This window comes from Spinacia oleracea, chromosome 3 (assembly GCF_020520425.1).
Source record: "Spinacia oleracea cultivar Varoflay chromosome 3, BTI_SOV_V1, whole genome shotgun sequence".
NCBI lineage: Eukaryota > Viridiplantae > Streptophyta > Magnoliopsida > Caryophyllales > Amaranthaceae > Spinacia > Spinacia oleracea.
Window position 1 is genome coordinate 147,664,397 of NC_079489.1, and position 72,089 is coordinate 147,736,485.

Below are 72,089 nucleotides of genomic sequence, written 5' to 3' on the forward strand. Positions count from 1 at the left end.
ATCCACAGCTTACTCTTGACTGAACCCGTAGGGTCACACAAATAGTACGTAAACGGATCAAGTATTTAATGGCATTAAATACTCTATCTATGGATATTCGGAATCGACGGATCTTGGTTTCAGTGGGAGCTGGGATCGTCACAAGCAAGTGAATACTCCGGAAACGATGATATTGCCGGAAACGGAAATATGGATCGTATCGGAAATATAAATATTATCCAAGTCGTAGATGTTGCCGGAAACGGAAACGTGGTACGTATCGGAAAATATTATTGGAAATGGAAATATTGCCGGAATCGGAAATATTGCCGGAAACGGAAATATTGTCAGAATCGGAAATATTATCGGAATCGGAAAATAGTTCCGGAAACGGAAATATTAAATATTTGTTCGAAACGGAAATTAATTCCGGAATCGGAAATATTAAATATTGTTCGTATCGGAAATGAATTCCGGAACCAGGAATTTAATCGGAAGCGTATCGTACGAATAAGCATCGGACGAGGCCTGCCGGACGAAGGTCCAGCACGAAGCCAGGCCATCGCCCAGCAAGCAAGACGCGCGCCAGCGCCCAGCCCAAGGCAGCGCCAGGCCCACCGCAAAGGCAGGCCCAGCGCGCCAAGGCAAGGCTGCGCAGCGTGGGCTGCGTGGGCCGAGCGCACGCGTGCGGGCGCCCTTGTGGCTCCGTGCGTGTGTGTGTTTGTGTCCATGCATAATTCCTAAATCTATTAGGATTTGGTGTATGATTAAATTCCTATTCCTAAAAGGATTATTTAATTAATTAGAGTCCTTGTAGGATTCTAAGTTTAGTTAAATCGTATCCTACTAGGATTCCAATTCCCTTTCCAAACCTCTATAAATAAGGGCGTAGGGTCATAATTTATGCACACGGGATTGAAGTATTCTAAGGGTAAGTTTTGAAAGAAAAATAAGCCAAACACTTGCAAACACATTAACCGAATTTCCTAGTAACCTTAAGGGCGATTCTAGTTGGTCTAACTTGAGGCGGATCCGGACGTACTGTGGACTTTCTACGGAGGGACGACATTTGGAGTCCTAAAGACTTGTTCTTGTTCGGTTCGGGCGCAGCTAGGGAGGGCACGCTACAAAGTGTATGCTCCTAAATTATGCTAAATGATTATGTGTAAATAATATGTTTCCTCGCATTAAGGTTTTTCCGCATGATTTATGTTTTGTCATATATATCATAACCTATCAGTGGTATCACGAGCCTCTTATTATTTTCATAATCTAAATTGCATAAACATGGTTAAATATTACAAATTTGCAAGAATTAAAAGGGGTGATTAATTTTCGTAATTGTTAATTAATTGCAAATTGCGTTTATTTAATTATATGTACGCAGTTTTTCGGCAGTTTCTTCGTTACTCATCCAAATCGAGTGATTTTTGTGTCAATTCCGCATGTAAAAGGCATTCTAAAATTTTGACAAAAAGAATGTTTTTCGGCCGAACCCAGAATTCTCAAATTCGAAGCCTAACTATGACTTTTCGGAGGTTTTAGTTTTTCGAACGCAAAAGTTTGTAAATTTAAGATGTTAAATTAAATATTTGCGATTCTTGTTGATAAATCTTGAATTTTTGATTGACCTACTGTATATGTTTAACAATTTTGAATGCCTAGCCTTGTTAATTATGCAATCTAATTTGTAATTATGATTAATTTGTTGAAAATTGGAATTATTTAGAATTAATTTTATTTTCATAATTAATTAATAATTTAATTAGATACCTATGATTAAAAACCACCATAAAAATTGTAAATTTGTGTTAAATTTTAAAGTTTTATAACCTAGACTTGAATCCATATTAATCGGAAATCAATTAATTAATAAATTTTCGATTTTTCGCCCTAAAATTATGAAATTAATATGATTTATTAATTTGTCATTAATTTTGAAAATAAAATTTTTAATTTTTATGCGATTCGCTCATATAACTTGCACGCACAAAGCAATGGACGCTACGTGTTAACCCTTAAGGGGTGTTGTATAGTGCAGGCATGCGACGACGAGCAAGGGAGCTCGTCGCCCATGCGGTACGAATGCAGCGATCAAGGCCATGGTGCACGAGCACAAGGCAGCAGCCCTGCCTTGTGTCGTGTGCTATGTGCGATGGGCGAGTGGGCAAGGGCGAGAGCAAGGCAGCGAGCAGTCGCGTGCAACGCGCACTGCCTCGCGCAGCGATAGAAGCCTCGCGCGCAGCGAGCGCTGGCTCGCGTGCGACGAGCGCTACGAAGCATCGAAGCCTCGTGCGCAACGAGCGCTGGCTCGCGTGCGACGAGCGCTGGCCCGCGCCCAGCGATGGTGAGCAGCGAGCGTGCTTCGATGATGCCTTGCGATGGTGTGCAACGATGGATGCAGCGCAGCACATAGGCTGCGCGCACATGGCCAGTGATGGCTGCGTGCGTGTGGCCTATGGCTATGCGTTGTATGGTAATGTTGCGTACCTTATGTTACGATTAGATCGTTTTAAAATTTTAATTTGAAATTTTCAGTTTATATAATTTTAATTAATTTTAAAATTAATAATTTAAATTGTTTTCTTGGTTTAATTTTGAATATTATAATTATAATAAATTTCATTTATTCTAATTATTTTACTAAAATTAAAATCATGAATTAATTTAAATACGGCTGAAAATAAATTAAATTTGTGGATTCAATTATAAATTTATATGAGCTTTAAATTTTAATTAAATTTGTATGTTTCCGGTTAGACTAGAAATACATTTTTATGTTTAAAATTAGTAAAGCATATGAATTTATTGGTTTAAGTGGGAGCCCTTTTAGTCAAAAACTCTTGATTAGGTCTACAAATCCTTAAGGTTAAAACAACTTGATTAGAATTAATAAGGACTGAATAATTTGTAGATTATTGGTGCCCTTGATTAATTGCTGCAAATATTTATGTGATGCATAACGTGTTAACCATCTATGTGGGCCATTCATGATAATGAATGGGTGAATGGTATATATTGTATATGTACTGTTTTGCAGGTTATGAAGTGACTAGTATGGCCCAAATAGGATAGAAAATATGGTCTGCGTACCATTAATTTGAATGTAATTGGTCTAAAGTACCAAAATTGTTTTTCAATTCAAATATGGTCTGCGTACCATCAAATAGTTGTAATTAGTTTAATTATAGCTTATCCTATTTGAAGAAAATGGCGCCTCCCACGGAGATTTTCAAGACGGACTTTGAAGTTGAAGCTTCAAGATGAAGTCGGGCCATACTAGATCACATTTATCTTATGCATGCTTTAAGTTATTTATTGCTTTAAATATGTCTTAAATATGCATGAGATCAAAGCTTGATTATGTTGCATGATTAAGGATTTTAGTTCACTTAAAATCTAACCAACATAGAAAGAGCCTTAAGTTCCAAACTTAAAAATTGAGTTAAAAGGTGCCATGCCAAAATAACACTTACTTGGATATCCTTTACATCGATCTTAGTAATAGTTTTCCGCCATAGCGAGGTGTTACTTGTCGATACTAAAGGGGTAAGGTACACAAATAATTGTGAGTACATGTTAGTTTTGGTGAAACTCAACGATATAAGTAAGGAGTCCTTTTATGTCGTGGCAAAATCGATAGGTTTACCTAATAAGTTCTTAGACGTACCTATCAACCAAGAATAGTTTCTAGACTATTAGCAAAAGGTTTTTGCTTACCTAAAATGTTTTAGGATTGAGTCGACAAACTGTGCTTAATTCTTCAATGGTTTTAGGATCTTGGAATCATTTTATTCACACCTGCCGGAACACATAATTTGAATAAAATGCTTAATGAACATTGAATTATGCATGTATGCTAGAATTTAAGTTTATTAAGAGAAACTGTGAATGGTTATTTATTTGTTTATTCTTTTCAATTGTAGTTTTAATTATGGAAAACAACAATTCATTCAACATTCGATCAATTCTCGAAAAGGAGAAGTTGAGCGGGAAAAACTTCCTTGACTGGCAAAGGAACTTGCAAATAGTTCTTATGTAGGAAGAAAAGGAGTATGTCCTGGAAGAGGCGATGCCCGAAGCCGCAGGCGACGGGGTCACTCGGGCAGCCCTCAATCGTTGGATTGAAGCCAACAAGGATGTGAAATGTCTAATGCTCGCCACCATGAGTGCAGATCTGCAGAAAACGTTCATCAACTCAGATGCTTTCACGATCATCAGTGAGTTAAAGAACATGTTCTAAGATCTGGCTCGAGTCAAAAGATTCGAGACTCATAGGCAAATTCTTGAGACCAAGCTTAAGAAAGGCGAGCTCGTAAGTCCACATGTTCTCAAAATGATTGGACTCATTGAGAATATGAGTCGGCTGGATCAGCAATTCTCTTAGGAAATGGCTGTAGACACCATCCTCCGTTCTCTTCATAACGGGTATGATCAGTTCAAACTGAACTACAGTATGAATAGTCTGGACAAAACGCTCACTGAGCTTCACGGTATGCTGAAGACCGCTGAAAAGACGCTCAAAAGTGATAAGCAAGATGTGCTTATGGTGCGTGGGGGCAAGTTCAAGAAATCTGGAAAGAAGAGGAATGCTAAGAAAGGTGGCAACAAGGCCAGCCCAACTAAGCAAACTGGCGCCAAGTTTGAAAAGAGGAAGGTCAGTCAACCCACTTCTGAATCCGAATGCTTCTACTGCAAGAAGAAGGGGCATTGGAAGAGAGATTGCTTGAAGCTAAAGGAAGATCAGAAGAACGGAACAGTCGTTCCATCTTCAGGTATTTTCGTTATAGACTGTATACTTGCTAATTCAACTTCTTGGGTATTAGATACAGGTTGTGGCTCACACTTATGTTCCAATTCACAGGGACTAAGAAGAAGTAGAAAGTTAAGCAAGGGTGAAGTCGACCTACGAGTGGGAAATGAAGCACGGATTGCTGCATTAGCTGTAGGAACTTATTATTTGTCGTTGCCCTCTAGGCTAGTTTTGGGACTGGAAGAGTGTTTCCATGTTCCAAGCCTTATTAAAAACATCATTTCAGTTTCTTGCTTAGATGCTAAGGGATTTTCCTTTTTAATAAAAGAAAATAGTTGTTCGTTTTATTTTAAAGAGATGTTTTATGGATCTGCTAGATTAGTCAATGGACTTTATTTATTAGATCACGACAAACAAGTTTATAACATAAATACCAAAAAGGCCAAAAAGGATGATTCAGATCTCACCTATCTGTGGCATTGTCGATTAGGCCATATTAACTTGAAACGCTTAGAAAGACTTCAAAAGGAAGGAATTCTAGAACCATTTGACTTAGAGGATTATGGTAAGTGCGAATCATGTTTACTTGGCAAAATGACAAAGCAACCTTTCTCTAAAGTTGGAGAAAGAGCAACTGAACTATTGGGTTTAATCCATACAGATGTATGTGGACCAATGAGTACAAATGCTAGGGGTGGTTTCAGCTACTTTATCACTTTCACTGATGACTTCAGTAGATATGGTTATGTCTACCTAATGAAGCATAAGTCTGAATCCTTTGATAAATTCAAGGAATTTCATAGTGAAGTAGAGAATCAATTAGGCAAGAAGATTAAGGCACTGCGGTCTAATAGAGGCGGTGAATATCTGAGCTATGAATTTGATGACCATCTGAAAGAATGTGGAATTCTATCAGAATTTACTCCTCCTGGAACACCACAATGGAACGGTGTGTCAGAACGGAGGAACAGAACCTTGCTAGACATGGTTAGGTCAATGATGGGTCAGGCCGAACTTCCATTAGAATTTTGAGGACATGCACTAAATACAGCTGCACTCACTATAAATAGAGCTCCGTCTAAAGCTGTCGAAAAGACTCCATATGAGTTATGGTTTGGAAAGCCTCCAAAAGTGTCTTTTCTTAAGATTTGGGGATGTGAAGTATACGTCAAACGATTAATTTCAGACAAACTTCATCCGAAATCTGACAAATGTATCCTTGTGGGCTATCCAAAGGAAACAAAGGGGTATTACTTCTACAATACATCTGAGAACAAGGTGTTTGTTGCTCGAGATGGTGTCTTTTTGGAGAAGAATCACATTTCCAAAATGACAAGTGGGAGAAAAGTAGACCTCGAAGAAATTCGAGTCGAACAACAAACTCTAGAGAATGCTCAAGATGACATTCAGGATGAAACTCAGAGATCTTTAGAATCATCTGGTGAGAATCATGGTCAACCTAGAGATGTAACCCCGCGTAGATCGCAGAGATATAGATCTCAGCCGGAAAGGTACTTAGGTATTTTGACGAACGAGAGCTATGACGTTCTATTACTTGAAAGTGATGAACCTGCGACTTACAAACAAGCTATGACGAGCCCTAGCTCCAAGCAATGGCAAGAAGCCATGCAATCCGAATTAGACTCCATGTCAGAAAACCAAGTATGGGATTTGGTCGATTTGCCAGATGGCTACCAAGCCATTGGAAGCAAATGGGTTTTCAAACTGAAAAAGGACAAGGATGGAAAACTTGAAGTTTTCAAAGCTAGATTGGTTGCAAAAGGTTACAGGCAAGTCCACGGTGTGGATTACGATGAAACTTTTTCACCAGTTGCAATGCTAAAGTCTATTCGGATAATGTTAGCAATCGCTGCATATTACGATTACGAAATATGGCAGATGGATGTCAAAACCGCTTTCTTAAACGGTGTTTTAACAGCCTGAAGGTATTGAGGATCCAAAGAATGCTAAAAAGGTATGCAAGCTAAAGAAATCAATCTACGGATTGAAGCAGGCATCCAAGAGCTGGAATATACATTTTGATGAAGCAGTCAGTGACTTTGGTTTCATCAAGAACGCAGACGAATCTTGTGTATACAAGAAGGTCAGTGGGAGCAAAATTGCTTTCCTAGTATTATATGTCGACGACATATTACTTATCGGAAATGACATTCCTATTTTGAACTCTGTCAAGATTTGGCTTGGGAAATGTTTTTCGATGAAGGATCTAGGAGAAGCACAGTACATATTGGGTATCAAGATTTACAGAGATAGATCTAAAAAGATGATTGGACTTAGTCAAAGCACTTATATCAATAAGGTGCTTGATAGGTTCAAGATGGCAGACTCCAAGCGAGGCTACCTACCCATATCTCATGGAATTACTCTAAGCAAGACTCACTGCCCAAAAACACTTGATGAGCGTAGACGAATGAATGAGATTCCATATGCATCATTGATTGGTTCAATAATGTATGCTATGATATGTACACGCCCGGATGTTGCGTACGCACTCAGTGCTACGAGCAGATACCAGTCAGACCCAGGAGAGGCACATTGGACTGCTGCCAAGAATATTCTGAAGTACCTGAAAAGGCACAAAGATGACTTCCTGGTCTATGGTGGAGATGATGAATTAATTGTTAAAGGCTATACGGACGCAAGTTTCCAAACCGACAAAGATGATTTCAGTTCACAGTCTGGGTTTGTCTTCTGCCTCAACGGAGGTGCAGTAAGCTGGAAAAGTGCTAAGCAAAGCACCATTGCGGATTCTACAACTGAAGCGGAGTACATTGTTGCACATAAAGCAGCAACGGAAGCTATATGGCTAAGGAAGTTCATAGGTGAACTTGGTGTAGTCCCCTCCATTAAAGGACCAATAGCCCTGTATTGCGATAATAACAGAGCTATTGCACAGGCAAAGGAGCCTAGACACCACCAAAGAGTCAAGCATGTACTTCGTAGATTTCACCTTCTACGAGAGTTCGTTGAAAGAAAAGAAGTCGAGATAAGCAAGATTGGAACTGATGACAACATATCAGATCCATTAACTAAACCTCTGCCGCAGGCGAAGCACAACTCGCACACTGCAGCTATAGGAATCAAGCATATTGGAGAATGGCTTTGATGTCCTTATTTAATGTTTTAAAGTTTTAGAGTTTAAATCTTTGTAAAACATTATTGGTTAATCATTCTCAATAAATGAATAGAATTCATTTTTCCATTTAATTTGTGGTTTATTAAATGATGAGTCCCTTCAATTTGACGATATATTCAAGATAGACTGTCAGGACAAGTCCTGTGACTAAGAAATGTCTATCAAGTGAACTTGAATGTCAAAGGTTGAAAATGGTCCCTGGTCGGAGTTTTCTATAAAATTGGACGCATAGAAAACGTTAGACGACTAGAATGCAAGATGACTAGTAGTTCTGTTTCTTGAACTATGTGGACATGGCAATGTCATAATCATTTGCATAGATACTTACTTTGGGAAGACTAGTATCGGACAGACCTATGAAACTTTATTGTACGAGATAAAAATCTGTCATAAGTAAATTTCATTAAAATTATTAGACACTAAATCCTCAATACCTGAGTGATTTGAGATTACTTGTTTGAGAACTGGTTACTTTGACGTTGACCAACCGTCGCACCGTAAAAGGAGGCTATAAAGGCAACGCTCAGGTAATCACCTATCAAACGAAGTATAATCCCAAGATCGCAAGATTGGGATTGTCCTCCCATAAATCGGAATGAGATGCTTAAAAGTTGTACAAGGCCACTCGGAGAGCTAGAAACTGTGAAATGCATGGCCGTGCTCGGATGAATCATAGGCTATGATTATCTGTTTATTTGATCAGTTGAACTCTGAAACCGAGAAACACCTCTGGACATAATAAGGATGACAACTCTTACCTTATGTTCAAGAGCAATCATCGAGCGACAAAGGAATTAGGAAATGCACACTTGTCCCTAAGGACAAGTGGGAGACTGAAGGAAATAATGCCCTTGGTCCAAGTATGCATTCAATGTTAAGTCTAATAAATGCGGTTCAGTATTAATTAACAAGTTAATAATTCAGTGAGATCAAGTGAGCTGAATGCCTAGCTAGAGGCCGCTTCAGTTCAAGTGGAATTAATGATATTAATCCACAGCTTACTCTTGACTGAACCCGTAGGGTCACACAAATAGTACGTAAACGGATCAAGTATTTAATGGCATTAAATACTCTATCTATGGATATTCGGAATCGACGGATCTTTGTTTCAGTGGGAGCTGAGATCGTCACAAGCAAGTGAATACTCCGGAAACGATGATATTACCGGAAATGGAAATATGGATCGTATCGGAAATATAAATATTATCCAAGTCGTAGATGTTGCCGGAAACGGAAACGTGGTACGTATCGGAAAATATTATTGGAAATGGAAATATTGCCGGAATCGGAAATATTGCAGGAAACGGAAATATTGTCAGAATCGGAAATATTATCGGAATCGAAAAATAGTTCCGGAAATGGAAATATTAAATATTTGTTCGAAACGGAAATTAATTCCGGAATCGGAAATATTAAATATTGTTCGTATCGGAAATGAATTCCGGAACCAGGAATTTAATCGGAAGCGTATCGTACGAATAAGCATCGGACGAGGCCTGCCGGACGAAGGCCCAGCACGAAGCCAGGCCATCGCCCAGCAAGCAAGACGCGCGCCAGCGCCCAGCCCAAGGCAGCGCCAGGCCCACCGCAAAGGCAGGCCCAGCCCGCCAAGGCAAGGCTGCGCAGCGTGGGCTGCGTGGGCCGAGCGCACGCGTGCGGGCGCCCTTGTGGCTCCGTGCGTGTGTGTGTTTGTGTCCATGCACAATTCCTAAATCTATTAGGATTTGGTGTATGATTAAATTCCTATTCCTAAAAGGATTATTTAATTAATTATTGTCCTTGTAGGATTCTAAGTTTAATTAAATCGTATCCTACTAGGATTCTAATTCCCTTTCCAAACCTCTATAAATAAGGGCCTAGGGTCATAATTTAAGCACACGGGATTGAAGTATTCTAAGGGTAAGTTTTGAAAGAAAAATAAGCCAAACACTTGCAAACACATTAACCGAATTTCCTAGTAACCTTAAGGGCGATTGTAGTTGGTCTAACTTGAGGCGGATCCGGACGTACTGTGGACTTTCTACGGAGGGACGACATTTGGAGTCCTAAAGACTTGTTCTTGTTCGGTTCGGGCGCAGCTAGGGAGGGCACGCTACAAAGTGTATGCTCCTAAATTATGCTAAATGATTATGTGTAAATAATATGTTTCCTGGCATTAAGGTTTTTCCGCATGATTTATGTTTTGTCATATGTATCATAACCTATCACTAGTACGGCCCAAATAGGATAGAAAATATGGGCTGCGTACCATTAATTTGAATGTAATTGGTCTAAAGCACCAAATTTGTTTTTCAATTCAAATATGGTCTGCGTACCATCAAATAGTTGTAATTAGTTTAATTATAGCTTATCCTATTTGAAGAAAATGGCGCCTCCCACGGTGAAATTCAAGACGGAGTTTCCAATCCATTTTCAAGATGGACTTTGAAGTTGAAGCTTCAAGATGAAGTCGGGCCATACTAGATCACAATTATCTTGTGCATGCTTTAAGTTATTTATTGCTTTTAAATATGTCTTAAATATGCATGAGATTGTGGCTTGATTATGTTGCATGATTAAGGATTTTAGTTCACTTAAAATCTAACCAACATAGTAAAAGCCTTAAGTTCCAAACTTAAAAATTGAGTTAAAAGTTGCCATGCCAAAATAACACTTACTTGGATATCCTTTACATCGATCTTAGTAATAGGTTTCCGCCATAGCGAGGTGTTACTTATCGATACTAAAGGGGTAAGGTACACAAATAATTGTGAGTACATGTTAGTTTTGGTGAAACTCAACGATATAAGTAAGGAGTCCTTTTATGTCGTGGCAAAATCGATAGGTTTACCTAATAAGTTCTTAGACGTACCTATCAACCAAGAGTAGTTTCTAGACTATTAGCAAAAGGCTTTTGCTTACCTAAAAGATTTTAGAATTGAGTCTAAATACATAATGTGCTTAATTCTTCAATGGTTTTTAGGGTCTTGGAATCATTTTATTCACACCTGTCGGAACACATAACTTGAATAAAATGCCAATAACTTGTTTGAATTTCATGATTGCTTTAGTATTCAAGTTATTACTCATGATAAATGTTTAGACTTTGCATGCTTCAATGTATGTTTTAATTATTGTTTATAATTAAATATCTTTTACTGCAATAAATCCTTTTAGAAGGGTAACAGTAAATTTCCTCGATTGGTAGTGAATCCAAGAACGATTCACGGAAATGAGAGAAAGTGAGCAATTTAAAATGTACGTTTCTTATAGCGACTTTTATGGTTGTTTTCGAATATCAAAGTCGAATGGCAAACCGATTGGTGCTTGTGAATTCAAAATACAATGTAGTTTTGAGATCATAAAGCATTGAGTTTAAACGCTCAGCTTTACCAATGGTTAACAACCTAACATCTTTGTTCATTTAATTCTCGAATGAGTCTAGTCCCTAGACATTCGAATAGATCGATGCTTAGAGAACTTTAGAATCTTCTGGTAAGATCATCTAGTTGAAACAGAATATTCAACATAAATTAAATGGTAAGAACTTTGATAAAATGACATTGGACATGTCTAACAAAGTATAAAAGTCAACACTACAGAAGTCAATTCTTAAGACTATAAGAAAGGGTACAAGAAATAGGAAAACAAGGAACAAATGAAAGGAACTTACAATTCCGTTTCTACCTAAAAGTTTATGTTTAAAGAGAAGTGACCTAGCAATCAAACTTCCTTGGTATCATATACCGCTTGAGATTTTTACTTTGGTAATAACTCAAACAATGGAAGCTAGGCTACACTATTGACCTACAAGTGGGAAATGAAGCATGGCAATGCTACATTAGTTGTAGGGTCATCTAGTTTGTTTTAATTCCTTTCAAAGGCTGGAACTTAATGGCTATTTTGTTCCACAATCAGCATACCTAAATTTTTGTTTTCAAACAGAGAAAGACTCACATTCAGAAGAACAAACACAATGTTTGTTTGTTTATTTGAATGAAATGGTCATTTACGGGTTGAGTCAATATGCTTGATTAAAACAAACAACTCTTTAACAATAAAAACTTTACTAGGTTCAAATCAAACCCTTGATTTGAGTTCCACTAATCTTTGGCATTGTTGCTTAGACCATATCAACAAGTTAACATTCATAAGCTCTATTTTAATGGACTTTTGAAAGTTGATTGATTTCTAGATCAAATCAAGACAAGCTAGTCTTACTTGTTGAAAGTAACAAAAGATATGAACTATTGTTAGAACGCCTAGACAATAGAGTTCAAAGCTAAAGAAAGATTTTATGACTTTATTATTTCACATGGATTTGAGTGAATATAGGTTTATTTACTCAAAGTGATATAAACTTGAATCTGTTTGGCTAGTTCAAAGATTCAGAAGTATAAAATCCACTTGGCAAGAAATCATAAAGATCTAGGTTAGATCATGTTGATGATTACTTAAGTCAAGAATGATCATCAATGATTGTGTGTAGTAAAATTCACAATCTAGCTCCATAAGATATGGCATATCTAAGTTGGAATGATCGAAGTCGATTAGTACTTGATTCGATCAATGATGGATCATAAAGACTTTTCCTATAATTTCTAAAACAAAATGCTCAACTACCACCAAACTAAACCAAATTCGTCAAAGCTATTAAAAAGTAATATCTTTTCATAATGATATATCTAAAGAGTTGCTAAACTCAGTGGGAGCTTAGTGTTTGTTATTCAACAAACTAAGGCCCAAGTATAGATATATGTTTCATTGTGATTTATTCAAATGAGACACAAGGGTATTGTTTCTACCACGAATTTTTGAGAACATAATGTTTGTTTGCTTGAAATGATGTCCTTTTGAAGATTCGTTTCCAAATGACAAGTGGGAGAAAATAGACCTCGAAAGTCTTCGAGGCGAACAACAAACATAAACGGACATTCCGGAGGCTTTTCGAAGTTCTTTGGGAAATCCGAACACGTATTCTTTAAGGACTTTAGAAGTGGCTTTTAAAGAACAAACATCTCTTAGAAGACTTTACAAGTGCTTCAAGGAGAACAGAATATTCAAAGGACTTTCAAGTGGTTGTTGATATTCTATTGTTTGATCGATGTTCTATACCCAAGTAGGCATAGAGTTCAAGTCACTGAAACTATGAGATTCTTCTATTAGATAGTGAAGAATCATGGAGTTTAGGTCACTGAAGCTATGCGATTCTTCTATTAGATAGTGAAGAAACCTACAACTTGCAGTCAAACTATTATCATGTAGATTAATGAGTTTGTGATCTGTAAGAAAGCTATGACGAAACCCAGATTCCCTAAAATGGTTAGAGGCCATATATAGACTCAAATGTTTTAAATGGTTAGAGGCCATGAAACATACTCAAGGTTTTGATGACAAAATTGAAATTTTGTTGATTTGCAAGAATAGTTTCACACCTATTGGTTGCAAGTTTGTTTAAAGGATAAAAACCATCAAACATGAAATTTTGTTTACACACAAAGCTAGATTAGTTGCTAAAAGTTACAAGCAAATTCACGGCGTGGATTGTGTTGAAACCTCATGCATAATCGTAATGCTCAAGTCTATAAATCAAGCAGTGATTGCATATTGGTACATATGGCAATTGGATGACAAAACAATTCCTCAATCAAATGTTGGAATAAACTATGTACATGGTATGTCATAGGATTTTTGGATCCAAATAAATGCTTGAAAAGGAAATCTAGCTTATGAAATCTAAGTACAGATTTAAGCAAGCAATTGGGAATTAGAAATGTATTTTAGTGAAGCTAATAAGTATTTTAGTTTCATAAAATGTACATGACTCTTATAGATATATAAGAAGTTTAGTGGGAGTACGTAAAACTTAATTTGTCCTATGTGTATCGCACACATATCTCTCTATTGTGAAATAACATTCAAATGCTAATGACTTAGATTTGAAATTATTCATCAATAATGGACCATGGCGAAACTTAGTACATACTGGGTATTAAGATCTATTTACAAAGATCTTATAATATTATTTTGGATTAAGTAATGGCATTTACTAAATCAAACACGAAAGACTCCATTGGAGACATTCGGCCCATATGAACAAATCTAAGTAAAGGATGTTTGAACTATGTATAAGCATTTACTAAGTTAAACATCAAAGAGTCTAAATGAGATTCTTAACCTATATTATATGTCAAAGAATTTAGCTGGAATTAGTATCTACTGAAACTAGATGAGCTAAAGTTACATGAATAGAATTCAATTGGGAATTATTCTGCAACAGAATTTATGTATGATATAATATGAGGATCGCCAAAAACGTATCGTATGGCTTTAGGCATGACGAACATATACCAGTCTCTATTGATCTAAGTGAAGATCAACTAGATTGAGATCAAGAAAAACTTATAGTACTTGAAAAGGTACATAAGAAAATTTCTTGATTCAAGGAAATAAAGATATGCTAAATATTTATGCTACACGCATAAAACACTGGCAAGGGATCAAGCAAGATTCCTTTGGAGTTAACCATTGGCAAGGACGAGCTATAGAGCATCGTGTTTTGAAATGGCAACATGGATTGGAGACCATGAGTTGTTGCGTGGAAATTAAAATAATAATTTCTATGTTCTGAGATACAGATGGAAAGTCTTCCACATATCTATGAACTGCTTGGATAAGCGAATCCAAACAAAGCATCACTAGCAACCTATACAGTTGAAGTAAAAGTAATTATTGCCTAAGAAGCAATGAAACATGGTTGTTTAAGTTAAAGAGTTCTTCACTGAACTTGGGTGGATCACATGTCTGCTAACTTGATGGTTCTTCATTGCAAAATGCGTAGAACCACTATCGAAGTAAGAAAGACTAGATCACATAATAAACAAACTCAAAAGATCTTATCATCATATCTCGAAGAACATTCGATGAAAAGGATATTAAGATTGGCAAAGAATGATAACTAAACCTATGCAACAAGTGAGAAGCAACACTCACATTGTAACACTGGAAATCAAGCATAGCTTTGAATTCCATGAAATATTTTAAAGATGGGTTTGAGGCCCATGGTTGCAAAACATTAGGTTTGAACATTTATCATATATGAAATGTATTTTCATATTCCATTTAATCTTGGTTTAGTATTAAATGATGAGTCCCTTCAATTTGACGATATATTTAAGATAGACTGTCAGGACCAGTCCTGTGACTAAGAAATGTCTATCAAGTGAACTTGAATGTCAAAAGTTGAAAATGGTCCCAGGTTGGAGTTTTCTATAAAGATGGACGCATAGAAAACGTTAGACGACTAAAATGCAAGATGACTAGTAGTTCTGTTTCTTGAACTATGTGGACATGGCAATGTCGTAATCATTTGCATAGATACTTACTTTGGGAAGACTAGTATCGGACAGACCTATGAAACTTTACTGTAAGAGATGAAAATCTGTCATAAGTAAATTTCATTAAAATTATTAGACACTAAATCCTCAATACCTGAGTGATTTAAGATTACTCGTTTGAGAACTGCTTACTTTGACGTTGACCAACCGTCGCACCGTAAAAGGAGGCTATAAAGGCAACGCTCAGGTAATCACCTATCAAACGAAGTCTAATCTCAAGATCGCAAGATTGGGATTGTCCTCCCATAAATCGGGATGAGATGCTTAAAAGTTGTACAAGGTCACTCGGAGAGCTAGAAACTGTAAAATGCATGGCCGTGCTCAGATGAATCATAGGCTATGATTATCTGTTTATTTGATCAGTTGAACTCTGAAACCGAGAAACACCTCTGGACGTAATAAGGATGACAACTCTTACCTTATGTTCAAGAGCAAGCATCGAGCGACAAAGGAATTAGGAAATGCACACTTGTCCCTAAAGACAAGTGGGAGACTGAAGGAAATAATGCCCTTGGTCCAAGTATGCATTTAATGATAAGTCTAATAAATGCGGTTCAGTATTAATTAACAAGTTAATAATTCAGTGAGATCAAGTGAGCTGAATGCCTAGCTAGAGGCCGCTTCAGTTCAAGTGGAATTAATGATATTAATCCATAGCTTACTCTTGACTGAACCCGTAGGGTCACACAAATAGTACGTAAACGGATCAAGTATTTAATGGCATTAAATACTCCATCTATGGATATTCGGAATCGACGGATCTTGGTTTCAGTGGGAGCTGAGATCGTCAAAGGCAAGTAAATGAATACTCCGGAAACGATGATATTGCCGGAAACGGAAATATGGATCGTATCGGAAATATAAATATTATCCAAGTCGTAGATGTTGCCGGAAACGGAAACATGGTACGTATCGGAAAATATTATCAGAAATGGAAATATTGCCGGAATCGGAAATATTGCCGGAAACGGAAATATTGTGAGAATCGGATATATTATCGAAATCGGAAAATAATTCCGGAAACGGAAATATTAAATATTTGTTCGAAACGGAAATTAATTCCGGAATCAGAAATATTAAATATTGTTCGTAACGGAAATGAATTCCGGAATCGAGAATTTAATCGGAAGCGTATCGTACGAATTAGCATCGGACGAGGCCTGCCAGACGAAGGCCCAGCACAAAGCCGAGCGATGGCCCAGCAAAGCCACACGCATCACACACAGCCAAGCCTCGCCAGGCCCAGCAAGGCCTTGGCGCACGCGGTGCAATCAAGTGGGCTGCGACATTGGGCTGCGAGCGAGTGCAGACTCGCGTGGGCCGTAAGGCTTGAGCGGGTGGTGCTCGTGCTCGTGCTCGTGTACGGTTGTGTGCAATACAAATCCTAAGGCTATTAGAATTTGTTCTACGATTAAATACTAATCCTAGTAGATAGATTTATTTAATAAGAGTCCTAACAGGATTCTAATTAAACTACATTGGTATTCTAATAGGATTATAATTCCATTCCATAAACTCTATAAATAAGGGCCTAGGGTCACATATTTAAAGAGACGATTTGAAGTATTCAAAGTGATTTTTGAGAGCAAAAATTCAGTCACATCATTGCCTACAATAGCCGAAAATTCTAAGTACCTTAAGGGCGATTCTAGTTGGTCAAGCTTAAGGCGGATTCGGACGTGCTGTGGACTATCTACGGAGGGACGACACTTGGAGTCCTAAAGACTTGTTCTTGTTCGGTTCGGGCGCAGCTAGGGAGGGCACGCTACAAAGTGTACGTATCTGAATTATGCTAAATGATTATGTGTTAATAATATGTTTCCTGGATTTATGGTTTTTCCGCATGATTTATGTTTATTCATATGTATCATAACCTAACACCAAGCTCCAGGAAATTCAGCCGAAATTTCAAAATCGTAAGGGCCAGTAAAAAGCTCTTATCCCCAGCAAAGCACATCCCCAACGGATCAACTCCGGGTATTCAAAACTCAAAAATTTAAGATTCAAAAATTCAAAATTCAAGATTCAAAAATTCAAGATTCAAAATTTTCGATGCCAAGCTCCATCCGAACCGATGGCGGAAGAACAGTACAAGTACAAACCGGAGTCGTCACAGCCGAACAGAGGTAGACTCTATCTTTTTTTTCTAACGCCTGTTTTTTGCAGGTACCGGCGTACAAAGAATGGTCTTGATTGCAGAACATCTTGATCATTCTCCGTCCCTTTCGAAATACTTTGACTTGTGCTTTCCTAACCGAACGCTCAGTCAAAGTGGGGGCTTCTGTAGACACCTAATTTGTGTCTCCCCTCTGGGATGATGACGATACCATTATCCTTACTAGGCGGTTGGAGAAACTCCGTGCGGAAATCCCAATTTCTAAGAACATCTCCAAAATACAAGATCCAAAATCCAATCCCCGAGGCCGTTCCCCTTCCAGAACTCGGTACAAAATACAATTTTCAAAAACCAATTTCAAAATCCAAGTACAATCTCATCTAGTAGACCATTCCATTGGTTTTACTAAGCCTTTTCCACTCAAAATCATATAAGGCAAGTCAAATTCGTGCGCTGACCCACAAAACCGAGCAAGTCGGGCCCCGTCCCGTGCAACCGGAATTCAAAATCCGAAACGAGTTTTTTTTTTACGCAAAATTAAGTATTAACCTCCAAGAAAACACTACGTTCCAAGCATCGTACTATTCGTACGAAGGTACATCAATACAAGACAAATCAAGGACGAAGCCCGCGTCCTTGTTTTGGCAGCACTCATGCCACGTCACCAGCGCTGGGCGCTGGTTTGGCGTGCTGCGCTGGCAATGGCTGGCAGTTTCCAGCCATTTTTCCTATAAATACCCCCTAATTTCCAGCATTTTGGGAGGCAGCTTCAATATACAACGTCGTAATACAAAAATTACGCCTCAAATTCAAGTCCAAAAATCCTTCAAAAACACATACAAACTTCAAGTTCTAAGCAATTGGGAGCTCTAAAAGGAATTCTTGCCTAAACCTAAATAGGTAATTCCGAATCCCACAATATTCACTCATGTTTCTTTTATTTTCCTATTTCAAAAATGATTAGCAAGTTGGCATTTTTACTACTAAAAATGTCACTTGCAACAATCATACATCTTTTCAAAATCCAAACTTTTCAAAATACAAAAATGCAAACTTTCAAGATTCAAGGATGTTCAAAGTTGTTTGCAATCACTTCTTTGAACTAGAATCACTTTCAAGTACGGAGTAATCAAAGATGACACCTTTTTAGCTTCTAAAGGTTTAATCTTTTGAGATTCAAGACTCCATTTTTCAATATACAAGTTCAAGTTTTCAAATTTCAAGATCCCACAATGTTTAGGGTTGCTCGTGACTACTTCCCTAAACTAGGATCATTTAAAAGTAAGAGCACATCAAAGATCTAACCTTTTCAACATTAAAAGGCCCGATCTTTGAGATTCAAGTCTCTTAAGTTTCAATATTTCAAGTTCAAGTTCAATTATTTCAAGTTCAAGTTTTAAAGATTCAAACTTTCAAGTTCAAGTTCTATATGCAAAATCTAGGATACTTTGGGATGAGCAACTTCTCCCAAGTTGAGATTTTTGGCTTTGAATTCGTGTCGGGCGCACTTATTTTTAAGGAGCCTCTTGGCGTTCGAATCTCATGTGCCCAAGTACAAATTTCAATATCGCAATTTCAATTATGCACCTTTCAATATTGCAATTTCAATTATGCACCTTTCAATACCACAATTTCAATATCGCACTTTCAATTCCGCAATTTCAATATCGCACTTTCAATTCCGCATTTCAATTCCGCAACTTTACTTGCCTAGTCCTTCTAGGCATTGTGGACCTACTCCCTACACTACTACAAAAAAGGGAAAAGAGTACTGTTGAAATACACTTTATAGGACGCCTTAGATGCGTTCTTCAACTCAGCGCGCTATAAAGTTTATAAAACGGGTAAAAGAAGCGTTTTATATACTTAGTTATTAAGTACCGTGATAAGAGATATGCGTCCTCTATTCCTTTCCTAAAACCGGAAAATGAAGAAGGAATATAGAACGGTTAACGTACATAACAGTCTCCTATACTCTATAATAAAGCGTGTCTTCCGTACATAACCGTCCTCTATTCTTCCACTTAAATGTTGAGATACAGAACGTCTTCCGTACATAGGCGTACTATATACTTCCTGTTTAATTTTAAGATAGAAAGAAGTCTCATTACACAACCGTTCTATATTCTACCCCATTTTTATAATATTATTCAACCCTGTATGTAAATCAAATCTAAATAGATAAAATAAAAATGATATCCACGCAATCTTTCTAAAAAATATTTTATTTAATAACAAAATACTATTGTTCATTCATTAGCAAAATCATATCAAATTATGAATAAATTTGCGTACACTTACTAAATAATAAATAAATAAATAAATAACAAGCTAGAATAACTAAATCAAGCAAAATATTGAGTCGCGTTCTTCAATGCCTGATGTACTTGGAGTTTTCAAATCATGATGATGAAGGAAGACTAATCTGTAGGGAGCAAAAAAACACATAAGAGTATTAGCAAGTAAATTTAAGAAATTCCCCTCAAAAAAGTAAATTTAAGAAATGAAAGGAAAGTGGCATGTCTTATGATCAAGTAAATTTAATAAGAGCCCATCCTAATAGTAGAAGTTACTAAAGTAATGGAATACTCCGTATGAATTATATAAACAAAACATCAATTATGCAACCACCATTCATCAATTACACAACCACCATTCATAAAACCAATTGAATTAAACAAATTTCTCGTCAAGACATCAAAATTGATTTTAATTAATTAATTTAATCTACAAATAAGATACTTTTACAACATAACAACAATCTATAAACATATTAGAGAAGACTAAAAACACAAAGTAAGAAGAATTGTACCTCTTCTCGGAGAAAACAGAGTTGGTCATCTTGTTTACACGACAGTTCGCATGAACCAACAAATCAACATCGACAAATAGAACGACAATGTGATCAAATTATATAAAATACGTAATCGATCAAATTACCTTGATATTGAGGCACCAAATCCAACAAAAGATCTAAAGCATAAATAAAAAAAACCTAATATGACGAGTACTTACATTGGAATAGATAATGAAATGGGAAACAAAATACATAAATTCCTATGAATCACCAATGGCCTGCGAATAATTTTCCAAACATTTCCAAACAAATTTACCAATAAAGTTTATTAAAGAAAAACAGTAAGTCTTTCAATCTCCATCTTCAATCCACAAAAATTTCAATTAATTTGCACACTAATTAATCCTGAAGGAAGAAGTTCTAAATCACCGGTAAAAACAAAACCTGTAATTTTTTTGAAACACAAGCAAAATAATCTCAGATTGGAAAATTTGCAGAGATTCATTTTCCTAGGAATACGGGATATTAGGAAAAATGGAGTGGGAAATGTACAAGTAATTTAAGGAAAATGAAGAACAAAATTGTTATTTAAGAGAAAAACAAGGGAAGATCCCATTTCTCTGCTTAATGGGGCGGAGGTTTAGAGATTTTAATAGGGAGATGTAGTTTTTGTTTTCCACATAGCACTATTTAGGGAGCATATTCTTTTTTTAATTTTTTGAAAAGGTAGGATATTTTATTACGGTTGGGATCTTGACCATTTTCTATTCTAATTAAATGAATAATTTTTTAATGGTAGTAAAACCAACAATACGCCTATCTTAATAGGCGTTTTATATTGTCTCATTTACATGATTGTGTTGATAGAAAAGCGTTTTATATAGTCCTGGTTAACGCCTAACATATTTAACCGTTCTCTATGTAGCGTTACCTATTCAACTTTTTGTAGTAGTGCTAGTCCGTTTCTAGGGGGTCTTGTATTTACTAATTCCGCACTCAATTACAATTGTGATGTTGCTTTATTTGCTTTATTGCTTTCATCACCGCACATGCTAAATACAACAAAATGCAAGGTTACATCACGCTTGACAAAGATAATTTCTTGGACAAACCGATCTTAGGTTCCCTTAAATTACCTTTAAAGCAAAGTGACCACCATACAATTAGAGATTCTATTTTCTCTAAAATCAAACCCACATAGTCTAAACTAGGGTATTTTCGAAAATGCTATGTCACGTACTCGAATAATTTCTAAAGCTCGCAGAATAAGCATCTCGTTCCCGTGCCCGGATCTCACCCATCCGTTTCGAAGATTCAAGTCTTATCCTAATAGAGTCATTTGCGGTCTTTCCAAACAAGACCCTAAACAATGTTTGGTGGCGACTCCTTCGAGGTACAAAAATACAATGGTTTCTGAAACCGCCCCCCTTGTAGGGAATTGCAATACATACGCAAAAACACAAAAAAAAAAAAAAAAAAAAACCCTACATTAAAAGAAAATGGTCAGGGGCTAAACGGGTTGTTGTGCTTTCCATGTTAGTGTGGAAAGATGAATATCAATTAAGAGGACATATGTGTCTTTGGAAATGGTGGCTGTCTTTTACTTTAGGGGTTTGTTAGGTTTTAATGGCTTGACGCTGTATCAAACTGGCAACGGATAAAAGGGCAACAAGTGTTTAGCTCAAATATAGAACAAACACGGGAGTTTCTGGATCATCTAAAAGGAGTAGATACCTACCCTCTACCCCCTCTACCCCCTCACCCCAAACACCCGGGAAATAAGTATAAGGCGAAAGGAGAGTGGTAGAATTGGACTTCAAAGTTAGTTGTATGTCTTTTTAAGGGAGATGAGTGAGGGAGAGATGGGATGAAATACATAGAGTGTGTGTTTGGGACTATGATTCAAGAAGTCGAATCAAACTTATATAAACAATACACAGATTTTGGTGCCACTATAAAAAAGTTTCTGCAACGTACTTTTACTAGTGAATGAATTATAATTTGTTTTAGTTAGTAGTTTGGTATGTGGATTCAATTTTGAACTTTTGAGTCTATATATGTTGTTTGCTATCTCTACGCTACTTTGTATTTTCTGTACTCAGTATTAGCTCTAATTTTTTTGTAGCAAAATTAAGGACGCCCTTTTTTCTTTTCTATATTACGGAATACAGATTTTTGCAACAGCAAGAACACATATTGTCCAAATGGACCCCTTAAGAGACCAATTTTTGAAATATGCATTTTGCTACAAAAAAAATTAGAGCAACTCGAATAAGTATTCCTATGAGAAGGAGAAATAGGTAGAAGGTAAGAAAGGGAGATGTGGAAGTGGAAAATAAGAGAGGCGGGTGTTTGAGCGAGAGAAAGCGGAAAATAGAGAGATGGGAAGGGAAAAGAACATAGAGATGAGACGAGGGAGAGAAAGGAGAGAAAGGAGAAGGGGGAAGGGGGAAGAGTGAGCACTTTTTTTAATATAAGTAAATCGTATTACTCTCTCTAACATAAAGGTCACACAATTAAATAACACGAGTTTCCCTAAAACATGTAAAATTAGAAAAGATGAGCGAAAGAGGATGAGATTAGGAAGGAGAGAGATAATAGAGGAATGCAATACTGATAAGGGTAAGGGAGATAGACAAAGAGCGTGGGTGTTGTATTATACGCAATAATAATTCTTGTTATCACAACTTGGCCGGTACAATATTTTGAGGAAAGATATAGCAAAAAAAATTCGAGTTCTGCTTTTTTATTTATGCGTCATATGTAGCTCATTAGTTTTGTGTGATTTAATGTAGGTTTAAATTAGCATGGCTCACATGCATGTGAAAGTTTCAGAATGAAGACAAAAGCGAGCATAAGAAGGTTAGGGATAGCAAGCCAAAAAAGTATATTGAAGCAACCATGGAACTCAGCTGTAAGGTTAACAATGACGATGCTATGGACTACTAACTTGGTAAGAAAGTTGAAGAGAATGTGCAAGAAGTCGAGGAAGAACGGCTGCAGACCTATTCGAAAATTAACATAAAGTACGCTCATAAAGAAATAAAATTTTATGAAAAATTTCTTTCAAAGTATTCAGTTGATGCATCACAAGGTGTTATATTGTACTAGAGCGTTATGTCTTCTGCCTATCTTTTATTCATTAAATTCATCTTTTACCTTGACATGTGTATAGGAAATTTCAATTCATAACATTTACATAGATGCGCATAGAGTATTTGGACCAAAGTTGGTGCCAAGTAGCTACTCTTAGCCATACCGCGCGCAACGCGCGCGGCCAGGCTACTAGTAGATTTCAAAAGATAAGGTATGCTTTACATCATTCCATTACTTTTTTATTAATATTGACCATTCGTTAATATTTACGGTTCTTTCATGAAATACCCCTGAGTTTTGGTGTAATTCACCATATTCCTCTCGACTTTCAATAATACATAAAATACCCCTAAAATAAAACTTAATATATACCCCATATACCCTTACTTTTAACGTGTCGTTAGTGTTCCGTTAGCCCAAATTTCAAATTCACTAAATACCCTTATTATTAAACTTATTTCACTAAATACCCCTATTCGGAAACTTAATTCACCAAATACCCATATGTTTAAAGTACTCATTTTGATGCTCAACGACTAGTTTTTGTGTTCGTATAAGTAACCGTTGATTATTCTTTGCATATAAATACCCCTATTTTGCATGGTTCATGTGATTGAGCAATTACTGTGTTAATTTCTTAAGATTTTGTAATGAGTTCTCACTTGGGATAAAGAGAAGTGTTAGCATGCATATATACCAAACAGTACAACACCTTAGATAACCGATCTGACAGGGACAACCATCAGTGATCTTGCCGACAAAATCTATTCAAACCTATAGATTAAGGTTTATTTACATGTAGGAGCCCTAAGTTATTTTTAGTACTCGTTTTCTAAAGATTCATGCATGCAGCTAACTGCGCTCAAGTAATTTTACACTAGAAATAGTTACTAGGAAACTGATTTATACATCTTATTCCATTCGCCTCATAGTTGGGAATTGGGAGCTAATGATTGGTTCCATTTACAAAGATCTTGTATTTTCTCATCACAATTAAATAAAATTATACTCCATATTTGGTTGTTGGTAAATGCCCCTCTCCTTTGGGGTAGATCCCCGAGATCAAGTAGGCTAGTCGCGGTGCTAGCAGGAACCACCTTATACCCAATTGGGTTCCCTACTCGAGTCTTTTTATTTGGATTAATCACATGAAATTCAGATGGGTCGCTGCCTTTCATTCAATTTTCTGCTATTTATTTGTTTTTGTTTATTGTCATGGAAATAGACTTTTTTGTTGAATCTTGTGGTCGTGATTGATGATCGACATTTTTGTACATACAACCATCATTAAGAAAGAAGAAAAAGAGTACTAGTGTGACTATTGCTTCATGATGTTAAATTATTAAGTTTGCCATTGAATATTGTATTTTCTTTTTCACCATGCAAAACATGGGTATTTAATTATATACAAAGAATACCAACGACTACTTTTACAAACACAAAAACTAGCCGTTGAGCATAAAAATGGGTACTCTTTTTTTTTTTGAGGGAATCAAAATGGGTACTTTAAACATGGGTATTTGGTGAATTAAGTTTTCGAAAAGGGTATTTAGTGAAATAAGTTTAATAACAGGGGTATTTGGTGAATCTGAAATTTGGGCTAAGGGAACACTAAAGACACGCTAAAAGTAAGGATATATGGGGTATTAAGTTTTGTTTAGGTGTATTTTATGTATTATTGAAAATCGAGGGGCATTTGGTGAATTACGCCGAAAATCAGGGGTATTTCATGAAAAAACCGTAATATTTATTACAAGGTGTGCAATTGCATATGTACACTTACAATGTTCTTTTTAATAAAGGTTTTAAATTTAGTTTAAGTTTACAATAATCAACGATTAACTTTAAGGTATGTTTTGTATACAAACTAGAGCAATATCTGACTACATTAAATTAAATGGCGAACGGGTTACATTACATGTCTTAAGGCCCTTAGGTCTTACCTCAAATCGGGTGTGCGAGACTTTGAATGATTTTATTAAGAAGAATTTGGTTTGAGTAATGTTCCAATGTTGAAATAATGGACTTTGGATTAAAGGCCATTTCGTTGATGTGGAAGATCTTGCATGATTGATTGTGTGTAGTCCAAATATGCCTGCACAATGACAAAGTCACTAGCGTTGGGTGTGTTTCCAAGGAAAGGCCCTCCGATGCCTAAGTAAGCACTTGTTCGGATCTAGAGAGAGTTCTCTAAAGAATTGTAAGTGTTAAGCCAATAAATTGGACGTACCTTGGTATATGCTCTTTGGCAGCATATATATATATATATATATATATATATATATATATATATATATTATTATTATTATTAAGGTTTCATTTAATAACATTATTATAACCATATTAATATTATTTCATCAAATTACTTGTTTGGGTGCCCAATTGACTCCCAATTGGGCTTACTTCCCAAAAGCCCACTTGGCTAAACATAACATAAGCTCCAACCCAACAATGACTCCAAGCCCTATCCAAGTGGCCTAAGGCTCATTTGGCAATAAATGCATATGCATAATAAATGATGCTAGGGCATTTATTGCCAAATGAGCCTTAGGCCACTTGGATAGGGGTTGGAGTCATTGCTGGGTTGCAGGTTATGTTATGTTTAGCCAAGAGGGCTTTTGGGAAGTAGGTCCAATTGGGAGTCAATTGGGCACCCAAACAAGTAATTTGGTGAAATAATATGAATATGGTTATAATAATGTTATTAAATGAAACCTTAATAATATTGATAAAATAATATGTGTAGTTTGGAGTTTTACATTAATATTTTGCCTATTATTTGTTGAGATTAGTTAATTTTAAGTTCAATATAATTTAGCACACATCACATGCATATAAAACTAGTAATGTATAAAGGCAACTATCTTAACCTTGTGAAATGTTATCCATCAACAAAAAAATTATAATACAAAAGTAGTTAAAACATGTTAAAAGTTACCGACAACTAGGTAAAAATTGCCCTCATTTTAAATAAATTTATTATACACCTAGTCGCGTCAAGACCTTTTGTAATGTATCACTGCCATTTTCCAGTTTTTTTTTGTTTTTTTCAATTTTGTAAGTTATACTTCATATGATTTAGGTTGAACTAAGAAATGGTCATACATATAGTAATCATGTTGATTATGAAAACTGACAACCAAAAACTAAAAGGGGGAATATATATCATGTTTTTTTGTGGTTTTCCTACTTTTAATTTTCTTGGCAAGCAAGTGAGAAATATATATCAACAGAAAAGGGGAAATACACCCTAATCAGTAGAGAACCAAGGGTAGCAACCCCAAGGAACTAATATGCAGCAACTATGGCTCAATAACCTGAGCCATAAACAACAAGGGCAACTCACAAAGAGTTGAACCACTCTTGGTCTACACTATTAGTCTTCTGACAAGTTAAATTTTTAATTTTGTGTTTTGTATTGAACTGAATAGTCTCAACTACATTTTGTTGGGAGGGAACATGGAGATCCCAAACAGTTGTATTCCTTGCTCTCCACACCTAATTATCAAGGCCTGCTACAACAACTAATCAGCTATCATAACTCTACTTATGAACCCCTTCTTGCAGTGCACACCCAATGGAGCAACTGGAGTAAAATGACTCTGGATTGGTGGAAACCCAACCATCGAAGGACCAAATGCAAACAATCCAAACTAAATTTGCATTCAAAAAAGTGATGAACACTGGTTTCAACAGCACTGACACATATAGCACAAGCATTATTGTCACCAATAGGGGTGTGCATGGTCCGGTCCAGACCGGAAATTAGACCGGACCGGACCTATAGATTCCGGTCCGGTCCTCGGTCCTTGAAAATACGATTCCGGTTTTCCGGTCCGGTCCGCTCAAAACCCAGAATTTTCCGTCCGGATCGGTGACTCGAAATATAATTTTAAAAATATAAATTTTAGATAGAAGATCCCAACTTGTAGCCCACTTACATTATTATCCACACACAAAAAACAGACTTTGGATATTTTTTGTATGTCATCGACCTTTATCCCATTTAAAATAAGTTTATGATGTGATGTATGACATATTTGAAGAGAAATATAGGTTGTATAAACATAAAATTGTAAAACCAAACTGGGTTTAAGATTGTAAATCGCAAAAATTAAAAAAATCCGGTCTAAGCCGGTCCATAACCGGACCGGGCCTGAATTTACCGGCCCGGGTCTGGTCCGGTCCTCGGTTCGTGAATTTTGAAAATTCTGGTCCACCGGTCCAACCGATTCCAATCCGGTCCGGTCTTGTACCTGTGCACACCCCTAGTCACCAATACCAATTCTGAACAGTCTAGTTCTGATCTTAAGTCTATTAAGAAGAGCTAGCCCCAGGGTGAACCTGTGTTTGGGAATACTAGGCCTATTCCAAACAAATCTGTACCAAGGTACACTTGGTTTTTGTTCACACAACCCCTTGTAAGTCTCCTTAATAGAGAAAGTAGGAGCACTGAGCCATTGAGTGGAATGAAATGCATTAGAGATAGCATTTTTGACCTTACAGATGCATTCAACTGCCCAACTAGCAACAAGAGAATGAATAAATTGCTGCAAGCATTTATCCTTAACATATAGGTTTTCATAATTTAATTTTTAGTTTCGTTACAGACAGAAAAATGGAAACAAAAAACGATAGCGAACTGACTCTACAATAATGCTATTAACTTATTTACAAAAACTTACGGATTACTCCTGAACCGGACCACATTCAATCAGACCCGTGACAAAACCATCTGCACAAACGACTTGAACCACCTCCACAGGTTACAGACTTACAGCCCATTCAACTTCAAATTTACTGCGCAGATTAAACTGGCCCACCTTAAAAAAATGTTACTCCGTAATAAAGATAAAGAAATATCGGCGTACATCATCAACATTATTCCTGTAAATTAGCAGCTCTCACACTCTCGTACAGGAGCTTCAAAAGCATGGCTGCCTGATTGATTCCTCCGTCACCGTTGAATTTGCGACGATGACATCCATAACTTCCGTTGAGTTAAATTATATGATTTTCCGTTATCTTCAAGAATCCGGTAGGTTTCTCCCTCTTCAAGAATCCACCTTTTTTTTTTCTATATATTTTTTCCACAAAATTTAATTTTTGCAAATTAGAATTGAAATTATCGAGCAAATTGAATTCGTTTCTTATCAAATCTTCGATTTCCTTTTCAATTATTCGATGAATTCATTGTGTTTGCGATTTTATGTTTGCAATTATGTTGCTATTTTTTGTGTTTGAGGCTTAAGGATTCGAAATTAGGGTTTCTTAGGTTTCATGTATGCTAGAGTATAATTTGGAACTCTCTTGTTATTGATTTATTCAGATTTAAGGTTTATGATTAATTTTTGTGTGTGTTGAGTGATCTCCCCACCCTACCCAATTATACATGAAAGTTTAGAGAAATGCATGTTTAAGATAGGGCTGTGGCCTTGTGGGTGGGGGATTGTAGGTTTGTTGTTGTTTGTTCAACTTCCATGGAAATAAAGTTGTGTACTTTGAAGAAATTGAACTGAATTGACCCTTGAAAATGTATGGTAAATGAGAAAGCTATGGAGTAGAAGGGAGAAACATTATCATTGGGTGAATTGTTCAGTTTCAATCCGAGAAATTTTTTAGGGATTAGATGATTAGATTGGTGAAGGAATAGGAGAGAAAACGGAGGATAAAGGAAGGTGGGTTTGACGAGGAGCTATGTGTAAGGGTTGATACATATAGATTTGGATTATCTCATTTTTTATGGAACACAAGTCACCGGGGCTACTCGAATCCCTTTAAATCTCTAAGAAAACTTGAGTGCTTGTTGGTCTTTCATGGCATGACTCGCATGAGATGAACCCACTAAATTGAATATTGTGCTATTTCGCAAAGCTCTATAATTACATTGTATAATGCATTTATAGAATCTTCAAAACCAAGATTGTTCCCGTCAAAGTCTAGAGGGGGTAGTGTTTTTTTATCGCCCATCTACCATGCTTATGCTTCATATAGTACTGAAGGTCTGAAAGCCTAAAATTAATTGTAGGGAATCTTGCACAATCCCGCCATAATATAGAATACTCCAATATGCCTCTTTCATACAAATAAGTTTGACATTGCTCATTGGCTGGTAAAACAGATTGCTTGTGTAGTTGCATTTTTGAAATCGAGTGAAAAAATTGAAGTCTGGAATCTGGATGCTTAAAATGTCTCTTTACTAGCTATGACATCAATTATGATATTCATTATGAGATATGTACCCCTTTTGAACTTTCGGTTATATGTGCTGGCATATTTACTTATAATGTTCACTATTTTGCAAATGAGTTCAATGGCTTTTTTGATTTACTTTGAGTTTGAGGTGGGGACATAGGCTGTCTCAATATCCCATAACCTTATTCGTGCTAAGAATCTCAGGTTACCTTATTAACCATCTCAAATGTGCTTAGCTTAAATGGATAGTTTGGGCTTATGATTGTTCTTCGCCCAGTGTTTAAAAAAGTGCGCTTAAAGCGCTGAAGCGCGAAGCTCTAGGGCAAAGCGCTTAATTAGGTACGAGCGAAGCGTTTGTGATTAAGCGCGGTTCGGGGCGTTTAAGCGCAAAAAACACGTTTTTTGGCGCTTCATTGAAATTCCTTTTTTATTTATTGATTTACATTGAAAGCTTTTTCTATATGTTGTTATTGTGTTCGGGACCACACCCTTGATCCTTAACAATAGAAAGTGGGCCAAGAGTCCAAAAGAAAAGGAAAAAGAAGAAAAGAAGATAACAACCACAACAATCGACCCTAACTTCTTGATAAACACTATATTATATGGTTTATTTTTGTAAAATAAAGAGTAATATATTTTTGGAAGCAAAACTGATGTTTATATATTTTTGTGGTTATTTTGTAAGATATATATGCATAATAGTAAAAAAACCCTTTGATTCTTAAAAAGTGCGCTTCACTTCGATGAAGCTCGTGCCTTGCGCTTGCGCTTTGCACTTAGGCTCTAGGACTCATATCACTTTAGTGCGCTTTGCGCTTTTTTATACACTGCTACTGAACGGCGGAACATACGAAGAAGTGAAGAATCTCTCTCCAAGTCTCCTATTTGTCTATCTATATGGTGAGTAATCGCAACCCTAAACCTTAATGAATAGATAAGTAAAATTATTAAAAATATTTTAGCAATTATCCGTTGGTTTGACACGTGATAATGTGTGTTAGTGAGAGAGTCACGATTTTCTCAAATCTCTCTTGAAATCTAGGTCGAGGACGGTGGGTCGGGTTTGTGTGTTGGGTGGGCTGTGTTAGGTGGGTCGGGTGTGCTGGGTGGGTCATATCAGGTCAGTGGGGTGGGTCAAAATAGGTTGTGTTGGAAAAATCCGACCCACGACCCATCGATAAAAGTAGCCGAGTTGGGCGAGTTGTGTCACGGGTCACAGTGGATCGGACCCGCTTGAGCCACTACGTGTTGTGTCAGGGTTGAGCCACTATGTGTTGTGTCAGGGTGGGCTGGTCAGACCCGTCCCAGTGACCATATCTAGCGTCATATTAATATAACGTGTTGGTGGCGGAAACAAATAAACACTTTTTATTTGTGTGAAAATGAAGGTTACCAAATGGAAAGTGAACTTCCTTTATTTATTATTTCTTTGAGTAAAAATGCTTTACTGTTCATGTTTGTTGCCGTAAATGTATTTATTTCTTAGTGAACACTATATAAGCAACATATTTTTTTCTAAAAGAATACATGCATGTTTCTGATGCATTTCCCTTTGCAGGGTTTACACACTCCGCCTTTGCTTTAGGATATGAGGCTGGAATCAATAAGTGCCCCATAGATGGCAATTTAGTTCCACCGAGTGCTCTCATTACCTTTGTGCAGAAAGGGCTACAGTACTTGGAAATGGAAGCTAACTTGAATAATGTTAGCAAAGTCATTCTTCCTTTATCTTTTATCTTGGTTCCCCTGTCTTTGAAATAGGCTCTGTATTGATGGTGCTTTTCATGATTCTGATGTTGACATTGGTTGTTTCTTTTTTTGGTGTTGGCAGAGTGATGCTGATATGGATGAAGATTTCTCATTTATACAGCCTATGGATCTTATCACTAAGGATGTGAACGAATTGCGACGAATGGTTAAAGAAAAGAGGAGAAGTTCTAGGAAGGATAAGGAGAAAGAATCTGAAAAGGATCGTGATAGAGAACGAAAGCGAGGAAGAGATAATAGGAGGTTAGATAGGGAGAAAGATCATGTTAAGGATGGAGAAGGAAAAGAGAAGGATGAAAAAGCAATGAGAGAGAAGGACGAAAAAGCTGCGAGAGAGAAGGACGAAAAAGCTGCAAGAGAGAAGGAAGAAAAACTTGTGAGAGAGAAGGATGAAAAAGCTGTGAGAGAGAAGGACGAAAAAGCTGCAAGAGAGAAGGAAGAAAAAACTGCAAGAGAGAAGGAAGAGAAAGCTGCAAGAGAGAAGGAGGAAAAGGCTGCAAGAGACAGGGACGAAAAATCTGCGAGAGAGAAGGATGGAAAAGCTTTAAAAGAGAAGGATGAAAAATCTGGGAAAGAGAAGGAAGAAAAAGCAGGGAAAGAGAAGGAAGAGAAAGCTGGAAAAGAGAAAGAGGAAAAAGCTGGAAAAGTAAAGGATGAAAAATCTGGGAAAGAGAGGGAAGAAAAAGCAGTGAAAGAGAAGGAAGAAAATGTTGGGAAAGATAGGGAAGAGAAATCTATCAAAGAGGAGGAGGAAAAACCCAAGTTACAAGATGTGCCTTCTGATATGGAAACAGTTGTTGAGCGAGAGGAGAAGCCTGCCATCAAATATGAAGAGAATAGAGTTTGTCCTGGTATTTTACTTTTATGTGTTTAGTATGTTTGTGCCTTGATGTGAAAAGTGTTTCCTGTCCAACATAATTCTTCCTTCACCTCATTAATGTGGGACTGCAAGTGCTTAGCTACTCTTTTTTATTTTGGTTAAATAGTGAAGTATTTCTTTGTGTCCGTATCTGTGCTCTTCAACCTTTCAATCCGTTTTTCAACTTTACCTTGTGGCCTTTTTATTGCCGTATCCTAAATAGTACCAATGAAGGCAACCGTGTGAAAAAAAAGTGTTAACCCCCATCCCATACACGTTTGATCTTCTTAAGTGGAGGGAAAACACTTAAAGGAACTTGTGTTGGTTACTTTAGTGAAGGAATATAAGTCAACTATCTTCACCTGATATCCTTGTTAGTTTGCTGTTATTTTATGTGTCACTAGAATCTGCATTTTAATGTTCCAATACAGGACTGGTTTGGAGAACAAAAAGCACTTTGAGATGGTTAATTGAAAGTCCTGATTTGTTTTGTTAATGGTTAATTGATTTTTTTTTGAGGATAGCTGGCTGGGAGTGTGCGGTCTTTGTGCGGGCCTTAATTTGTTTAGAACATGCTTTTGTTGCGCAATTTATGCGGTTCATGTAGTATTACCTGATTGAAATAAAAAAGTGAGCTGAAGCAGTTTATGTCGTCCGATACTATGTGCCAGGTCCTAGACCTCCTAGTGATGAAATAAAGTGATGCCATGTCAGTCGTTTGATTGAACTGTTGTTGAGAATATAGGCTGACATAGTACGTTTGCAAAATATATAACCTCTTTATCATGGACTGTCGTCATACTTAAAGCTAAAGCCTCATGCTATACTGAAGTACATACATGAGACATGGTAGAGCTTTAGTGATGGCTAACTGTTCTCAATGAGTGTCCGTACCTTGGACTTTTTGCATGTCTTTGCCTGTGGTCTCTCTCAATATTTTTGGTTAATGTTCGTCTCACTAGTTATTTGAAGCTAACTGTATTCATGATTTACAGATCCTGAGCCCATGGATATCTCTCCATCATCACCTTCCATGGAGTGTGAAATTTCTACTTCAGATGTGACAATATTAGAGGGCCACACATCCGAGGTTTATGACATACTATCTCCTTTGGTCTTTAGACAGCCACAAATCATTTTAATACATTCTTTGTGGACAAAGAAAGATGACGTTGATGAACTTGTTTGGGGTTTTGTATTGTCTAGGTTTGCGCATGTGCATGGAGCCCTTCTGGTTCACTTCTTGCATCTGGGTGAGTGCTTTAGGAAATTGATTGATTGTCTCAGCTTGCCAGGTGTTAATATCATAAGCCTCCTGTTTGATTTTAATGATTACGTTACTTTTCCAAAATTTGATCTAGATGTCAGACTAAGTATTGCATCAAATCTTTTTATTGTGTGAGAGATGCAGTCTTATCCAATCTTAGAACATAAATTATGATGACTTGAATATGTAAATGTTGAGGGCTTGATCTTTGAAGAGTTCTTTCAACATTTTGGTTGTTCGTGAAAAATAATTTTGGCTTCCTTAGTCTTTGCACTGTGCATGTGTAGTTACCTTTTTAATCTTCATAAGCTTCAGCATTTTTCACTTAACTTATACTCCTCCGTTTCGAAATAATGTTTACACTTTGAATTTTGGCACTATTCACTGGCTCTACTTTGACCATCGTTTGTGTTTTATATGTTAGGAAAAATATAGTCACGTGGGATCTTGTTGGATTCTTCTCAATCTGTACATTCAAAAAATCAATTTTTTTTTTTACTTTTTCAAACACGTAATTAGAGATATTATGCTCAAAGTTTTATATTGGCAAGTAAGAAAAGGTAAAGTGTGAACATTAATTTCGAAATTGAGCTAGTAGTTTTCCTCTGGCATGTGGAAACTTGACAGTCTGCTTCACTTAAGGTTTTGACTCTTTATTTATCCATGTCTAAGGATAATTGTCTACCCTCTTTAAAACATTATTACTATTGTTTAATATAAAAATAAAGTTGTAATTAACTTGGTGGTATTTGGTGTTGCATTTAAATCTTTGTTTAGATATGGATGGTGTGGGTTCTATCCTCATGTCTAACATTAATTTGAGCTTTCATTCTACAACTTTTCTTTTCCTTGTATTCCTTGATTTTCCTGGTTTAGAAAATCATTTTGTTCTGTATTAAATACTCATATTGTTTTAATGTGTCTATCGTAACTTTAATTCCTGGATCCGCCACTACTCTTAGGTCTGGGGATTCAACAGCTCGGATTTGGCCTATGTCTGAGAGAGGTTTTGGATCACACAATGGATCCACCAATGTCGTGGTGTTGAAGCATGTTAAGGGGAAAACAAGTGAGAAAAGCAAAGATGTTACTACTCTTGATTGGAATGTAAGTTGTACTAAAGTAATTTCTCAATTTTTTTAATCATTTATGACAACTTCTGTCTTTTAGTTTTTTCATTTTATTGTAGTAAGCAAGTTCAAAAGGCCACTAAAGTGGATGAAGGGTAAAAAATAATTGGATAATGAGAGAGGCAGGGAAGGCGAATACGTGAATCTCTCAAAATGTGATGGATTGCTTATTTTAGTTATATGGCCTGTGGATAAGGAGAAAAATCACTTCCGTTCCCTGCTTTTCGTATGAAGTTTTAGGTTTATGGTTGCATCTTCCTTGTTATAAGTTTCTTTTCTGTTGTCTTCTTTGCAGGGGGAGGGTACCCTTCTCGCCACAGGATCTTATGATGGCCAGGCAAGAATTTGGAACACAAATGGTATGTCTATATCTGGTGAACATCTTTGCTTGGTAACTGAAAGGGAAAAAATGGAAAGCCTATTGGTCTTATCTAGTTAAAGCCTTACCTACTGGCTTCCAAAATGTTGCTTAAGCTTGGTGACCACTAACTAAAATATGGGGTTACATTTCTTCTTGTTGGGTTTGGAATTTGAATATTAGACTGGTTGGGTTGGCTAATAAAAGGCCAGCTAATCATGTGTAATTGGAAGGCTTTGTTTTGGTTTGCAAATGCTATTTAAAAGAATTCTTTTGGTCATTGATAATTGTGGAAGATTTTATCTTCTGGTAGGATGGCTTCTTGACAGAGAGCAAGGTGATTGTGTGTAGTAGATGTCTATTTGGATACAGTAGTTGTTCTTATATTTAATTTATTGATGCTCAGGTGAACTGAAGAGTACACTAAGTAGACACAAGGGGCCAATATTTTCTTTGAAATGGAACAAGAAGGGTGATTATCTTCTTACGGGAAGCTGTGATAAAACAGCCATTGTGTGGGATGTGAAGGCAGGAGAGCCGAAGCAACAGTTTGAGTTTCATACAGGTGATTTTATGACAGGGGATATGGTTAACTGTTTATTGTAACTTTCAGTTTGTAAGATGGTTGTATATGCGTTTTTATCCTCAAGCTCTGGTTTACTGTAGGTCCGACCTTGGATGTTGACTGGCGAAATAATGTTTCTTTTGCAACAAGTTCTACAGATAACATGATATATGTATGCAAAGTTGGGGACAGCAGTCCTGTTAAAACCTTTGCAGGCCATCAGGTATATTTTCTTGTTGTCAATTGTATTCAGCTTTCATGGCCAATATGTTGCCATATCACTTGCTTGATAAAAGATTATTCAGTATCTTGTCTGGTTTTAGCCTGGTCTTGTGATAACATTTTATTTGTTTCCTTTCCAGTTTTTGTTCATGTGTTGGGATTGGGATTTAGTTCTGTGAGAGTCAATTGTTTGGTATGTCTGAGAAGTGGTTGCAAAAAATGGAAACTATTGTTAGCTTTTTTTAGATTCCAGTTAATTGACTCAGATTGTTGATTTCTCTTGGCATGGAAACCACCCTCAACACTTTTTGGAGGGTGAGGGAGCAGGGCTATATTGCCTTTATGCGTTTGGATTCAGCTATAGAATGTGTTTAACTGATTTCATTTCCTTGAACGTTTTCAGTGATTTTAAAATGTTTTCCATGCTCTTTACAGAATTGTGCAACATGATGTTTAAGCTGTAGGTATTGTTTTCTGCATTTTCAGGGTGAAGTTAACTGTGTCAAATGGGACCCCACGGGGACACTATTGGCCTCTTGCTCAGATGATAGCACTGCAAAGGTTCTTTAATTCTTAATTCTTAAATGCCTGATAATTTGTACTTTTTCAGTGATTTTTTCAGATGCGACACTTTGATTCTTATACTATTCACACTCTACTTTCTCTATGTTTAGTGATTCTACTTTTGGAAAAGCATAGTCATGTTGAATCTTGTTAGAGCCGTCTCAATTTATACTTCAGTGTGTTTGTGAACTAATAATATCTTTATTTTCTAGTTTTGTTAACTAATACCCTACTTATTAACATCATTTACATATGGATATGACACCTTATTTCTATTACCTCACTTTTCCCAGCGAAGCCTGTGCATGTTTTTCGAAAATTTTTCCTTTTCAAAATATCAATTTTATAAAATGATTTTTACTTAGTGGTAATTAAAGATATTAATGGTTGAAGTTATTTGACAACTATGACAAACGTGAAAATGAAAGTGTTGCATCTAAAAAGAACGGAGGAAGTAATATTTTCTGCTTCTCTATGCTGATCCCTTCATTACTGTGTTAGTTTATTCTGTAAATATAGGAGATTAAATACTTTTTGGAATGAGAACTTGATTACTTTCCGAACTAAGATAAGAACTGGAACTTTTGTTAATTGATCTGAATATCTTTGTGGGAAGATTCTAGAATTTTAAGAGCTTTATTTGAAGAAGTGTTTTAATGGAATGTATATTATCTTTTCTCTCTCCCTTTTCCAATTTTGTTAATAACTTGCTTATCTTTTAGAACGCTTTTCATACGTAGTTAAACTTATAACTGATTAACGGGGATGTAAAGGTTTTAGCTTATTACGATCCTGCGGATTAGGGATAACTGGATAGGGCTACATAGCTATGAAGTATGAAACACACCATGTCCATTCCTCTTTCTTGGGAAATCAATACGAGTTGATGGTGGTGATTGTTTTTAAGTTGGGTGGGGTGGATTGTTTTTATGTTTGATGGGAGGTGTGGTATGCATAGGCATACCATAATTAGCATTGTTTGTGGCTTTGTGTTTTTAAATGGATTGTTGTTTGCTGCTTATTCTGTTATGGGACTTGTATCTGAGTCTTGGAACAAATGAAAATTAGAGACTATTACAAGTTACCGGTCCTCTTAGGCAGCACATCTGGTAGTCTAGGTATGAGAAAGACAAGGGACCATTTCAAGCTGGAAAAGTTCCCAGCTGGTGGAGCGCAAATGAATTTATTTATTTTTTTCTGGCCAGTGAATATCAGTAACTCTTAGATGTCCTCTCATGCAATTCTTCTGTAGATCCAGGTAAAAATAAAATAGAGGTCCTCCTTCTCTTGTTACTGTACAAGTTGGGTTTCAAGTGGGTAAGGTACCCGTAGGCTGCCCTATAAAGGAAGCTAAGATCATCATGCTGCTCTTATATCTAAAAGCTTTCATGCATAGGACTATAGGAGCATACCCGTACTAAGCACATGGGAAATGTTGTATTTGATTTTAAGCACTTGACGCTCAAGCATAACACTTTAGCAGTAGTTCGATGCATATACGCAAACAGCCTCTCTACAGTTTAGAACTTTGTGGGGTAGGTTTGTTTGAGCCTCCGCACTTTGCTGACATCCCCATGCCTGGCATGCGCTGAGTTGGGTGATCCTATTATCAATGGTATTATCAATGGGGTGTTAGTGGTTTGGTGATGCTATTATCAATGGTATAATTCATGTACAGTTTGGAGGATAACATCTTAGATTAATGAGTACTTTCTATATGCTTTCAGAATAGAAGTCTGCCTTAATTTTTTATTTTTTTCATAATGTTATATAAAGAATCTGCAGTAGTTGGCCTTTTGAAAAGGAAAATAAATTGTGGGTAGACTTGCAAATTATAATTATTTTTCTTAGCTATATACTGATTGATTCTCCAAGGTGAACTTGCCTTGATTAGCGCCTGATTTGGAGCAAAATCACACTTCTTATTTGGGATAAATTGTAAGCTGTCAACTATCTGTGCCTCCTTCCTTAAAAAAATAAAATGCAAATTGTTACAGGTTGGGGGTTAAGGCTGCATACATTTGGACATTTTAAATCCTGTGTCAGTGGGATTCCACAGTCGCGGTAATTGTGGTAGTAGAGAAATTAGTACTCACTTTTAAACAGTTGTGACTTGTGAGTTGTCAGGCTCTAAGACTTAGCGAAATCTACTTTTTTTTTGGGATAAAATTAATGGTATACAAGATATATCCCATGTGCTCCAGAATGTAGAGCTCGAACATAGGTATATGAGTCCTTTTGCCATGAACAAATGTTGTGTGCTTTGCCTTCCTTTGCATCATTGGATTATTTATAGGTTCACATGTTCACGATATATGACAAATTGCCTCGCAGGTATGGAGTATGAAGGAGGATGGTTTTGTTCACGATTTGAAAGATCATTCAAAGGTTTGCTTTAAGTTTTTATACGTTTATTTTTTAAATTTCTTTTCTGTTGTGTGAACATAATGGTAGCAATCCATTCTAAAATAAATTGTTCTCTTCTTTTAGGAGATTTACACTATTAGGTGGAGCCCTACTGGTTCAGGAACAAATAACCCCAACCAGCAGTTGGTTCTGGCCAGGTAATATTCTTAATAGTGTATTATGGATTGCCAAGTATGTTCCACTGCTGACCTGTCTATAGATCATCTATACTTTTGCACCTTCATGGCTTACCGGTTCTTTGTCTCTGGCTAACAAAATTATTTTGGTTTGATGCGGAAAGAAATAAGAATGCCATTCTTCCTTGAAAGTTGTGAAGAAAAATTTCAAGGACGTTTGAAGTTCAGTTTTGACTTTTTGTGCATCAACTTTTAAGGCTTTACGTAGTCTTTTTTCATTTGGCGTACATGTACTGCTTGTCAGACTCATTTCTTAAAGAATAGCATGTAGCTAGTGTGTAAAAATTATGTTCGTCAGGACATGTTGAAGTCTACTTTTTTTTTTTAAAGAAATTATGCACTTACATTCAAGCAAGTCATATTATGGTATCATCTTGAATTGCTATATCCGCCTATATGGCTTACTCCTAATTGTTGGTGTAGGCATAGCTAAATTAGTACTGAGGTTGGTCAATACTTGAAAGAAAAAGTAAATAATTTATTTTTCCCCGAAGATGAAACTTATGGAAATGGAGCCTTATTCAATGCAATTTTGGTTCAGATACGGGCCTGTGTTTTTCTATTGGATAACTTTTGGCTTGAATATGCTAGGATGTAGGATCTCTTTTGACGTACATTAATACCCATATGCCTACATTGCTGATTCATGTAGTACAATGCTGTTTATTTTTTGCAGTGCATCTTTTGACTCCACTGTGAAACTATGGGATGTGGAGCTTGGAAAACTACTGCGTAGCTTGGATGGTCACAAGTAAGTAGTAGTTATACGGAGTGTTGTTCTGCGTCTGTGATTGATAGCTGTTTTATTGAATAGATTAGTTTTCTTAACATTGATAATGTTGGGCAAGTCACTATTGTGGAGAAGGAAGGTAAGGAATCAAGACAATTTTTTTATTAGTAAATAATTATGTTACTCTGTTCTAGTGGCAGTAATTTTTAGGGAGTTTAAGAATGGTTAGATAAATTCTTCTCCCCAAAATCTACTCCCTAATTTGTTGTTCCATTCCGCCACTATTTTCTTTTTCTGTTTCACCTTTAATCAATCAAACCCCACTATCTTTTTTTATTTATTTACCTTCAATCAACCAGGCCCTACTATCTTAATTTTGTATTCACCTTTGGTAACCAAACCCCAGTATCTTTTCTTTTGTTATTTACTTTTAATCAACCAAACCTTCTTTTATTTATTCATCTCTCCTAAACACACGTGCGTTAGAGAAACAGGACCTTTTTCTAGAGACTACGGAAGTACGGAGTATCAAATAAGCTAACCTAACCTATCTCAGGATGAAGCCGACGAGCACATTAAAACATACTTCTAGAAGATCATAAGCACTACTCTAAAAGGGAACAAATGTTGGGAAAACAATGAATAGTAAACAATTATGACCAACAAAGTGAGTTGCTATGAGTCTAGACTTATTCCAGATGAGGCGGAGTTTTTCAGAAACAACCTCAAAAACTAAGACTGTCTTAAAGTTTGGTGACAGCTAGAAACAACCTGAACAGTGGGCAACTCTACCTTAGGGTGAAAAGCAACAACCCAGAAAATACATAGTAGCTCCAATACATAGTGGGCAGTAGGAGATTTGATGTAGCAAAATAATCAGAACTTCCACATGTCAGATAATACTAATTTTCTCATTTTCCCACGAGGATTAATGGCTTAGAGGGAGCTGTATTCTCTTTCAATATTCTGATAAGGAAAGAGAAACCCAGTCATAAGATTCACAAAATTTACGACACGATCAAGTATGCCTTTCAAGTTCTTATCTAAATATATATATAGAAAAGTATGCCTTTCAAGTTCTTATGTAAAAATATATATTAAAAAAGTATGCCTTTTATTAAGTTTCTCATTAAGGTTTATTGATTGGTCAAGGATAATTGACATAACTTTTTAAAAGCGGACTTTCCTGTCATGCCAATCAGATAAGCAGGATGAGATTGATAGGCAGGGATGTCTCCCTAATTGAAGCAATACCTGTACTATCTAATTGAAAATTTTGTTAGTAGCTAGCACATAATTTGTTCAAGTAATCTTTATAAGTATATTTGTCAATCACATGTTTTTGCTTATAAGCTAATGCTCTGTTTTGTTCGACTTATTTCAGACAAAATAAGTTAAGATAAGTTCAATTAAGGCCCTGTTTAGTTCACCTTATTTCAGGACCTTATTACTTATATCAGATTTAATAAGATAAGACCAGATCAGATCAAATCAGATCAGGAAAAATAAGTTCAGATCAGACCAGACCAGATCAGACCAGATTATTATGATGATGATTATTATTATTATTTATATCATTGATTATATTTAATATTTATTACTATTATTGCTTTAATAAAAAAGAATTTTGTTGTCGGTGCAATTAAAACCTATTACTTAAGGCATAAAAAAACATTAACAAAACATTCAAATTCATCATGTCCAAATTAAAACCATTAAGTCCAGATCAGAAACGATTATGATCAGTCATGTCCATATCAAAACTGATTTTTATAGATCAAAACTACTACGGAGTATATATCTAGACCAGAACTGATAGAATAAGATAATATCCTTATCATAACTGATTTGTACAGATCATGTCCAGATCATGTTCAAATCTGTAAAGATCTTGTCTACATCAGATTCAATTCTTACATAACCAATATGTTCAAATCAAATCCGATTTGTACAGATCATGTCTAGATCAGAATCGATATGTCCAGATTATAACTGGTCTAGATATCGACTCTGTACAGATTATGTTCAGATCGGAATTGATCGGCAAAGATCATGTCCATATTAGAATTGATTAATAGTGATCATGACCAGATCAGAACTGGTCTGTACAGATCATGACCAGATCAGAAATGATATGTACAGATGATGTCTAGATCAGAAATGATCTGTACAGATCATGTCCAGATCAGACCTGATCTGTAAAAATCATATCCAGATCAGAACTGAATTGTACAGCTCATGTCCAGATCAGAACTGGTCTGTACAGATCATGTCCAGATCTATGTCCAGATCAGAACTGAACTGTACAGATCATGTCCAGATTAGAACTGGTCTGTACAGATCATGTCCAGATCAGAACTGAACTGTACAGATCATGTCCATGTCTAGATCAGAATTGGTCATGTCCAAACAGAACATATCTGTACAAATCATGTCCAGATCAGAATTGATCTGTACAAATCATATCCAGATCAGAACCGATCATATCCAGATCAGAACTTATATGTATAGATCATAGCCGATCTATCTAGATCATGTCTAGGTCTATCTAATATAAGGAATAGTTAAATCATGAGCAATGTCAAATAAATAATATCAATATTATAAATTTGTGTAAACATTTATTTTACACGTAAGTCGTTTAATATTAATAAATGTAGATTTTTGTTTAAACTTAATTATGAAGAATCAGACCAGATCAGATCAGACCAGATCAGATCAGAAAAAATAAGTTCAGATCAGATCAGGAGAAATAAGGTGAACTAAACAGGGCCTAAGTCCAATAGAACAGAGCATAATTATAATATCATTGGAAATATTAGAAATTTGGTTTTCCTTTTCTTTTATGAGATTACTTGCATGGGGCAATGCTCTGTGATAGTTTTTGATTATTCTTTTCGAGAGGGCATATTCTCACCTCCCCCCCCCCCCCCCCCCCCCCCACCACCTTCTGCCTTCTTTAGTTGTGGGAAAGGTATATTTTCACCGGGTTGCCATAGCCACGGAGTTGAAATCTCCCATAAATCTCCATCTTGATTTTTTATTGTTTGATGGTTGAAGCAACTGCTTATTGTTTTCTATGAAACCTGATCATGTTATATGTACAGGGAAGCTGTATACTCTCTTGCATTCAGTCCTGATGGTGAATATTTAGCAAGCGGATCTTTGGATAGATCGTTGCACGTTTGGTCCCTTAAAGAAGGGAAGATTGTAAAGACATACTCTGGAAATGGGGGCATATTTGAAGTATGTTGGAATAAGGAAGGTGACAAAATTGCTGCATGTTTCGCCAACAATACTGTATGTGTTCTGGATTTCAGAATGTAGCATGCATGAAACTCTACCAAGTTGCCAGGGTTTCACCTCTTGGTTTAGCTTAGAATGTACTTTGAATTCTTTCGTAGTTTGGGGTTAGGATTAGCTGCTCATTAGTTCTGTAGATCTGGTTCAGCAATGTACAATTATGTAATTTGACAAACAGTAATTCATACAATTGTACAGATAACATTTGATCGCGGCTTATAGTCTTTATTAAATTAATTAAGGGATGTTTGGGAGTTTATAAGAATTTCTCCATTTTTAGTTTGTAATTCAAGTCTTCTGTTTCTTAACTAAGACACCACTCACCAGTAATTTGATACAACGGACAACTCCAAGCAAAATTTCAACTCTTTGAAGTTTGAACATGTATTTAGAACTGTCAAAAATAGACTTGAAAACCGGCCTGAAAATACTGGAATTTGAACAAGATTATATGACCCGCAACCCGATTTTTTCCGAACCCGAGCAACCCGAAAAATAATGCTCGATACCCAATTTAACTCATTTTTGACCCGACAGATTGAAAATTTGTGTATTTGTATTTCTAGTATAAATTAGATTATGAGCAATTTTACGCATACTAAACACGTTACTGTTGTTGGGTGTAATATAGTAAATTAAATTATACTTCATTTATGGTTGAATTTGACTAAATATAAAAGTGTGTAGGAAAATTTATAAATTTATGCTCATATTTCGTATATTTATTACCTAAATTGATGAAAATATAATACAACTACGTGTTTAAAAATCTTGAACCCGGAAATTCTAGATCTTGAACAGCCATTTATAAACCCGAACCCGAAGGTGACCGACCCGAATTAAGCCGAACTCGAAAATAACTTTTTTACAATCCGATCCGACCGACCCGTTTGACAAGTCTATGTACTGTACTAACTACCAATAATCACCACAAGAACAAATGCCATTTTCAAAGTGATGAAATCGGTTCCTATCCCTAACAACTATCCTCCGTCCTGTAATCTTCGAGATCAGCTTCGTAACTACATGACAATCCGAACATACACGAAGGTTCTTCGCAATCTTGATCGTAGTACCTGGAGAAGTACTGATTAAGCCAAAGGCAATAGCAAGTCTCTCACTATGAACACCCAAAGATTGCTCTTTCTCCCTCACCCCAACATCACTCAACACTGTCTCTATCTGAGGAACATACCCATTCACTTTCAACAACTTAGTAATCTCTTCTAACATCTTATATATCTCTTTGCTCATCGGGTGTCTTAAATCTCCAGCAAGAAACTCATGTACCTTGTTATTCACTTCAATGGAGGTACAACCAGGCTCCTTTTGTATCCCCTTCTCTTTCATCATGGCTCTTACATTAGCAACACCATCCCAATCCCCTACACCTGCATATATGTTAGATAAGAGAACATATGTTCCATCATTTGCTAAGTTTTTAGTGACAAGAAACTTGGCAATTTCCTCTCCTAGTGAAATGTTTCCATGAAGGCGACAAGCACCTAGCAATGTTCCAAAAAGAACAGGGTCGGGATTAACATTAGCTTTGACAAGGTCATAAGCTTGGTCTAAATGACCAGCACGACCAAGAAGGTTTACCATACATCCATAATGCTCAATCTTTGGTTCAAGATTATACGCATCTTTCATCAGAGCGAAAAATTTCTTCCCTGCAGACACTAATCCAGCATGAGCACAGGCGTTTAAGACGCCTATGAAGGTGATATAAGTAGGGCGTAATCCCTTGAAAAGCAACTCATCAAACAATTGCAATGCTTCTTTGCTAAACCCATGCATTGCATATCCAACAATCATTGAATTCCACAAAACAACATCTTTGTCAATTATACCATCAAAAACAAGCTTTGCATCCTTCAAACTTCCACATTTAGCATACATATCAACAAGGGCAGTACCCACATGGACATTAACTTTAATTTTATTATTCATAATGTAAGAATGAACCCATTTGCCTAACTCAAATGCACCAAGTTGCCCACAAGCTGATAATATTGATAATACAGTGAATTCGGTAGGCTTGAATTTGGCCTTTAACATTTTCTGGAAAAGTATCAATGCATCATTTGGCCTTCCATGTTGAGCATACCCATCAATCATCACATTCCAACACACCACATCTTTCTCCTCCATCCCATCAAATAGTACTCGTGCGTCATCAAGATGCCCATGTTTTGCATAGTAAGTTAGCATCGCGGTTAAGGGTACTAAACTTCTTTCAGGCATTGTGTCGAACAGTTGGCGTGCAGAGACTACATCCCCTCCTTTAGCATAGACATCTAAAAGCCCTGTTCTCACAAACAAATCTTGATCATATCCCAGCTTGATTGCTTGTGAATGGATCAAAACCCCATCTTTAATCAAACAACATTTCAACAGAGAAGAGAATGTGAAGGCATTGGGTTCAACACCTTGGGTTAACATTTGAACATATAACTCAAAAGCCTTGAGCTGTAGTCCTCGGGAAGAGTGGGAATTGATGATTGAAGTGTATAGGTAAACATCTGGATTTGCAGTCCTTTTGAAGAGGGAGAAAGAGCGGTCAAGGTGGCCGATAGAAGAGCAGGTTTTTTGAAGCTTGAAGTTCAAGATGGGGTTGTTTTCATGGCCTTGTCGAAGAATTACGGCGTGGATTTGGAGGAGTTGGGTGAGGTTTCGGCACTTGTCTAATAGAAATGCTAGTTTTTCTGGTTGCGGACGGTGGCTGGACGGAGGAGAGAGATTGGAAGTGCGGCCGTTTGGGGGTGGTGGGGTTTGGGATGTGAATAAGGGAGAGGACGACATGGCGTTTGTTATGGTAAATACTTGCATCTTTCCTTAATTATTGCACCATGTGACCATGGTTGACTTCATATTTTTCTAACATATACTTTGATACCAATTCAACAACCTGATTACTTCCTCCGTCCCTTAATATTCGCACCGATTTGATTAGTGAGGGGTTTAAGACACTTAAATTGACTTATTAAATTTAATGGTTGATAGTTGATAGTGAAATATTATTTTAATATAGTTAGTGAAAAATTAAAATTTGTTAGTGGTAGTAGGGGTGTAAATTTTTAAAGGGGTGTACTAAATGCAGGTATGGTTTTACTTAAATGTAGAATAATTAAACAAATACTTAAATATTATTTTTTCTAAACTGTCCCTTTTCTAATTTATTCGTTTTTTCCATCTAAAAGTCATATAATTACTCTAATATTCAATTACATATTAATGAACAACTCTTAACTCTTTAACTTTAACTAAATAATATTACCTGCATTTACAAGAAAAGAAGCAATATACCCAGATGCTCCGGTTACACACACGATCTCCCCATTTCCACTCATCTCTCCCTCTCGCTGAATTCAGAATTCTGAAAAGCTGACGTTTAAATGTATAAATTGAGTTTAAGCCTGGTAAATAAGAGTCTAATAAACTGGTTTAACATTTGAATGAAGAAATGAAATAAGTCAAAAAAAAAAGCAAGTCAAACATGATTTACGGGTGAACCAGAACACCTAAACCACCTCCGATAATTTTACCCGGAACAACTTTCCTACCTCCGGTAATGTTTTACGGCAACTTTACCGTACCTCCAGTTTACTTTTCCGGCAGCAGGGCTACACCTCCGAAAAAACTATCGGGCACATGGCCTCTACCTCCGGATCAGAGACCCTACACCTGAACTCTACCTCCGGATAAAAAAAACCGAAGTTCATTATTCAGTTATTATACATAATTTGAAAGATTGATCAACAATTAAACAACAAATAAAATAATTAAACTACAAAAATCTTAACTTAGCAAGGAGGGATTGACTGACTGCAATCAATTGATTGTGTTTGTTGAAGAAGGAAGAAAGTCAGGGAAGAACGAAAAGGAGTTCATATATTAATGGGATGAAGAATGCATGAATAAATAAAGGCATTTTTGTCTTTTAAATTTTTTAATTGTACGTCGTTAGTTTATTCTACATTTAGGGAATTCTGTACTGCATTTAGTACCTACGTTTTTAAATAAGTTTGTTGTATGGAGTGGGTTAGTAGATAAGTGTGATAAATAATATAATACTCCGTACTAGATTAGGTCACGTGCATGCATGGATATATTCTAAAACTATTTGACCAATTTTTTAATACTTTGTCATATATGTGACTGAAATATTTCTCTACCATAAAGTTATGATTGATACGTTAATTTTGAATAGTTAATAAATCTTGAACATACTCATTTAGTTAATAAATCTTGAACATATTCATTTAATCATCATATGGAGTATTGCATAAAAAACTATATTTTATACAATCTCACTTGTATGGACCTGGTCCACACTATAATTAGCGTGGACCAGGGTGTTTTTGTAAATTAACGTGAACCGGGTAATCGGCGTCTTCTATTATAGAAACTATAGGTTCTGTAAAGAAACTATATCTTCAAAATAGTAACTATGAAAAAATAATAATAATATAGTCATTTCGATAAGAATAATTATTCTATCCAAAGAGTAACTATATCATATAGAAATGTAATTTTAACTGTAAAACAATTACTATAAAAATAAGAATAATTATATATGCATTCTTGCAGACAAAAAGAGTATATTATAGAAACTATAGGTTCTGTAAAGTAACAATATCTTCAAAGTAGTAACTATGAAAAAATAATAATAATATAGTCATTTCGATAAGAATAATTATTCTATCCAAAGAGTAACTATATCATATAGAAAAGTAATTTTAACTGTAAAACAATTACTATAAAAATAAGAATAATTATATATTCATTCTTGCAGACAAAAATAGTAAATTATAGAAACTATAGATTCTGTAAAGTAACTATATGTTCAAAATAGTAACTATGAAAATAATAATAATAATAATAATAATAATAATAATAATAATAATAATAATAATAATAATAATAATAATATAGTCATTTCGATAAGAATAATTATTCTATCCAAAGAGTAACTATATCATATAGAAAAGTAACTTTATCTGTAGAACAATTAGTATATTATAAAATAAACAATATGATATATAGATGCTTTAGACGTCATATAGTAACTTTTATTATTATATAGTTACTATTGTATATCACATAATTACTGAAATAAAAAAGAGTAACTATATCAAAAGTAACAGTAATTACAACTCCTGAACAGTAATAAAGAAAACATTCACTACTTGGTTAGTTGTTTTAGCTACGGCATTCTAATTATTTGTATCTATTAAATAAACCAGGTTAAAAACAAATATATTTTGAACTAAAAAATACTAATCGACACGTCCACGTCTCTTTTTTCCACCAGCACGTCCTCTCCTTCCTCTACCACGTCCTTGGTTTCCATTGTTGTCAGGATTTTCTTCTTCTCTCGCTTTTGTTTTCCTTGCAAAATTTATTCTTTGCACAACTTCAATTCGGGGTGTATCATCTTTGTATTTCTGAATCAATAATATTTAAACTAAGTTAATGATTTAACATTTAAATATGAAAAAAAACATAGTAACTATGTAAAACATATAGTTTCTATTATGCATCATATAGTAACTCTTAGAATTAACGATGGTAAGATACTCGCAGAATTGCAGATATAGTTATTGTTATTATTATAGTCATATAGTTATTGTCATCATAATATAGTCACTTTTATTACTAATAACATAGAGTACAAAGAAAGAACATAAAAAAAAACATAAAAGAACATAATGATAACATAGTAACTATTAAAAACATATAATTATTATTATACATGATATAGTATCTCTTAACATTAATGATAGTCATATACGAGCAGGGTTGCAGATATAGTTATTGTTATGATCATATAGTTATTGTGATCATAACATAGTAACTCTTATTACTAATAACATAGAGGACAACATAAAAATAACATTATAATATAAATAAAAAACTATACCAAACATATAGTCACTATAATACAAGATATAGTACCTAAAAATATTATTGATGGTCATTTAGTTACAAAGTTGAAGACATAGTTGGTGTGATAATAATATAGTAACTCGATCCATAATATAGTAACTACATCACTAAAAATGTAGAATAAACATAAAAAACATGATAATAAACTAACATAGTACCTATTTCAAACATATAATAACTATATAAAACATACAATAACTATTCAAGAAAATAAACATGTGATAACAAATCATGATAAAATAAACATAATACATATTTCAAACATATAGTAACTATATAAATAATATAGTAACTATTGAAGAAATTAAACATATGGTACCAAATCATGATAAAATAAACATAGTACCTATTTCAAATATATAGTAACTACATAAACCATATAGTAACTATATAAAACATATAGTGACTATTATTATAATATAGTAACTATTGTTCACATATAGTAACCATTATTGAAGGAAATAATGCCCTTGGTCCAAGTATGCATTCTATGTTAAGTCTAATAAGTGCGGTTCAGTATTAATTAACAAGTTAATAATTCAGTGAGATCAAGTGAGTTGAATGCCTAGCTAGAGGTCGCTTCAGTTCAAGTGGAATTAATGATATTAATCCACAGCTTACTCTTGACTGAACCCGTAGGGTCACACAAATAGTACGTAAACGGATCAAGTATTTAATGGCATTAAATACTCCATCTATGGATATTCGGAATCGACGGATCTTGGTTTCAGTGGGAGCTGAGATCGTCACAGGCAAGAAATGAATACTCCGGAAACGATGATATTGCCGGAAACGGAAATATGGATCGTATCGGAAATATAAATATTATCCAAGTCGTAGATGTTGCCGGAAACGGAAACATGGTACGTATCGGAAAATATTATCGGAAATGGAAATATTGCCGGAATCGGAAATATTGCCGGAAACGGAAATATTGTCAGAATCGGAAATATTATCGGAATCGGAAAATAATTCCGGAAACGGAAATATTAAATATTTGTTCGAAACGGAAATTGATTTCGGAATCGGAAATATTGAATATTGTTCGTATCGGAAATGAATTCCGGAATCGGGAAATTAATCGGAAGCGTATCGTACGAATTAGCATCGGACGAGGCCTGCCAGACGAAGGCCCAGCACGAAGCTGGGCCATCGCCCAGCACGAAGCTGGGCCATCGCCCAGCAAGCCAGCGCGCCACAAACGCACCAGCCAAGGCTGCGCCAGGCCCACCGCAAGGCAGGCCCAGCGCGCGCCAAGGCTACGGCAGCGTGTGGGCTTGCGGCAGTGGGCTGCGAGCTCGCGGGCTGCGCGCGCGCGCATGGCGCCCCTCGTGGGCTGCTGTGCGTGCGTGTGTGTTTGTGTGCTACTCGAATCCTAAAGCTACCGGGATTTGTCATATGATTAAATCTAATCCTAAAAGATTTAGTTTATTTAATTAGAATCCTAGTAGGATTATAATGAAATAAATTAGTATCCTAATAGGATTCCAAATCCTTTTCCATAACTCTATAAATAGGTGCCTAGGGTCACATATTTAAATCGAGCATTCAAGTATTCAAAGTGAGTTTTTGAGAGCAAAATTCAGTCATACAATTGCCTATAAAGTGCCGAAATTTCTAAGTACCTCAAGGGCGATTCTAGTTGGTCAATCTTAAGGCGGATCCGGACGTGCTGTGGACTATCTACGGAGGGACGACACTTGGAGTCCTAAAGACTTGTTCTTGTTCGGTTCGGGCGCAGCTAGGGAGGGCACGCAACAAAGAGTATGCATCTAAACTATGCTAAATGATTATGTGTAAATAATATGTTTTCCTGGCTTTATGGTTTTTCCGCATGATTTATGAATTGTCATATGTATCATAACCTAACAGTGGTATCACGAGCCTCTTATTATTTTCATAATCTAAATTGCATGAACATGGTTAAATATTACAAATTTGCAAGAATTAAAAGGGGTGATTAATTTTCGTAATTGTTAATTAATTGCAAATTGCGTTTATTTAATTATACGTACGCAGTTTTTCGGCAGTTTCTTCGTTACTCATCCAAATCGAGTGATTTTTGTGTCAATTCCGCATGTAAAAGGCATTCTAAAATTTTGACAAAAATAGTAATTTTCTGCCGAACCCAGAATTCTCAAATTCGAAGCCTAACTATGACTTTTCGGAGGTTTTAGTTTTTCGAATGCAAAATTTCGTAAATTTAAGATGTTAAATTAAATATTTGCGATTCTTGTTGATAAATCTTGAATTTTTGATTGACCTACTATATATGTTTAACAAGTTTGAATGCCTAACCTTGTTAATTATGCAATCTAATTTGTAATTATGATTAATTTGTTGAAAAATAGAATAATTTAGAATTAATTTGATTTTCATAATTAATTATAATTTAATTAGATACCTATGATTAAAAACCACCATAAAAATTGTAAATTTATGTTAAATTTTAAATTTCTATGACCTAGACTTGAATCCATGTTAATCGGAAATCAATTGAATAATAAATTTTCGATTTTTCGCCCTAAAATTATGAAATTAATATTATTTATTAATTTGTCATTAATTTTAAATATAAATTTTTAAAATTTTATGCGATTCGCTCATATAACTTGCACGCACAAAGCAATGGACGCTACGTGTTACCCTTAAGGGGTGTTGTATAGTGCGGGCATGTGACGACGAGCAAGGGAGCTCGTCGCCCATGAGGCACGAATGCAATGAGCAAGGCCATGGTGCACGAGCACAAGGCAGCAGCCCTGCCTTGTGTCGTGGGCTGTGAGCAATGGACGAATGGGCGAGGGCGAAAGCAAGGCACAACAGTCGCGTGTGGGCAGCAAGCAAGCTGCGCCACAGCGCGCACTGCCTCGCGCAAGCGTGCGGAGCCTCGCGCGCAGCGAGCGCAAGCTCGCGTGCCACCAGTGCTACGCCCAGCGTCGATGCCTCGCGCAGCGAGCGAGGCTCGCAGGATCGAGCGCTGGCAAGCGCGCGCAGCGAGCAATGGCCCACATAAAGCGAGCGCTGGCGAGCGCGCGCAGCGAGCGTTGGCGAGCGAGCGCAGCGAGCGATGGCTCGCGTGCATCGAGTGCTGGCGCGCGCAGCGAGCACCAGCTCGCGTGATGCCTTGCGAAGGAGAGCAGCAGCAGCGATGCGACGCAGCACATGGGCTGCGCGCACATGGCCAGCGATGGCTGTGTGCGTGTGGCCCATGGGCGTGCGTTGCGTGGGGTTGTTGCGTTGCGATTGGATCGTTTTGAAATTTTAATTTGAAATTTTCAGTTTACGTAATTTTAATTAATTTTAAAATTAATAATTTAAATTATTTTCTTGGATTTTAATTTTGAATATTGTAATTATAATAAATTTTATTTATTCTAATTATTTTACTAAAATTAAAATCATGAATTAATTTAAATACGACTGAAATTAAATTAAACTTTTTGGATTCAATTATAAATTTATATGAGCTTTAAATTTTAATTAAATTTGTATGTTTCCGGTTAGACTAGAAATACATTTTTATGTTTAAAATTAGTAAAGCATATGAATTTATTGGTTTAAGTGGGAGCCCTTTTAGTCATAAACTCTTGATTAGGTCTACAAATCCTTAAGGTTAAAACAACTTGATTAGAATTAATAAGGACTGAATAATTGGTAGATTATTGGTGCCCTTGATTAATTGCTGCAAATGTTTACGTGATGCATAATGTGTTTTACTAACCAGCTATGTGGGCCATTCATGATAATGAATGGGTGAATGGTATATATTGTATATGTACTGTTTTGCAGGTTATGAAGTGACTAGTATGGCCCAAATAGGATAGAAAATATGGTCTGCGTACCATTAATTTGAATGTAATTGGTCTAAAGTACCAAAGTTGTTTTTCAATTCAAATATGGTCTGCGTACCATCAAATAGTTGTAATTAGTTTTAATTATAGCTTATCCTATTTGAAGAAAATGGTGCCTCCCACGGAGATTTTCAAGACGGACTTTGAAGTTAAAGCTTCAAGATGAAGTCGGGCCATACTAGATCACATTTATCTTATGCATGTTTTAAGTTATTTATTGCTTTTAAATATGTCTTAAAATGCATGAGATTAAAAGCTTGATTATTTTGCATGATTAAGGATTTTAGTTCACTTAAAATCTAACCAACATAGTAAGAGCCTTAAGTTCCAAACTTAAAAATTGAGTTAAAAGGTGCCATGCCAAAATATACACTTGCTTGGATATCCTTTACATCAATCTAGTAATAGTTTTCGCTCAGCGAGGTGTTACTTATTGGTCCTAAAGGGGCAAGGTACACAAATAATTGTGAGTACATGTTAGTTTTGGTGAAACTCAACGATATAAGTAAGGAGTCCTTTTATGTCGTGGCAAAATCGATAGGTTTACCTAATAAGTTCTTAGACGTACCTATCAACCAAGAATAGTTTCTAGACTATTAGCAAAAGGCTTTTGCTTACCTAAGATGTTTTAGGATTAAGTCGACAAACTGTGCTTAGTTCTTCAATGATTTTAGGATCTTGGAATCATTTTATTCACACCTGCCGGAACACATAACTTGAATAAAATGCTTAATAAACATTGAATTATGCATGTATGCTAGAATTTAAGTTTATTAAGTGAAACTGTGAATGGTTATTCATTTGTTTATTATTTTCAATTGTAGTTTTAAATATGGCAAACAATAATTCATTCAACATTCGATCAATTCTCGAAAAGGAGAAGTTGAACGGGAAGAACTTCCTTGACTGGCAAAGGAACTTGCAAATAGTTCTTATGCAGGAAGAAAAGGAGTATGTCCTAGAAGAGGCGATGCCCGAAGCCGCAGGCGACGGGGTCACTCAGGCAGCCCTCAATCGTTGGATTGATGCCAACAAGGATGTGAAATGTCTAATGCTCGCCACCATGAGTGCGGATCTGCAGAAAACGTTCATCAACTCAGATGCTTTCACAATCATCAGTGAGTTGAAGAACATGTTCCAAGATCTGGCTCGAGTCGAAAGATTCGAGACTCATAGGCAAATTCTTGAGACCAAGCTTAAGAAAGGCGAGCCCGTAAGTCCACATGTTCTCAAAATGATTGGACTCATTGAGAATATGAGTCGGCTGGATCAGCAATTTTCTCAGGAAATGGCTATAGACACCATCCTCCATTCTCTTCATAGCGGGTATGATCAGTTCAAACTGAACTACAGTATGAATAGTCTGGACAAAACGCTCACTGAGCTTCACGGTATGCTGAAGACCGCTGAAAAGACGCTCAAAAGTGATAAGCAGGATGTGCTTATGGTGCGTGGGGGCAAGTTCAAGAAATCTGGAAAGAAGAGGAATGCTAAGAAAGGTGGCAACAAGGTCAGCCCAACTAAGCAAACTGGCGCCAAATCTGTAAAGAGGAAGGTCAGTCAACCCACTTCTGAATCCGAATGCTTCTACTGCAAGAAGAAGGGGCATTGGAAGAGAGATTGCTTGAAGCTAAAGGAAGATCAGAAGAACGGAACAGTCGTTCCATCTTCAGGTATTTTCGTTATAGACTGTATACTTGCTAATTCAACTTCTTGGGTATTAGATACAGGTTGTGGCTCACACTTATGTTCCAATCCACAGGGACTAAGAAGAAGTAGAAAGTTAAGCAAGGGTGAAGTCGACCTACGAGTGGGAAATGGAGCACGGATTGCTGCATTAGCTGTAGGAACTTACTATTTGTCGTTGCCCTCCGGGCTAGTTTTGGAACTGGAAGAATGTTTCCATGTTCCAAGTCTTACTAAAAACATCATTTCAGTTTCTTGCTTAGATGCTAAGGGATTTTCCTTTTTAATAAAAGACAATAGTTGTTCGTTTTATTTTAAAGAGATGTTTTATGGATCTGCTAGATTAGTCAATGGACTTTATTTATTAGATCACGACAAACAAGTATATAACATAAATACCAAAAGGGCCAAAAAGGATGATTCAGATCTCACCTATCTGTGGCATTGTCGATTAGGCCATATAAACTTGAAACGCTTAGAAAGACTTCAAAATGAAGGAATTCTAGAACCATTTGACTTAGAGGATTATGGTAAATGCGAATCATGTTTACTTGGCAAAATGACAAAGCAACCTTTCTCTAAAGTTGGAGAAAGAGCAAATGAACTATTGGGTTTAATCCATACAGATGTATGTGGACCAATGAGTACAAATGCTAGAGGTGGTTTCAACTACTTTATCACTTTCACTGATGACTTCAGTAGATATGGTTATGTCTACCTAATGAAGCATAAGTCTGAATCCTTTGACAAATTCAAGGAATTTCAGAGTGAAGTAGAGAATCAATTAGGCAAGAAGATTAAGGCATTGCGGTCTGATAGAGGCGGTGAATATCTGAGCTATGAATTTGATGACCATCTGAAAGAATGTGGAATTTTATCAGAATTGACTCCTCCTGGAACACCACAATGGAACGGTGTGTCGGAACGGAGGAACAGAACCTTGCTAGACATGGTCAGGTCAATGATGGGTCAGGCCAAACTTCCATTAGAATTTTGGGGACATGCACTAAATACAGCTACACTCACTATAAATAGAGCTCCGTCTAAAGCTGTCGAAAAGACTCCATATGAATTATGGTTTGGAAAGCCTCCAAATGTGTCTTTTCTGAAGATTTGGGGATGTGAAGTATACGTCAAACGATTGATTTCAGACAAACTTCATCCAAAATCTGAGAAATGTATCCTTGTGGGCTATCCAAAGGAAACAAAGGGGTATTACTTCTACAATACATCTGAGAACAAGGTGTTTGTTGCTCGAGATGGTGTCTTTTTGGAGAAAGATCACATTTCCAAAATGACAAGTGGGAGAAAAGTAGACCTCGAAGAAATTCGAGTCGAACAACAAACTCTAGAGAATGCTCAAGATGACATTCAGGATGAAACTCAGAGATCTTTAGAAGAATCTGGTGAGAATCATGGTCAAACTAGAAATGTTACCCCGCGTAGATCGCAAAGATATAGATCTCAACCGGAAAGGTACTTAGGTATTTTGACGAACGAGAGCTATGACGTTCTATTACTTGAAAGTGATGAACCTGCGACTTACAAACAAGCTATGACGAGCCCTAGCTCCAAGCAATGGCAAGAAGCCATGCAATCTGAATTAGACTCCATGTCTGAAAACCAAGTATGGGATTTGGTCGATTAGCCAGATGGCTACCAAGCCATTGGAAGCAAATGGGTTTTCAAACTGAAAAAGGACAAAGATGGGAAACTTGAAGTTTTCAAAGCTAGATTGGTTGCAAAAGGTTACAGGCAAGTCCACGGTGTGGATTACGATGAAACCTTTTCACCAGTTGCAATGCTAAAGTCTATTCGGATAATGTTAGCAATCGCTGCATATTACGATTACGAAATATGGCAGATGGATGTCAAAACTTCTTTCTTAAACGGCGTTTTAACAGAAACTGTGTTTATGACACAGCCTGAAGGTTTTGAGGATCCAAAGAATGCTAAAAAGGTATGCAAGCTAAAGAAGTCAATCTACGGATTGAAGCAGGCATCCAGGAGCTGGAATATACGTTTTGATGAAGCAGTCAGTGACTTTGGTTTCATCAAGAACGCAGACGAATCTTGTGTATACAAGAAGGTCAGTGGGAGAAAAATTGCTTTCCTAGTATTATATGTCGAAGACATATTACTTATCGGAAATGACATTCCTATGTTGAACTCTGTCAAGATTTGGCTTGGGAAATGTTTTTCGATGAAAGATCTAGGAGAAGCACAGTACATATTGGGCATCAAGATTTACAGAGATAGATCTAAAAGGATGATTGGACTTAGTCAAAGCACTTATATCAATAAGGTGCTTGATAGGTTCAAGATGGCGGACTCCAAGCGAGGCTACCTACCCATGTCTCATGGAATGACTCTAAGCAAGAATCAGTGCCCAAAAACACTTGATGAGCGTAGACGAATGAATGGGATTCCATATGCATCATTGATTGGTTCAATAATGTATGCTATGATATTTACACTCCCGGATGTTGCGTACGCACTCAGTGCTACGAGCAGATACCAGTCAGACCCAGGAGAGGCGCATTGGACTGCTGCCAAGAATATTCTGAAGTACCTGAAAAGGCACAAAGATGACTTCCTGGTCTATGGTGGAGATGATGAATTAATTGTTAAAGGCTATACGGACGCAAGTTTCCAAACCGACAAAGATGATTTCAGATCACAGTCTGGGTTTGTCTTCTGCCTCAACGGAGGAGCAGTAAGCTGGAAAAGTGCTAAGCAAAGCACCATTGCGGATTCTACAACTGAAGCGGAGTACATTGCTGCACATGAAGCAGCAAAGGAAGCTATATGGCTAAGGAAGTTCATAGGTGAACTTGGTGTAGTCCCCTCCATTAAAGGACCAATAGCCCTGTATTGTGATAATAACGGAGCTATTGCACAGGCAAAGGAGCCTAGACACCACCAGAGAGTCAAGCATGTACTTCGTAGATTTCACCTTCTACGAGAGTTCGTTGAAAGAAAAGAAGTCGAGATAAACAAGATCGGAACTGATGACAACATATCAGATCCATTGACTAAACCTCTGCCGCAGGCGAAGCACAACTCGCACACTGCAGCTATGGGAATCAAGCATATTGGAGAATGGCTTTGATGACCTTGTTTAATGTTTTAAAGTTTTAGAGTTTAAATCTTTGTAAAACATTATTGGTTAATCATTCACAATAAATGAAAAGAATTCATTTTTCCATTTAATTTGTGGTTTATTAAATGATGAGTCCCTTCAATTTGACGATATATTCAAGATAGACTGTCAGGACCAGTCCTGTGACTAAGAAATGTCTATCAAGTGAACTTGAATGTCAAAGGTTGAAAATGGTCCCTAGTCGGAGTTTTCTATAAAATTGGACGCATAGAAAACGTTAGACGACTAGAATGCAAGATGACTAGTAGTTCTGTTTCTTGAACTATGTGGACATGGCAATGTCATAATCATTTACATAGATACTTACTTTGGGAAGGCTAGTATCGGACAAGACCTATGAAACTTTACTGTAAGAGATGAAAATCTGTCATAAGTAAATTTCATTAAAATTATTAGACACTAAATCCTCAATACCTGAGTGATTTGAGATTACTTGTTTGAGAACTGGTTGCTTTGACGTTGACCAACCGTCGCACCGTAAAAGGAGGCTATAAAGGCAACGCTCAGGTAATCACCTATCAAACGAAGTCTAATCTCAAGATCGCAAGATTGGGATTGTCCTCCCATAAATCGGGATGAGATGCTTAAAAGTTGTACAAGGCCACTCGGAGAGCTAGAAACTGTAAAATGCATGGCCGTGCTCAGATGAATCATAGGCTATGATTATCTGTTTATTTGATCAGTTGAACTCTGAAACCGAGAAACACCTCTGGACGTAATAAGGATGACAACTCTTACCTTATGTTCAAGAGCAAGCATCGAGCGACAAGTTAATAATTCAGTGAGATCAAGTGAGCTGAATGCCTGACTAGAGGCCGCTTCAGTTCAAGTGGAATTAATTATATTAATCCACAGCTTACTCTTGACTGAACCCGTAGGGTCACACAAATAGTACGTAAACGGATCAAGTATTTAATGGCATTAAATACTCCATCTATGGATATTCGGAATCGACGGATCTTGGTTTCAGTGGGAGCTGAGATCGTCACAGGCAAGAAATGAATACTCCGGAAACGATGATATTGCCGGAAACGGAAATATGGATCGTATCGGAAATATAAATATTATCCAAGTCGTAGATGTTGCCGGAAACGGAAACATGGTACGTATCGGAAAATATTATCGGAAATGGAAATATTGCCGGAATCGGAAATATTGCCGGAAACGGAAATATTGTCAGAATCGGAAATATTATCGGAATCGGAAAATAATTCCGGAAACGTAAATATTAAATATTTGTTGTAACGGAAATTGATTCCGGAATCGGAAATATTGAATATTGTTCGTATCGGAAATGAATTCCGGAATCGGGAAATTAATCGGAAGCGTATCGTACGAATTAGCATCGGACGAGGCCTGCCAGACGATGGTCCAGCACGAAGCCGGGCCATCGCCCAGCAAGCCAGCGCGCCACAAACGCACCAGCCAAGGCTGCGCCAGGCCCACCGCAAGGCAGGCCCAGCGCGCGCCAAGGCTACGGCAGCGTGTGGGCTTGCGGCAGTGGGCTGCGAGCTCGCGGGCTGCGCGCGCGCGCATGGCGCCCCTCGTGGGCTGCTGTGCGTGCGTGTGTGTTTGTGTGCTACTCGAATCCTAAAGCTACCGGGATTTGTCATATGATTAAATCTAATCCTAAAAGATTTAGTTTATTTAATTAGAATCCTAGTAGGATTATAATTAAATAAATTAGTATCCTAATAGGATTCCAAATCCTTTTCCATAACTCTATAAATAGGTGCCTAGGGTCACATATTTAAATCGAGCATTCAAGTATTCAAAGTGAGTTTTTGAGAGCAAAATTCAATCATACAATTGCCTATAAAGTGCCGAAAATTCTAAGTACCTTAAGGGCGATTCTAGTTGGTCAATCTTAAGGCGGATCCGGACGTGTTGTGGACTATCTACGGAGGGACGACACTTGGAGTCCTAAAGACTTGTTCTTGTTCGGTTCGGGCGCAGCTAGGGAGGGCACGCAACAAAGAGTATGCATCTAAACTATGCTAAATGATTATGTGTAAATAATATGTTTTCCTGGCTTTATGGTTTTTCCGCATGATTTATGAATTGTCATATGTATCATAACCTAACAATTATATCATATAGTCACTATCTAAGAAGCGAACAAAAACATACTCTAAATAACATAGTACATAATGTAATCGTATAGCAACTATTATTTATCAAAAAGTCACCATATATAAACTGTTCATAACATAATAACTATCTTAAACACATAGTTACTGTTTTAAACTTATAATAACTTTCTAAAAAAATATAGTAACTATTTTAAACACATAGTTACTGTTTTAAAGTTATATTAACTTTTAAAAATATATAATTGCTCTAAAAACTACTACTAACATAAACACAACGAACATTCCGGTAACTATTAAAAACATTATTTCTCAACATAAATTAAAGGTGACTATATCATTTATATACTAACTATGTGAAACACTAACCCTAATTTCGACAAAACAACAAACATTTCAAATCACTTAATAAAATAATAACTATTGTACACATAACTATTGTACACATATGGTAACCATTAAAATTACATAGTAACTCTTTAAACCATATAGTTACTGTATTACTCATATTATTACTATTTAAAATCGTGAAGTCACTGATCGAATTCGCGAAGTGAAAACGATATTTCGGTAAAACACAAATATTTTGTCCAAAACAACAAATATTTTCAATTTTAAATAAAAATAGACTTAAAATTCTTTAAAAAACAACAAACCGAGATGTGATCTCTAAAAATTCTTGCGAAGATTTGTAGACGAGCGCAAATTCTTCGATTCGATTTCGGCAACGACGAACCTCCTTCTTGATCTACTACGTCCTCCAATTTTTCCTCATCCAATAGATCCAATTATAAGAATTATAAGATAATTACGAAGAAAATCGAACAAAACCTAGAAATTTGGGATAGTTTTGAAAAGTATAGAGAGAAAATGAAGAGAGAGAAATGAAAGAGAAATGAACAGAATCTAGATCTGAAATTTTGAAAATAAAAAAGTTTAAAACGTGTATAAAGTTGGCTAGACACAAATCGCATTGAAACTCTACAAAACACATAGTAACTCTTTAAAACACGTTGTTACTGTAATACGCATATAGTTACTATTTAAAATCACAAAATAACTGTCACGTGATAGTTACACATGTTGCCCATACAAATTACTCCGTTGCCCTAGTCCACGCTAAGTTAGCATGGACCAGGTTTATATTAGTGTAAATATATTTTATATGATTGATACGTTACTTTGACCAAAATATTCCATATACTTATATGCTGATTTGACCAAAATATTGAGAAATATATTTTCCATTATTAATATAATGATTTGACAAAAATATTGCCAAAATCATTTTTAGCAAATTATTATGTGGGATATATATTTTTTCTATTATGTATAAACAAATATATTTTTTTTACAAACATAAACAATTAATAGAAAAAAGGATAGAAATATATATAAAAATAAATAAAACAGAGATACTCCCACTGTATTTTAAAAGAGAAACACTTTTCTTAAACGGCCGTATTTTAAAAGAGATACACTTTCCATTTTTGACATTTTTGGTCGCCACTTCCAATATATTAATATTTCTCTCTTTCTTGTGGTTCCACACTTACTCACATCATCTTTTTACTATAATAAATAATTTACCCACTACCCCACTTTCATTTTATTTTAATAAATTCAATTCACCCTCCTAAAACTATGTGTCGGTCAAAGTGCATCTCTTTTTAAAATACGGAGGGATTATTTTAGGAAAAAAATTTGGTGGGAAAGTTTTATACCAGGAAGTTACACGTGTAACTCGTGGTGTATGTTTTAGTATAATGTAATAGATTGGTAAAAGATTTTCGTTTATAGAAGCGATGCAAGTATTAAAGGGCCCAAAAAGTAAAGCGGTGCGAGTATTAAGGGACGGAGGGAATATAATTTTTCTTATGTATGAATCACAAAAATGACCAAAGATCTAGTGTGAATATTGTAAAAAGCAAGATGATGCGATATTTATGGAACGGAAGAAGTAGCAGATTTTTTACCGGTTATTCGAAAATAATGCATCACTAGCTAGTCTATGACGTGCTAATGCACGGGGTTTTTACAATCTTAAACCCTTCTAAAAACAAGAAGTTCTTCTTTGAAATTGTGACTTAACTAGCTTATCCCTTAAATCCTTCTTTGAAAAAATCAAAATTCTCTTAAGAATAGCGTATTGAGCAATTTTCCCTTACATACCCCAATTACAATTAAGTCTTTCATTTAAAACACCTTTTCTTGCCACTTTTGTTTAGCCACCTAATTTTGTCTACCCTCCCACTCTCCCAATAGTGAGTTTTTCCTCTATACTATAAAGAAGACAAATGCATCATCAATATGTTTATTAATTCTATAATTTTCAGATGAATGATAATATCACAAATTTCACAAAAACATAGACTGTTCATTCATGTTGTCAACGCCATATAAATGTTATCAAGATATTTAAAATAAAAATCTGATAATCACAAAAAAAAAAGAAATTAAACTAATCTAAGTCTTGCTGGCAAGAAGATATATAAGAGCGACAATACTAAGGAAAACAAAAATCCAACAAAGGGCACAAAAACAATAAATCTGGGTTAAAGGGATATACAATGACAAGGCTGTCGCGTGCCTATCAAAAATAACCTAACTAGACCTCCTAGCTATGTAGTCGGGTAAGTAAGGATCGAATCCCAAGAGACTTAAAGGATTTAAAACTAGCTAGAATGAATTCAATTAATACTAAGCTGGTAACAAATTCAACGATTGATGGTGAATAAAACTATTTCTAACTAATGCGAATAAAAATACAAGAATAAATTCAGGAATAACAAACATCTAGGTTTAGGCATTCCCACTAACATAGATTAATACACTAAAACAATCCCTTTCCCTTGACTAAAGTAATAAATAATTCATAGAACGGATGCTCCCTAATAAATACCAAGGATTTCTTTCGATCAATCAATGGCTTCTCTAACAATGCAATTATACCTACTTTCGTGGAGTCATGCAATTTAAAGACCTTAAGAACAACATCCTAGCGTTCTAGCAAATTCAACCAACTACTCTCGTGATGACATCCTTTACCTTAAATTAGGGTGCTAAGATCAATCAAGAACCAACTTTCGTTGCGAACCTGATTACATTGATTAAACACTATTTCTAGTCGAAGAATGATAATAAAAACCAACCCTATAATAAATGTAATCATAAATTAATCAAGACTAGGGATCGGGAAATTAATTGTGCATCAATCCATGTTAGGGTTCAACCTAACCCTGGAATAAATAACTACTCACACATGGTAATTGAATAAACAAAATAGATTATAAAAGAACACATGAATAATTAAAGAGATTAAGGGAAGAAAATAATACTTGAATTTAATTATTGAAAGGAATAAAATCTTGAATTAATCTCCAAGAGCCAAGAACACGTAGAAAACAAAAATATAATCTTGAAAAGAAGAAAAAGAGAGAGATCCTAAACCCTCACAAATTGGTATTTATATCCTTTCACAATTAGGAGAAATCTATATATCTAATGCTTCTAAAACATCTCAAAAAGCTGGAAACGGAGCCGGCCACAGGTAACCCGCGGCCCACTGATTCGGCCACAACCTGCCCGTGGAGGAGGCTGATTTGTACTGGTTTATTCTTCGTTAAGAGCCGCGCCACAACCAACCCGTAGCAGCAGGTCTTGCGCCACAACCAAGTTGTGAATGGGGCTGATTTTGACATTAATCCTTGAATTGAATAAGGCAATGATCAACTCTACGCACATCTTTGTTCCACATATGATCAAGTAAACATCAAACCGTCAAAATGTTCACAAGTGTCCGATTGTTCTTGAAAATCAATTAAAAACAAGAAAACAACCCGTGAAGCATCATTGGAACTCAACTATATTAAAATCATGCAAATTTACATCTAAATGCTCTAATTCCTTATGAAAATGATCCTAGAAGTTCACCTAAAATGTATACAATATATAACATATCAAACTCTCCCACACTTAACCTTTACTCGTCCTCGAGTAAGCTAAGAAGAAATTAATGAGAAAACTATCCTAATAAAGCAAATAAACCTAACTCACTGTCGTAGGAATCACGATTGCACTTAGCATGTGCAACAAGCCCTTTAAACCCCTAGGCTACCCTAGTGGACGAGTAAGGTCTCGTGAAGGTTTTCAGAAGGCATACCTACAAAGCCAAATAGTGAACATCCAAACCAATAAATGAAATCAAGTAACAATTTTGATAACACGAAGTCATATCTTTTTAAGAACTATGTGTAATGTCACAAATCAACGAACATCAAATGAAACAGTAAATTGATGACACCCTTCTATGGCCAACCAGTCTTACCGCTTCCTTCCCCTAACTCAGTCATATGCATGTAACTTCTCACTTTAGTTGTGCAAAATAAAATAGTGTCTCTCATGTGTTTAAAAGGTAGTAGAATTATCACTCAACCTATTTATCGTTCAAGCACGTCGACTCTATGTAGTCTTCCTCTTTAGACTTGCGTCTCGTCTTTCTCCACTTATTTGGGTGATACATACGCGAGGATCATGAGTTCCTTAAAAAGGGTAGGCTTGGTTAAAATAGGGTAAGACGACGTCATTTGGGAATGTGATGCTCATTTCCTAACAAGGAAAATAAATTATACTCCGATCAACACTACAATTTCCAAATTTTAGGTTCAATCTCCTCCATTCTTCCTTCTAAACAACCAAAACGACCCTTTATTTATTCACGACAATTTTTTTTTCTTTTCTAATTTTTCTTTTTTTTTTCTTCTTTTTTTTTCTCTTTTTTTTCACTTTTTTTTCCAATAAAATAGAACTTTATTTGAGCAACGAATTACAGAAATTTTCTTTCATATCACAATCTCCATACCTCCATATAAATCATACATAGTGGTAACATTATTTCGCAAAAATCCAAACAAAACCTAAGAATAGGCTCTAAGGCATGTAATGTAGGGCGTCAAGAAATGGGATTAAAGCTCAACATGGTTCATCCTAGTGGAGAATGTAAAAAAAAATAAAAATTGCATGAGCAAATCTATTCTTAAAATCTGAGGCTCTAACTAACTAAAGGAATCTTCAGTCATCCCCTCACACATGTATCACAAAGTCTCGAATAGTACCAAGGCAAGTCCAAGAATCATACCACAAAAGAGGAAAAATATCTAGTCACACATGAAAAATAGAGACTGATTCGAATGTGTCAGTCTATATGGCTCAAAGATCTCACCAGTTACTCAAGATACATGCATCAGTCGAGTCGGGGCCCGGAAGGTAATTCTAACCACAAACCATTGCCAAGAAAGGATTTACTCATCTTACCGAATTACTCATATCAATGTCAATCAACTCACGACAAAAACATAGAAATTTTTTTTTCTTTTAAAATTACTTGCTTCATGAATCGGTTTGGAATGATTATTATTCCTAGACTCTAAGACTATAAAAAAAACTAACAAATAAAATAATAAAAATAAACTCAAAAACTAATATATACATATTGGTAACCTCCCCCACACTTAAATGTTGCAATGTCCGCATGCAAAAGTAAAGCATGAACGTAAGTAAAAGGGGAAAGGTACTCACAGAGCCTCACTGAGGAGGGGCAAGAGAAGGGTTTGGAAACCCTTGTGACTTCATCCAGGTGTTTAAATTCTCCAAGAGTGCGAACATGGATAAGATGTTTTCCTTTCTCAAATGATTGTTCTGTACACACTTATCAACCAAGGGATTAGTAGCATCAATTCTCATACAAGTACCCCCATCAAAAGTGAAATTCGGATCATCAAATATCTTAAATACGACTTGGTTATCTTGAGCTTTAATTATCATTTGTCCCTTTGGGACATCTATTAAAGCTTGACTTGTAGCTAAAAATGGACGACCAAAGATCAAAGGAATATCAAAGTCTTCTTTCATGTCCATTACAACAAAGTCAACAAGAAAAGCAAAATCACCAACTTTGACTAATACATCTTCAACTATTCCCTTAAGGAATCTAGCAGTCCTATCAGCCATTTGAAGAGATATAGGAGAATGTTTAAGCTCTTTCAAACCTAATTTCTCATATAGCGAATAAGGTATTAAATTGACACTAGCACCTAAATCACATAAGGCCCTATCGAAATATGTTTCATTGATCATGCAAGGAATAGTAAAAATTCCAGGGTCTTTCAGTTTAGGTGGTAGGTTCTCATGCATCAAGGTGGAATACAACTCATTAACAATCACATTTTCTGATTTATCACAATTCCTATCATTGGCTAATATTTCTTTCAAAAACTTAGCAAATTTAGGCATTTGAATCAAAAGGTCAGAAAAAGGGACAGTTTCATATACCTTCTTAAGAGTCTCAGAATATTTCCCAAAATGCTTATCGAGCACACTCTTTGTCAACCTTTGAGGAAAGGGCACAGGGTCCTCGTACGGGGGTGGATCAACATAAATGGGAACCTTTTCTCTCACACCCTTCTCCTTGATCATTCCAAGCACTTCTCCATCTTTCTCAACAAATCTTTCCACACTCGCTCCATCATCTTTAAGAAATATCGCACTACATTGCTCATTTTGGATTTTTGGTGGATCTCGAGGTTTTGATAAATGACTCACTTGTTGTGAAAGTTGAACAAGTTGGGTTTCTATCACCTTATTTTGAGCAATGAGTTGTTGGATGGATTTTTCAAAGTGCTCATTCTGCTTGGCTTGTAACTCAAACTGCTTGGTCATTAATTCTTTTTGTTGAACTTGAGAAGTGGCAAGAGTCTACAAAATAGAATCAAGGTTAAGTTTAGAAGTTTGAGGTTGCGGTGGACTAATGGGTGACCCTTGTTGAAAACCAGATTGTTGGGTGAAATTGGTGTTGAATGGGTGAAAGTTATTATTTCCACCAGAGTGGTAAGTGTTTCTTGAAGTGTTTAACTGACAGTGAATTGGGGTATATCCTTGCACCCCACAAATCTGACACGAGGCAACCAATGATGAAGATCCAGCTCCAAATTGATCGATCTTATGTGATAAAGCCTGCACAGTACTAGTCAATATAGTTAGAGCATCTAAATCATACTTACCTCCCTTTCTAACACTGTTCCGACTACTGGGATGATAGTTATCATTGGCTGCCATCTTCTCAATCAATGCCTTAGCTTCCGTTGGATTCTTTTCCGTGATAGAACCCCCTGATGCAGCATCAATGTAGATTCGGTATTCATGTGTCAGCCCATTGTAGAAACCACTCCTGGATCCCATGATGAGGACACCGCCTTTGTAAACGTTTAAATATTCTCCAAGATTCATACAACGACTCATCATCAACTTGGCGAAAGGTGGTTAGCTCATTTCTTAACCTAGCAGTTTTCTCTTGGCCTAAAAACTTCACTAAGAATGCCTTGACTAGCTTATCCCATGTATCAAATGATCTTGCACCTTCATCTCTCAACCACTCCTTTGCCTTATCCCGTAGAGAGAAAGGGAAAAGGCGAAGTCTAATAGTATCGTCACTTACATTGTTAATTTTTATTGTATCACACTTCTCCAGAAAGCTATCAATATGACTTACAGGGCAATCATTAGGTGAGCCTGAAAATGAATCATTTGATATGAACTGGATAAATTCGGGCTTCAGTTCAAAGTGTGATGCGGTGACGACCGGTCTGACAATACTAGAAAGTATGCCGATGGTTGTGTCCGGTATACCATATTCCCAAAGAGATTTTGTAGGTACTTCACCACCCATTGCTTCCTTCTTCTTGTTATGTCTCCGCTTAGTCCCTTGCTTACGTGCACTAGCCTCGATTTCAATATCAATAGGAATCAAATTCTGTGATCCTCTACGTCGAGTGTGCATGCAACAAGAGAAACTGGAAACAAAATATCAAATAGAACAAGAATAATAGCCGAAGAAAATAATCAAATCTAATGTACTTAGTAAAATAAATCAAAATTAACTAACTTAATACCGTTAGTCCCCGGCAACGGCGCCAGAATTTGACAAGGCTGTCGCGTGCCTATCAAAAATAACCTAACTAGACCTCCTAACTATGTAGTCGGGTAAGTAAGGATCGAATCCCAAGAGACTAAAGGATTTAAAACTAGCTAAAATGAATTCAATTAATACTAAGCTGGTAACAAATTCAACGATTGATGGTGAATAAAACTATTTCTAACTAATGCGAATAAAAATACAAGAATAAATTCAGGAATAACAAACATCTAGGTTTAGGCATTCCCACTAACATAGATTAATACACTAAAACAATCCCTTTCCCTTGACTAAAGTAATAAATAATTCATAGAACGGATGCTCCATAATAAATACCAAGGATGTCTTTCGATCAATCAATGGCTTCTCTAACAATGCAATTATACCTACTTTCGTGGAGTCATGCAATTTAAAGACCTTAAGAACAACATCCTAGCGTTCTAGCAAATTCAACCAACTACTCTCGTGATGACATCCTTTACCTTAAATTAGGGTTCTAAGATCAATCAATAACCAACTTTCGTTGCGAACCTGATTACATTCATTAAACACTATTTCTAGTCGAAGAATGATAATAAAAACCAACCCTAGAATAAATGTAATCATAAATTAATCAAGACTAGGAATAGGGAAATTAATTGTGCATCAATCCATGTTAGGGTTCAACCTAACCCTAGAATAAATAACTACTCACGAGACCTTACTCGTCCACTAAGTACCTGCGCCACGGGTAGGCTGTCTTGTTATGCTGCAATATATACACATAGCATACGAAACAAAGTGAAAAAGGTCAAAGTAAAAAGATATACAAAAATGGAGATGGTTTACTAAAACTGTTACATCAAAACTCAAACACATAATAGAAAAAGAAAAGGAAGTAAACTAAAGTAAAGGAAAATAAACAAATGAATAAAATGGAAAAGTAAAGTCAAAGTCCTAAACATTAACTAGAATTATACTAACATTAACCTACTGAAGACGAATTAAAACCCTTTTTTTTTGTATTTTGTGATATTTTTTTTATTTTTTATTTTTTTAAATAAATAAAGTTAAAGTAGAAAGTAAATAAGGTAGGAACAAAAGAGAAAAATAAAAAATAAAATAAAAAATAGATATTAATTTGGGTTGCCTCCCAAAAGCGCTTGTTTATAAGGTCATTAGCTCGACCTCCTTTGTAGTTCAATTGGAAGATGGTTTGGAAAGAGTGTAGACACCTACTTTTGTCCCCATTCCCGAAAGGGAAGGTTCGATGATGAGAACATAAATCTCCACTTGGCAACGCGTCTCCTATAAAATAACGAATCTCGATCACCCTTTTCATTTCGGAAAATTTGGTAATATTAATCCAACATTTGGCCGATTTTCTTTTATTAAGCCCACCTACGACATATTTTTTAATAATCCCACCTTTACCACCCAACGATTTTTATTGGGCCCAACACGTCATAAACCTATTGTAGGCGGTAATATGTCCCTACGTGGAAATACTCTCTCTCGATATATTCCGTCATCATAATCAATTCATCACCATCTCGATGATTTTTCACAAGGTTATCGGTCACTTAAGCCCAATAAAAGTCGTTGGGTAGTAAAGGTGGGATTATTAAAAAATATGTCGTAGGTGGGATTAATAAAAGAAAACCGGCCAAAGGTTGGATTAATATTACCAAATTTTCCTTTCATTTCAGCCAAACCTGCTATTTATAGAAACCTGCTAAAAATAGTAACTGCCATAAAAGGTAGTTGTTAAAAGTGGCAAGACATAAAAGATAGAGACCTGTTAGAATTAGGTGTTGCACTCCAACATAAATCCTAAAAGAGATAGAATTTACAAAAGGAATTATGTTCCTCGTATAATTCGATAATAAGAGTTACGTATTAATTAAAATCCTAACGAACCTAGAGTTCGTAACGGGCCCAGACGCATTCCGTCATGAAGTTAATACGCACTAAAAGACTCGGATAAGTCTCAAAGCTCCGTGATCTACGAGTCCAAATCTGACAAGGAACTCGGCCCAGACCCTATTTTCAACGCCTGGTTCTGGGCGCCGAAATCTTCGGCGCCCAGCCCTGGGCGCTGAAAATACCTGGGGACCGTGTTGTCTCCGAATTCTTCTTGGATTCGTGCTCTAAAAATCTATCTTTCCACAAACTCTTCCCTGTAAATTCAGCCTCGAAATCGACGTGAAAGGGACAGACACAATTCATAACCTGAGTATTGACTCCAACCCTAAGCCTAAGCCTCACGTTGCGAAATTGATCCCGCGTTCTGTCGCAATCGACCCAAAAGTCGAACAGAACGTATCATGTCCCTTGTAGCTGAAGAATTAAGCCCGGATACTGGAACCTTGCCCGGAAACTCGAGATTCGTTAAATAAAAGGAGAAATAGCAAAGCCAAAGTGGTTAATTTTCTGAGAACCACGACGCACCTCTCAAGGGTGCGTCGTAATGTGTCCCTTCGCATGATTTAATCGCTTTCATCACCCTTTTATAAAAATGTTAAACTATTAATCTGATTGTTCTATCACGCCTAATAAAGATATTATCTTGGACAATTGAACTATCATGCTAGGTCCCTTAAATCAATCTAAACAAGATAATCACGACCGATTTAGTATTATGTGTTGCATATTGCTAAAATCAATTCAGAATAGTTTAATAGTTAACGCATGTCCCTTCAATTATTTATGCTGAGCTAGTAAGGATATCCTGCCTCTGGAGTTATCGAAGAGCGAGCACTCCTCTCGGTAGTTACAGTCCGTCGATCTCTCAATCTCTGCCGTGCGGGTGTACGTTGAGCGATCCCCACACCAGGGATCACAAGGGAACCTATGGCCGTCGTGGTCAAACATAATTGCACTCCCTTTATGTCACGATAACCGGGTTTTGTCAGTTTTTCTCATTGTCGTTAAAAACTGAATGGCGACTCCTATATTACTAGTCGATTGGGTGTAAAATCACAGGGAATCCCATTACACTTGATCTGACAACGTCACGCCCACGGGGGACGAGGTCACGCATAAGCCTCGTGCTTTTTCGACCCCCTCACAAAGAGTAAAAACCTCTTTTACTTCAATTGGTTCGCCTTCTCGATAATGCTTTAGTCGTTGTCCATTTACCTTGAAAGAACCAGTTGCTTCACTCTAAACCTCAACTGAACCATAAGGAAAGACTTGGCGAACCTTGAATGGGCCGGACCACCTGGAGCGAAGTTTCCCGGGAAATAGCTTCAATCGAGCGTTGAACAACAATACTAGCTCTCCTTCCCAAAATTCTCTTCTCATGATATGCTTGTCATGCCATCTTTTTGTTTTCTCCTTGTACAACCTTGAACTTTCATAAGCATCAAGTCGAAGCTCATCTAGCTCATTAAGTTGTAGGAGTCTCTTCTCGCCTGCCGCTTGAGAGTCAAAATTAAGAGCTTTGATAGCCCAAAATGCGCGGTGTTCTAACTCAACGGGAAGGTGGCAAGCCTTACCATACACAAGTCTATACGGGGTCGTACCAATGGGTGTCTTAAAAGCAGTCTTGTACGCCCAAAGTGCATCATCAATTTTTGCAGACCAATCCTTCATTGTTCTCGCAACCGTCTTTTCCAAGATGGTTTTGATTTCTCGGTTAGAAATCTCTACTTGACCACTAGTTTGTGGGTGATATGACAAACCCACTCGATGATGTACTCCGTATTGCTTAAGCATCGCCTCAAACCGATTTTCCAAGAAATGTTGGCCTCCGTCACTAATCAACACTCGTGGTATGCCAAATCGAGGAAAAATATTTTTCTTAAAGAACTTGCTTACCACACGAGCATCATTGGTTGGAGTAGCTATCGCTTCAACCCATTTTGAGACGTAATCCACAGCGACCAAGATATACTTATTCCCATAGGAAGAAAGGAACGGCCCCATGAAATCAATTCCCCACACATCAAACAGTTCAACCTCAAGAATATTATTAAGAGGCATTTCGTTCCTCTTAGAGATGTTACCAGTTCGTTGACAACGATCACAAGACTTAACATGTTGATGAACATCCTTGAAAAGGCTTGGCCAATGAAAACCACACTGAAGAATCTTCGCAGAAGTCTTAGTAGTGCCAGCATGTCCTCCACAGGGTAATTCATGACAATGAGAAATAATAAACGGTACCTCATTTTCTGGAATGCACCTTCGAATCACCCCATCTGCACAAGACTTGTAAAGAAAAGGATCGTCCCAGAAATGCCTTTTCACTTCCTTAAAGAATTTCTTCTTTTGTTGAGATGAATAACCGTGAGGAACAGTACCACTAGCCAAATAGTTGGCTATATCAGCATACCATGGGATCTCTGTGGTGGCTATAGCTAATAGTTTCTCATCAGGAAATGAATCATCAATCGGAAGATCCCCGTCACTTTCAACCTCAAGGACAAGTCGGGAGAGATGATCAGCAACAACATTTTCGGCTCCCTTCTTGTCCCTAATTTCCAAGTCAAACTCTTGGAGTAGCAAAATCCAACGAATCAAACGAGGCTTAGCATCTTTCTTGCTCATCAAATACT

General features: G+C 36.4%; 3 protein-coding genes and 1 long non-coding RNA gene across 5 annotated transcripts; 1 reads left to right on the forward strand and 3 right to left on the reverse strand.

Moving 5' to 3' along the window:
• Positions 1-19,590: 19,590 nt before the first annotated feature.
• On the reverse strand, positions 19,591-20,959 carry LOC130469725 (uncharacterized). The gene is made up of 2 exons (XR_008930063.1): positions 20,194-20,959; positions 19,591-19,806 (listed from the first exon to the last, which is right to left on the reverse strand). It is a non-coding gene; the product is annotated as an uncharacterized lncRNA (long non-coding RNA).
• A 7,185-nt stretch (positions 20,960-28,144) lies between these two features.
• On the forward strand, positions 28,145-43,124 carry LOC110776752 (WD40 repeat-containing protein HOS15). The gene is made up of 14 exons (XM_021981318.2): positions 28,145-28,312; positions 31,028-31,173; positions 31,301-32,087; positions 33,091-33,185; positions 33,302-33,348; positions 34,325-34,469; positions 34,788-34,851; positions 35,257-35,415; positions 35,517-35,638; positions 36,124-36,198; positions 38,536-38,589; positions 38,692-38,765; positions 39,481-39,555; positions 42,642-43,124. The coding sequence occupies exons 1-14, from the start codon at positions 28,252-28,254 to the stop codon at positions 42,859-42,861; spliced, it is 2,124 nt and encodes a 707-aa protein (XP_021837010.1). The 5' UTR covers positions 28,145-28,251; the 3' UTR covers positions 42,862-43,124.
• Positions 43,125-43,521: 397 nt separating this feature from the next.
• Positions 43,522-46,746, reverse strand: LOC110776753 (pentatricopeptide repeat-containing protein ELI1, chloroplastic). 2 transcript variants are annotated; one of them, XM_021981319.2, is made up of 2 exons: positions 46,404-46,746; positions 43,522-46,224 (listed from the first exon to the last, which is right to left on the reverse strand). In XM_021981319.2, the coding sequence occupies exon 2, from the start codon at positions 45,667-45,669 to the stop codon at positions 43,753-43,755; it is 1,917 nt and encodes a 638-aa protein (XP_021837011.2). In that variant the 5' UTR covers positions 45,670-46,224; positions 46,404-46,746; the 3' UTR covers positions 43,522-43,752. The 2 variants fall into 2 exon arrangements, with proteins under 2 accessions (XP_021837011.2, XP_056696877.1); XM_056840899.1 differs by having other exon boundaries at positions 43,522-46,531; positions 46,644-46,662.
• Positions 46,747-65,162: 18,416 nt separating this feature from the next.
• On the reverse strand, positions 65,163-66,296 carry LOC130470159 (uncharacterized). The gene has a single exon (XM_056839779.1). It carries the CDS (start codon positions 66,294-66,296, stop codon positions 65,163-65,165), a length of 1,134 nt encoding a protein of 377 aa, XP_056695757.1.
• Between the last annotated feature and the right edge of the window lie 5,793 nt (positions 66,297-72,089).

Excerpts from the sequence above, each read along its gene's own strand:
- LOC110776753 (XM_021981319.2), bottom strand. The coding sequence starts at position 45,669 with ATGCAAGTATTTACCATAACAAACGCCATGTCGTCCTCTCCCTTATTC.
- LOC130470159 (XM_056839779.1), bottom strand. The coding sequence starts at position 66,296 with ATGACCAAGCAGTTTGAGTTACAAGCCAAGCAGAATGAGCACTTTGAA.
- LOC110776752 (XM_021981318.2), top strand. The coding sequence starts at position 28,252 with ATGACATCCATAACTTCCGTTGAGTTAAATTATATGATTTTCCGTTAT. Across the intron at positions 33,186-33,301 it reads TAGAGGGCCACACATCCGAG|GTTTGCGCATGTGCATGGAG; the intron begins GTTTATGACATA and ends TGTATTGTCTAG. Across the intron at positions 35,416-35,516 it reads ACAGTTTGAGTTTCATACAG|GTCCGACCTTGGATGTTGAC; the intron begins GTGATTTTATGA and ends GGTTTACTGTAG.